General features: G+C 45.0%; 2 protein-coding genes and 1 non-coding gene across 3 annotated transcripts; all 3 read left to right on the top strand.

Annotated features, from left to right (window-relative positions):
• The first annotated feature begins 16,586 nt into the window (after positions 1-16,586).
• LOC125511291 (magnesium-chelatase subunit ChlD, chloroplastic) lies at positions 16,587-23,481 on the top strand. The gene is made up of 15 exons (XM_048676621.1): positions 16,587-16,888; positions 17,260-17,438; positions 17,559-17,643; positions 17,723-18,039; positions 18,132-18,255; positions 19,035-19,127; positions 20,502-20,597; positions 20,879-21,043; positions 21,126-21,323; positions 21,599-21,754; positions 21,907-22,014; positions 22,191-22,325; positions 22,407-22,568; positions 22,673-22,793; positions 23,046-23,481. Exons 1-15 carry the CDS (start codon positions 16,625-16,627, stop codon positions 23,126-23,128), a joined length of 2,286 nt encoding a protein of 761 aa, XP_048532578.1. The 5' UTR covers positions 16,587-16,624; the 3' UTR covers positions 23,129-23,481.
• A 389-nt stretch (positions 23,482-23,870) lies between these two features.
• LOC125511290 lies at positions 23,871-31,539 on the top strand. Its single transcript, XM_048676620.1, has 10 exons — positions 23,871-24,049; positions 24,209-24,307; positions 24,641-24,784; positions 25,585-26,682; positions 26,792-27,650; positions 27,761-28,008; positions 28,187-28,293; positions 29,895-30,042; positions 30,273-30,425; positions 30,839-31,539. The coding sequence occupies exons 1-10, from the start codon at positions 24,011-24,013 to the stop codon at positions 30,974-30,976; spliced, it is 3,033 nt and encodes a 1,010-aa protein (XP_048532577.1). The 5' UTR covers positions 23,871-24,010; the 3' UTR covers positions 30,977-31,539.
• A 492-nt stretch (positions 31,540-32,031) lies between these two features.
• TRNAE-CUC lies at positions 32,032-32,104 on the top strand. Its single transcript has one exon. It is a non-coding gene; the product is annotated as a tRNA-Glu (tRNA).
• Positions 32,105-72,089: the final 39,985 nt, after the last annotated feature.

The following is a 72,089-nucleotide window of genomic DNA, read 5'->3' on the forward strand; positions in this document are numbered from 1 at the left end:
TTCCAGAGATGTGATGCCGGTTTCTCCTTCGATCCATGCTTTGGACAGGGCTGATTTAACAAACGCTCCAAATTGTTGCCTGGACCTCCACCCCCCTGGGGCTGCTTGCCTTTACGGTGCTGGCCATTCTCCTGCGCATTGGTATTTGCGACAAAGTCCAAACTACTGTTGGCCTTGCGCTTACCAGTGTTTCCATGGCCCGCCGGATTATGTTGTTGGCCTTTAGCATTGTCGTTCTTCTTACCCTTCTCCGGTTTGTCCTCCTCTGAATACGAATCCTTGGTATTATCTGAATCGGCATATTTAACCAAAGCGGCCATGAGTGTTGACATGTCGTTGCAGTGACGTTTGAGCCTTCCCAACTTCTGTTTCAACGGTTTGAAACGGCAATTGCCCTCTAACGTTAACACTGCGGTGTCTGCATTGATACGATCTGATGAATGCAAAATCGCCGAGACCCGTTTGACCCAATGGGTCGTGGACTCCCCTTCCTCTTGGACACAAGCGGCCAGATCTACAATTGACATTGGCTACTTACACGTATCCTTGAAGTTCTGGATAAACTGGTGCTTCAGTTCGGCCCATGATCCAACAGAGTTGGTCGGCAAGCTCTTCAACCAAGTGCGACATGTTCCTTCCAACATCATGGTGAAATATTTAGCACACACCGCCTCATCGACATCTAACATCTCCATTGCCATCACATAGCTCTCCACCCACGCCTCTGGGTGCAAATCGGCGGTGGAATTTGGTACCTTACGAGGTCCCTTGAAATCCTTGGGTAGTCGCACATTACGCAAAGCGGGAGTTAAACACGGTACCCCTAAGGAACTGAACATCGCCCCTGGCTCCACGGAGGCGGTGGGGTGAACCGGAGTATGCTGTCGTGCTCCGTGTCGAGCTGTCAACTCGGCCTCTCGACGTGCGCGGCCATGGTCCATAACATCTCGCGCATTAGCACCTCCCCCAGATGGGTTGTTCCCTCATGGCGAATTTCGGCGATGTGCACTACTGGACACGGCCGGTGTTGGGTAACGTAGCAGAAATTCAAAATTTTCTACGCATCACCAAGATCAATCTATGGAGAGACTAGCAACGACGGGAAGGAGAGTGCATCTACATACCCTTGTAGATCGCTAAGCGGAAGCATTCAAGAGAACGGGGTTGATGGAGTCGTACTCGTCGTGATTCAAATCACCGATGATCCTAGCGCCGAACGGACGGCACCTCCGCGTTCAACACACGTACGGAAGGGAGACGTCTCCCATGCCTTGATCCAGCAAGGAGGAGGGAGAGGTTGATGGAGATCCAGCAGCACGACGGCGTGGTGGAAGTAGCGGGATTCCAACAGGGCTTCGTTAAGCGCTGCGGGAGGAGGTAGATGTGTCACGGGAGGGAGAGGGAGGTGCCAGGCCTTAGATTAGTTTGCTCCTCCTTTTCCCCACTATATATAGGGCCAAGGGAGAGGGGGAGGCGCAGCCCTTGCCCCTTCCTCCAAGGAAGGGTGCGGCCAAGGGTGGGGAGGAGTCCATCCTCCCCAAGGCACCTCGGAGGTGCCTTCCCCTTTTAGGACTCTCCTCTTTTCCCATCTCTTGGCGCATGGGCCTCTTGGGGCTGGTGCCCTTGGCCCATATAGGCCAAGGCAGCACCCCCTACAGCCCATGTGGCCCCCCGGGGCAGGTGGCCCCACCCGGTGGACCCCCGGGACCCTTCCGGTGGTCCCGGTACAATACCGGTGACCCCGAAACTTGTCCCGATGGCCGAAATAGCACTTCCTATATATAATTCTTTACCTCCGGACCATTCCGGAACTCCTCGTGACGTCCGGGATCTCATCCGGGACTCCGAACAACTTTCGGGTTACCGCATACTAATATCTCTATAACCCTAGCGTCACCGAACCTTAAGTGTGTAGACCCTACGGGTTCGGGAGACATGCAGACATGACCGAGACGTTCTCCGGTCAATAACCAACAGCGGGATCTGGATACCCATGTTGGCTCCCACATGTTCCACGATGATCTCATCGGATGAACCACGATGTCAAGGACTTAATCAATTCCGTATACAATTCCCTTTGTCTAGCGGTATGTTACTTGCCCGAGATTCGATCGTCGGTATCCTATACCTTGTTCAATCTCGTTACCGGCAAGTCTCTTTACTCGTTCCGTAACACATCATCCCGTGATCAACTCCTTGGTCACATTGCGCATAATGATGATGTCCTACCGAGTGGGCCCAGAGATACCTCTCCGTTTACACGGAGTGACAAATCCCAGTCTCGATTCGTGCCAACCCAACAGACACTTTCAGAGATACCTGTAATGCACCTTTATAGTCACCCAGTTACGTTGTGACGTTTGATACACCCAAAGCACTCCTACGGTATCCGGGAGTTGCACAATCTCATGGTCTAAGGAAATGATACTTGACATTAGAAAAGCTTTAGCATACGAACTGTACGATCTTTGTGCTAGGCTTAGGATTGGGTCTTGTCCATCACATCATTCTCCTAATGATGTGATCCCGTTATCAACGAAATCCAATGTCCATGGTTAGGAAACCGTAACCATCTATTTGATCAACGAGCTAGTCAACTAGAGGCTTACTAGGGACATATTATGGTCTATGTATTCACACGTGTATTACGATTTCCGGATAATACAGTTATAGCATGAATAAAGACAATTATCATGAACAAGGAAATATAATAATAACTAATTTATTATTGCCTCTAGGGCATATTTCCAACAGTCTCCCACTTGCACTAGAGTCAATAATCTAGTTCACATCGCCATGTGATTAACACTCACAGGTCACATCGCCATGTGACTAACACCCAAGAGTTTACTAGAGTCAGTATTCTAGTTCACATCACTATGTGATTAACACTCAATGAGTTTTAGGTTTGATCATGTTGCTTGTGAGAGAGGTTTTAGTCAACGGGTCCGAACCTTTCAGATCCGTGTGTGCTTTACAAATCTCTATGTCATCTCCTAGATGTAGCTACCACGCTCTATTTGGAGCTATTCCAAATAACTGTTCTACTTGGAGCTATTCCAAATTGTTGCTCCATTATACATATCCGGCATCTCTACTCAGAGCTATCCGGATAGGTGTTAAGCTTGCATCGACGTAACCCTTTACGACAAACTCTTTTACCACCTCCATAATCGAGAAAATTCCTTAGTCCACTAGTTACTAAGGATAACTTTGACCGCTGTCCTGTGATCCATTCATGGATCACTCTTGTACCCCTTGACTAACTCATGGCAAGGCACACTTCAGGTGCGGTACACAGCATAGCATACTGTAGAGCCTATGTCTTAAGCATAGGGGACGACCTTCGTCCTTTCTCTCTATTCTGCCACGGTCGAGCTTTAAGTCTTAACTTCATACCTTACAACTCAGGCAAGAACTCCTTCTTTGACTGATCCATCTTGAACACCTTCAAGATCACGTCAAGGCATGTGCTCATTTGAAAGTACTATTAAGCGTTTTGATCTATCCTTATAGATCTTGATGCTCAATGTTCAAGTAGCTTAATCCAGGCTTTCCATTGAAAACACTTTCCAAATAACCCTATATGCTTTCCAGAAATTCTACATCATTTCTGATCAACAATGTGTCAACAACATATACTCATCAGAAATTCTATAGTGCTCCCACTCACTTCTTTGGAAATACAAGTTTCTCATAAACTTTATATAAACCCAAAATCTTTGATCATCTCATCAAAGCATACATTCCAACTCCGAGATGCTTACTCCAGTCCTCAGAAGGATAGCTGGAGCTTTGCATACTTATTAGCATCTTTTCAGGATTGACAAAACCTTTCGGTTGTATCACATACAACCTTTCCTCAGAAAATAGTCGAGGAAACTATGTTTTGACATCCTATCTGCAAGATTTCATAAATAATGCAGTGATCGCTAACATAATTCTAACAGACTCTTAGCAATGCTACGAGTGAGAAAATCTCACCGTAGTCAACTCCTTGAACTTGTCATAAAACATCTTAACGACAAGTCGAGCTTTCTTAATGGTGACATTTACCATCATTGTCCGTATTCCTTTTAAAATCCATCTGTACTCAACAGCCTTACGACCATCAAGTAGTTCTTCCAAAGTCTACACTTTGTTTTCATACATGGATCCTCTCTCGGATTATATGGCCTCGAGCCATTTATCGGAATCCGGGCCCACCATCGCTTCTCCATAGCTCGTAGGTTCATTGTTGTCTAGCAACATGACTTCCAAGACAGGATTACGTACTACTCTGAAGTAGTATGCATCCTTGTCATCCCACGAGGTTTGGGAGTGACTTGATCTGAAGTCTCATGATCAATATCATAAGCTTCCACTTCAATTGGTGTAGGTGCCACAGGAACAACTCTTTGTGCTCTGCCACACACTAGTTGAAGAGACGGTTCAATAACCTCATCAAGTCTCCACCATCCTCCCACTCAATTCTTTCGAGAGAAACTTTTCCTCGAGAAAGGACCCGATTCTAGAAACAATCCCTTATTGCTTTCGGATCTGAGACAGGAGGTATACCCAACTGTTTTGGGTGTCCTATGAAGATGCATTTATCCGCTTTGGGTTCGAGCTTATCAGCCTGAAACTTTTTCACATAAGCGTCGCAGCCCCAAACTTTTAAGAAATGACAGCTTAGGTTTCTCTAAACCATAGTTCATACGGTGTCATATCATCGGAATTACGTGGTGCCCCTTTTAAAGTGAATGTGGTTGTCTCTAATGCCTAACCCATAAACTATCGTGGTAATTCGATAAGAGACATCATGGTATGCATCATATCCAATAGGGTGCAGTTATGATGTTCGGACACACCATCACACTATGGTGTTCCAGGCTGTATCAGTTGTGAAACAATTTCCACAATGTCTTAATTCTGTGCCAAACTCGTAATTCAGATATTCATCTCTATGATCATATCATAGATATTTTTATCCTCTTATCACGACGATCTTTGAACTTCACACTGAAATTACTTGAACCTTTCAATAATTCAGACTCGTGATTCATCAAGTAAATATACTCAACGTCTACTCAAGTCATCTGTGAAGTAAGAACATAACGATATCCACTACATGCCTCAGCACTCATTGGACTGCACACATCAAAATGTATTACTTCCAACAAGTTGCTTGCTAGTTCCATTTTACTGAAAACGAGGCTTTCAGTCATCTTGCCCATGTGGTATGATTTGCATGTCTCAAGTGATTCAAAATCAAGTGAGTCCAAACGCTCCATTTGCATGGAGTTTCTTCATGCATATACACCAATAGACATGGTTCGCATGCCTCAAACTTTTCAAAAACGAGTGAGCCCAAAGATACATCAACATGGAGCTTCTTCATGCGTTTTATACCGATATGACTTACGTGGCAGTGCCACAAGTAGGTGGTACTATCATTACTATCTTTTGGCATGAACATGTGTATCACTACGATCGAGATTTCAACAAACCATTCATTTTAGGTGTAAGACCATTGAAGGTATTATTCAAATAAACAGAGTAACCATTATTCTCCTTAAATGAATAACCGTATTGCGATAGACATAATCCAATCGTGTCTATGCTCAACGCAAACACCAATCTTGATGGTAGAGGGAGCGTGCGATGCTTGATCATATCAACATTGGAAACACTTCCAACACATATCATCAGCTCACCTTTAGCTAGTCTCCGTTTATTCCGTAGCTTTTATTTCGAGTTACTAACACTTAGCAACCGAACCGGTATCTAATACCCTGGTGCTACTAGGAGTACTAGTAAAGTACACATTAACATAATGTATATCCAATATACTTCTATCGACCTTGCCAGCCTTCTAATCTACCAAGTATCTAGGGTAATTCTGCTCCAGTGGCTGTTCCCCTTATTACAGAAGCACTTAGTCTCGGGTTTGGGTTCAACCTTGGGTTTCTTCACTAGAGCAGCAGCTGAATTGCTGTTTCATGAAGTATCCCTTCTTGCCCTTGCCCTTCTTGAAACTAGTGGTTTCACCAACCATCAACAATTGATGCTCCTTCTTGATTTCTACTTTTGTGGTGTCAAACATCGCGAATATCTCAAGGATCATCATATATGTCCCTGATATATTATAGTTCATCACGAAGCTCTAGCAGCTTGGTGGTAATGACTTCGGAGAAACATCACTATCTTATCTGGAAGATCAACTCCCACTTGATTCAAGTGATTGTTGTACTCAGACAATCTGATCACAAGCTCAATAATTGAGCTTTTCTCCCTTAGTATGTAGGCTAGAAGAACCGTCGAAGGTCTTATACCTCTTGACGTGGGCACGAGCCTGAAATCCCAATTTCAGCCCTCGGAAACATCTCATATGTTTCGCGACGTTTCAAAAACATCTTTGGTGCCTCAATTCTAAACCATTTAACTGAACTATCACATAGTTATCAAAACGTGTATGTCAGATGTTCGCAACATCCACAGACGACGTTCGAGGTTCAGCACACTGAGCGGTGCATTAAGGACATCAGCCTTCTATGAAGCAATGAGGACAATCCTCAGTTTACGGACCTAGTCCGCATAATTGCTACTATCAACTTTCAACTAATTTTTTCTCTAGGAACATAATTAAACAGTAGAACTGAAGCGCGAGCTACGACATAATTTGCAAAATCCTTTTGACTATGTTCAGAATAATTAAGTTCATCTTATGAACTCCCACTTAGATTAGACATCCCTCTAGTCATCTAAGTATTACACGATCCGAGTGAGCTAGGCCGTGTCCGATTAACACGTGAGACGGACTAGTCAACGTCGGTGAACATCTTCATGTTGATCGTATCTTCCATACGACTCGTGTTCGACCTTTCGGTCTCTGTGTTCCGAGGCCATGTCTTCACATGCTTAGGCTCGTCAAGTTAACCCTAAGTGTTTTTGCATGTGTAAAACTTCTTACACCCGTTGTATGTGAACGAAAGGATCTATCACACCCGATTAACACGTGATGCTTCGAAGCGACGAACTGTAGCAACGGTGCACAGTTAGGGGAGAACACTTCTTGAAATTTTAATGAGGGATCATCTTATTTACTACCATCGTACTAAGTAAACAAGATGCATAACATGATAAACATCATATGCAATCAAATAATAGTGACATGATATGGCCAATATCATATAGCTCCTTTGATCTCCATCTTGGGGCTCCATGATCATCTTGTCACCGGTATGACACCATGATCTCCATCATCATGATCTCCATCATCGTGTCTTCTTGAAGTTGTAATTCCTTTGACAAGAACATGATCAATCTCATACATCACATATATCATTCATCACATCCTTTTGGCCATATCACATCACATAGCATACCCTGCAAAAACAAGTTAGACGTCCTCTAATTGTTGTTTGCATGTTTTACGTGGATGCTATGGGTTTCTAGCAAGAACGTTTCTTACCTACGCAAAACCACAACATGATATGCCAATTTCTATTTACCCTTCATAAGGACCCTTTTCATCGAATCCGATCCGACTAAAGTAGGAGAGACAGACACCCGCTAGCCACCTTATGCAACTAGTGCATGTCAGTCGGTGGAACCTGTCTCACGTAAGAGTACGTGTAAGGTTGGTCCGGGCCGCTTCATCCCACGATGCCGCCGAATCAAGATAAGACTAGTAACGGCAAGCATATTGAACAAAATCAACGCCCACAACTTCTTTGTGTTCTACTCGTGCATAGAATCTACGCAATAGACCTAGCTCAGATGCCACTGTTGGGTAACGTAGCAGAAATTCAAAATTTTCTACGCATCACCAAGATCAATCTATGGAGAGACTAGCAACGAGGGGAAGGAGAGTGCATCTACATACCCTTGTAGATCGCTAAGCGGAAGCGTTCAAGAGAACGGGGTTGATGGAGTCGTACTCGTCGTGATTCAAATCACCGATGATCCTAGCGCCGAACGGACGGCAGCTCCGCGTTCAACACACGTACGGAAGGGAGACGTCTCCCATGCCTTGATCCAGCAAGGAGGAGGGAGAGGTTGATGGAGATCCAGCAGCACGACGGCGTGGTGGAAGTAGCGGGATTCCAACAGGGCTTCGTTAAGCGCTGCGGGAGGAGGTAGATGTGTCACGGGAGGGAGAGGGAGGCGCCAGGCCTTAGATTAGTTTGCTCCTCCTTTTCCCCACTATATATAGGGCCAAGGGAGAGGGGGAGGCGCAGCCCTTGCCCCTTCCTCCAAGGAAGGGTGCGGCCAAGGGTGGGGAGGAGTCCATCCTCCCCAAGGCACCTCGGAGGTGCCTTCCCCTTTTAGGACTCTCCTCTTTTCCCATCTCTTGGCGCATGGGCCTCTTGGGGCTGGTGCCCTTGGCCCATATAGGCCAAGGCACACACCCTACAGCCCATGTGGCCCCCCGGGGGTGGCCCCACCCGGTGGGCCCCCGGGACCCTTCCGGTGGTCCCGGTACAATACCGATGACCCCGAAACTTGTCCCGATGGCCGAAATAGCACTTCCTATATATAATTCTTTACCTCCGGACCATTCCGGAACTCCTCGTGACGTCCGGGATCTCATCCGAGACTCCGAACAACTTTCGGGTTACCGCATACTAATATCTCTATAACCCTAGCGTCACCGAACCTTAAGTGTGTAGACCCTACGGGTTCGGGAAGCATGCAGACATGACCGAGACGTTCTCCGGTCAATAACCAACAGCGGGATCTGGATACCCATGATGGCTCCCACATGTTCCACGATGTTCTCATCGGATGAACCACGATGTCAAGGACTTAATCAATCCCGTATACAATTCCCTTTGTCTAGCGGTATGTTACTTGCCCGAGATTCGATCGTCGGTATCCTTATACCTTGTTCAATCTCGTTACCGGCAAGTCTCTTTACTCGTTCCATAACACATCATCCCGTGATCAACTCCTTGGTCACATTGCGCATATGATGATGTCCTACCGAGTGGGCCCAGAGATACCTCTCCGTGTTTACACGGAGTGACAAATCCCAGTCTCGATTCGTGCCAACCCAACAGACACTTTCAGAGATACCTGTAATGCACCTTTATAGTCACCCAGTTACGTTGTGACGTTTGATACACCCAAAGCACTCCTACGGTATCCGGGAGTTGCACAATCTCATGGTCTAAGGAAATGATACTTGACATTAGAAAAGCTTTAGCATACGAACTGTACGATCTTTGTGCTAGGCTTAGGATTGGGTCTTGTCCATCACATCATTCTCCTAATGATGTGATCCCGTTATCAACGACATCCAATGTCCATGGTTAGGAAACCGTAACCATCTATTTGATCAACGAGCTAGTCAACTAGAGGCTTACTAGGGACATATTATGGTCTATGTATTCACACGTGTATTACGATTTCCGGATAATACAGTTATAGCATGAATAAAGACAATTATCATGAACAAGGAAATATAATAATAACTAATTTATTATTGCCTCTAGGGCATATTTCCAACAGCCGGTTCGTCCTCCACATGTCTGCTATAACTCCGGCTTGGACGGGGAGTGGAATGAATTCTCTCACGGCTGTGTGAATATGCTTGCTGTTGATTTAGTGCTGTCTGAAGGAGATCCCTGGCCCGACGCGCTTCCACTGCAATTGGTGACTCGCCGTCGGTTGGGAGGGCCGCTAGGCGTGAAGCGGCGGCCACAATGTTGTCCAACGGGTTGGAATAATGCCCGGGCGGCGTTGATGGTACAACGTTGTTCTGGCGAGGCAGGTCCGTCGTGTGCGGCTGAACCTGCGCTCCTGCTCCCGGCGCCCCCGCCCGGTTTAGCGTGGGTTGGTTACCAGCTCCTGCACCTGGCGTGTTGAAAAGATTCTGCGGCTCATAAACCGACGGGAGAAGTGATCGGTACCTTCTTCTCATGACTTCCTATGAAGCATTCTGATCCAGTCTAATCCGGTAAGCCTGTGCTTCCAACTCGGCCCGCTCCGTAGCCATCCTGGCGTTCTCTTCTGCTAGGTCCGCTTTAGCCTGGGCTATCTGATCTTTCACTTTTACAATCTCTGCATCGTGCTGATCCCTGGCTACTGCGTCCACCTCCGCGGACATCAATGTTGCCAGAGCGTCGAACAAATCAGACAAGACTTGGGCCGGAGGTGGCGCCGAGCTTCCTGCCCCTGCTGGTGTGGCCGTCGTTGAACCGGAGAGCATTGCTGCGGCAGTAGATGAATGAGGCGCCGATTGTGTGCCAGCCATGAAGATGGCGGCCCGGTTTGGCAGACCAGGGGAATCCGGAATACTGTTGCCCTTGGATCCTCCCTCAATCTGGCCGTCCTGCAACTGGTAAAGCGATTCGGTTTCTCCAGAAGACTCGTCATCAGAGCAGACTAAGGTTTCTCCATCAGACACCGGTCCGTCCTCGTACCCCGATCCATGGACGACACCTACGAAAACATGCCTTGCCTCGGGCTGTACTGGCGAAGAACTTGCATGCCGAGCCGTTTCGATGATGTTGGTGCAGATGTCCGGCTCAGGGGCCGGTTCGCCGATCTTGCCGATGAAGACGTGAATCCCACCAAAGGGGACCCGCTACCCGTATTCGATTGAATCGGCCTCCGGACCCCATCCTGCGTTGTCGATGTAGAGCTTGCCGCGGCGACTCTTCGTCATCCGGCCCACAGCGTATCCCTTGAGTCCATCGAAGCTGCCCTTCAAGAAATCAAAACCATCGTGCGTTTGTGACGGCAGATGTCCTCGTGAAAGGACTTAGTCGTGGAGCCATCGCAACGGGTTAGCTTAAAGGGGTTAAACCGGACAAGGGGACACGGGAGTTTATACTAGTTCAGCCCCTTCGATGAAGGTAAAAGCCTACGTCTAGTTGTGATTGGTATTGCTAGGGTTTCGAAGGCCAGGGAGCGAATCCGCTTTGTCTGGCTCTCGAGTTGTTGTTGTCTGTCCCTAAACCGCAGCCGGGTCGTCCCTTTATATACATAGGTTGACGCCCGTCGGGCTACAGAGTCCCGAAGCCGGATCATAAACGTATCCGGTTCGGCCTCTCTCTTTCTATCTTACTATACAAGTTACATGACTAGGCCGGTTTACATTTACAGACTATAACTCGCCTTTGGGCCCTCCGTAAAGCGCCATCATCTTTACATCTTCATGGGCTTCTAATCTTCAAAGAGTCAACTCGGCTACATAAGGCCAGTTTACCTGCAGTAGTAATATCCCCAACAGGTCTGCTTCTCCTTCTCGGAGGCCGCCGCGGCCTGGCCCAGTGACGCTCGAACCATCGAGTCGGAGTGAAGCCAGCCAGAGACCAGCTCCAAGCGCTCGGCCACCAGGCGCGAGTCTGTGCCCTGGAGATCTTCCCATAGCCAGGCCATCTCCGAGAGGGCGCGCTCCAAGACGGCTGAGGAAGCAAAAGAACCTGGGGCCAGGGGCGCAGCTAGAGAAGGGGGCGACGTTGTCACCAGAGCCTGGGAGATCAAGGCCTCCTGAGCTTTTGGAACATCTCCAGCCGTGCCAGACACCGGCACCTCCTGAGCCTGCGGCGCTTCGGGGGATGACTCCTCCCGAGGGTGCTCCACCGGGTCTCGTGAGGACGACCGGACTGGAGAAGCATGAGCACCACCCCCACCTTTGCTCATGGAGAGGGGCGCGGTCGCAGGAGGCGGCACGGAATCAAGTGGCACCACCCTGCTCTCCCTCCTCCTCTTCACCGCAGATGACAGCCTGGTTACGCAACAGGGAAAGAGAGTTGGAAACGAGCATCGACAACAGGAACAAGACGAGGCGGGGCACTTACTGGTCTACGGCAACATAGTCCACCTTCCGCTTGGTGAGCTTGAAGCCGGAGAGCGTCGTGGCTCGAGGCATGGGTGCACCGGCCCCCGAAGCTGAAGCAGGAGTAGCAGTTGAACCAGAGGCGGCCCCAGCCAGCGGTGGAGCAGCAGCAGAACCTCGGGGGATCAGCGCCGACCGACTCCTCATCGGGATCACGGCCAGTCCCTCCTTTTCCGGGGAAGCGTCAGCCTCATCATCGTCGGGGAAGGCGTGGAGGATGTCAGCCTTACTCAGGGGGAGGTCTCCCCCATCCCTTCAGGGGTCACCTCTGAGTCTTCCTCCTCCTCTTCTCCCTCCCTGCGGGACACATCAGAAAACAGCTCCACCGGCGCTGGCATCGTTCGGGCCCCGGTGAGCACAGGCGGCACCAGTCCACGCCCGTCAAAGGTCGGCTTGGAGGCCACGATCAGCGCACTGTCCTTGTGGAAGAACAAGGGAGTAAAGACATTCGGAGGATACTCATGATCGTCCCCAACCAGGAGGCAGAGAGCTGCGGTCAGCTCCTCATCGGACAAGGCCTCCGAGCTCAAGCAAACCTTGTCCTCTTCATCCCCGAGTTCCCACAAGGGATGCGAGCGGGCCTGGAGCGGAGCCACGCGTAGCGCTAGGAACTCCCTCAGGAGCATGGCCCCTGTAATTCTCGCCGCCTTCGCATTGCCAGGCTTCAGGTCGGACTTCATCTGCTCCAGTACCAACGTCGCCCGCTCGTCGGTGAGCTTTGCGCAGGACCACACCTTGTCGGCCTGGGGCTTCTCCGTCGGCACCACCAAGCGCGGGTGGACACGCTTGGCACTCATCATGACCCATTTAGCCCTGAGATTGTCGGCCTTCTTCCCGGTGGTTGAGATCGAGTTGGCCTTGCCGGCCGCGATGAAATTGGCGCACCCGGAGATATGGCCCTCGCTGGCACGGAGGAAGAAGAAGTGGCGCAGTAGGGCCACAGACGACATCACGCCCAAATACGCCTCACAATAGTAGGCGAAGATGGACAAGAGAAGGACGGAGTTGGGATGGAGATGCAGCGCCTGCAGCCCGTAGTGGTCGAGGACCTCATAGAAGAAATCGGAGAAGGGAGGAACCAACCCGGCGGCAATGCTGCTCGTGAAGAAGGGGAAGAACGCGCTCCCCTCGGGCTCCGGCACGTCGGAGGCAACCCGGAGCTCCGTCTTCCCCCTTTCATTACTCTCCCCCGCCGACAGCAGGCGCATGGCGGCGAGGTTTTTCTACGAGACGTTGGGCGAGTCGAGGGCAGGTTCATACCAAGCCTTCGCCGCAGACGGCACCGGGGATGAGGCGGGCTTGACCCTCCGGGGCGCCATTGGTCGCCGATGCAGGAAAGGATGGGAGCGGATCTGAAGATTTCAGAAGCGGAGAGTAAGAAAGTGGATCTGAGCAAGGCGAAAGGAAACAGTGAAGGCGAACGCTGTCTACGCCAGCCTTTTAACAGTCGGGCAGTTGCCGAGGCAGCGTGGGAAAGCGGAGACGCCCACGTCCAATCAACCGCCACGCGTCAACCGAGGCCGCAGGCTATTGGGGCCCGCGGCGCTCCGCACTTGACCCTTGGCTTCGCCTCGAAGCCAAGCCCGAGCGCGCCTTGGGCCCGGGGCCTACTGTCGGCGTTCTGGGAACAGGGTCCCCAGACTTGCCTGCCTGCGGCCCACGGCGTGGCTTTGCTGGCAGGCCTGTACGACCCATCTTCATCAACGAGGAATCAAGACCCTCGCGAGGGGCCAAGCCTCGCGAGGCGGATGACACAAGACCTCCTCAGGAGCGGCCTCACCAGGCTGGCTCGTGAGGGGCGGAAAGTTCAAGGCCAGGCAAACCTCGCAAGGTTCTCGTGACGTAAGCCATGACGATCGAGACCAGGCGGGCGCCAGCGCGCGCAGCGTCCTTGTTTCCTCTTTGGTGCTAAGGGGGCAGGCGCAGGCGCGGAGTACCGAGGCATCAAGCAAAGGTTTCCATATTGGTGCAACGAGACCAAGACCGGAAGGACGGCAAGACGGAGGTCACCGTGGAGCCCAAGACGGCGTCACCACCAGAGCCTTTGGCAGGCGAAGACTGCTTTTGTCAGGATAGCTTGTACTAGTTGTCCCCTTTCAAATTGGCCATTGTTGGCTCCCTTCCCGCTCAATATTTGGGGAGAGGACCAGGGCCTCTATAAATATAACTAGCCACCACCGTAGCTAGGGAGAAGAAGAAGACAAGAGGAGAGGGGTCAAGAACAAAACCCTAGACCGCATCCTCACACACACAAGAACACCTTAACCTCAGGAGGCTGTTCTTCCCCTTGTACTGTTCATCCTCAACCCAAGAGGCAATCCACCACCACACTGGAGTAGGGTATTACACCACAACGGTGGCCCGAACCAGTATAAATCCTGTGTCCTTGTGTTGCGAGTTCGTTGAGTTAGTTCGTGAGATCAAGGCTAAGTTAGGACGTGGATCGATGGGGGGGATATCTTCGCGCGCACCCCTGTGTTCGAACCTTAAGGGTTTTGCCGGAACCCGTGATCCGACAACGTGCGAGGCCATTCCACTTGGCCATGCTCGAGCTACCTGCGTCCCTCAGCTTGTTAGGCTGCACCCCCTCCCCCTACAGCGCTGACCCATGGTGTGTGGTCTCATCCAAGCCGCCCTTTTGAATGCACCCATAACAAAGGTGGTGCCACGACGTATGGCAACCTTAGATGCGCATTGCCCTTTGATTAGGCTGATAATACAATGTCACGGTTGGTCTGCGTGGACCGATGGCGATCGATTACACCGACAGTGCTCCTTGATGTAACATGTTTCCATTGTCATGTTCTCTTGACTTCTCCCGATAGTTATGGCTCTTAGGACGTAACGGGTTCTTCTTGTTGGATAATTGCCTCCAAGGATATACATCGTGACCTCGTTTGTTTCTTTCTATATACGTGTGTTGAAATCTTCGCACATGGACAAGGGCATCACCTTGAGCTTTGTAAGAAGAGGAACATTTGTCTCCAAAACCAGGATCCATCCATCGAGTCGAAATGAGATGGAAAAAACCCACAGTGGTTGACAAGAGTACAGAAAAGATGGGTATGTGGCAGATATGGAAACATCGAAATGATATCGTCGTGCAACCGGCCACAACAACAGCACTACGTGGAGTTGAGAAGGAAGGCCGAGTTTGGAGAAGAGCAGGGCTCCTCAAAGGCGAGCTATACGTTTTCTTTGCGGGTATAGCGGTGTGTGCATCATTTGAGTAGTTAACCTAGCTAAGCGGTAGGGTGACCGACATATGGACTGGGGCAACGCCCATGTAACGAATCTTGTAACACCGTGGTGTTTCGGGGCTCTCCCCCTCCTTCTTTATTGAATGATACGCATACTCGTGCGTATTCGAGAAAAGAAAAAATAAAAGATGAGTAAAATGAGTTTGGTAAAATGAGTGGAAGACCGATGTGGTTCGCGAAAATTTCATACCCCCAGACGCGGATGCTATTCTCAACATTCCGTTGAGGCAAGGAGGAGGTGATGACTCGTTGGCATGGGCTCTTGAAAAATCGGGTTGCTACACTATAAGATCAGCGTATCGTGCTCTAACGACTCGGAACGAGCAAACTGCTCTAGAGGAAGGGACGTTTACCGAATATTCATTGGCAGACAAACAGATGTGGTCTCGGTTGTGGAAGCTCAAAGTCATCCCAAGAGTGAGAGTCTTCTGGTGGAGGGTATTACATGACATCCTCTCAGTAGAAGCAACTCTTAAACATCGTCACATTGCTACGGTTAGTACATGCAAAATCTATCTTCACACTGACAAAGACATGATGCATGCCCTGCTGGACTGTTCTCATGCCAGGCAGTTTTGTGATGCAGCCCCCAAATGGTTGAACATCAGAAGGCCGGTATTGCACCCTCTGACCTGGTCAAGAGATATCCTGTGCGATCAAATATTCTCAGAGTCGCAGAGAGCGACAATAGTGACTGTTATGTGGACGATTTGGACCTCACGGAACAATATCACCCATGACAAAAAGGCATACAATCCAATTCAGTCTCTGAAGCGGGTTCGGGAGTCCCTAGCAGTTCTTGAGCTGCCTCGTGATCACGCTCGAATCCTGCCCGGCCATGATTGGCGCCCGCCTGAGTTGGGATGGATCAAAATAAACATTGATGGAAGTGTTGCAATGGATGCAAGGAGGGGAGGGGCAGGGGGAGTAGCTCGGTCCCGATCATCCTTTCTTGCAGCATGGTGCAAACCATACCCAGGGGTCACGGACCCGCTCATAGCTGAAGCTTTTGCTATCAGCGATGGAGTCATCTTCGCGCATCTTCGGGGCTATGAAGAAGTGGTTCTGGAGTCTGATAATTTGGAGGTTGTGAATCTCTGGAACTCATGTCACATCTCTCGTGCAGTGGTGGCGCCTATCTTTTCTGAAATTGGGGAGCATGTTCCTTCGTTTAAGTCTTTTGTAGTTTAGCATGTCGATAGGGCAGCCAACGTCCCTGCCCATCTCTGTGCGAAGCAAGCAAGCACTTTAGATGTTACAGAGTGTTGGCTTGATACCACACCAAGTTTTCTTGTAACTAGCCTCTCAGCAGATTTTGCTGAGATTTTGCTGGAGGAGTTGATGTTGAATAAAGAGCTCCCGGTTTCACCCTCAAAAAAAAAAAAGACTATTACATCCTGCCGTTTCCGATCGGACGGCCGTGGATCCCGGAGCGAGAACCACGCGGCCGAGATGCGTGCGATGCGGATCCCCGGGAAACCAGATAAGAAACGATAAGCGCTCCCACGCCCACAGAGGACACTCCCCAGTCCCCATGGCTGCCATGGCCACCGCCCTCTCCGCCTCCCTCCCGCACCTCCCGCCCCGCCGCCTCCCCTCGTCTCCCGCCACCGCGGTATCCCTCGCCCCCCGCGCCCTGCGGCGGCGAGAGGCTCCTCCACGCCTCGCGGCCGTCGCCTCGGCCTCCGAGGTCCTCGACTCCACCAACGGCGCCGTTCCCGCGCCCGCGAGCCCCGCGCCGTCGGGGCAGCAGCAGTACGGACGGGAGTACTTCCCGCTGGCCGCCGTCGTTGGGCAGGTGAGGAGATTTCTTTCGGCCAATTCGTGCTGCCCTGGGTGCTGCTGATTGACTGATTGGGCGGCGGGATTGGTCGCAGCATTTCCCCGAGCTGGTTATGCGCATTAGGCCGTTCTAATCGAGAACTTGTGCCATTTCAACCACAATGTAGAAGTGGCAACAGCCAACACGCACAAAATTTACATGATTTAGAGGCGTTCGCTGAAAATGGCATGCAACTTTTTACGATTTAATCTCAGCAAGGCTTTCTGGAGCTCGAAAATATGGTAGTCAATCATTCACTTGCAAGCTGTAGTTTTCTCCCATGGTTTCCTGCATTGCTGTGTGAACCCAACTTTGTTGTAACTTGTGAATTTCATGTGGTCGTCCAGGATGCAATTAAAACTTCTCTGCTGCTTGGCGCGATTGACCGCGAGGTTGGAGGCATTGCCATCTCCGGGAAGCGCGGGACGGCAAAGACGGTGATGGCCCGCGGCTTGCACGCTATGCTTCCGCCAATCGAAGTGGTCGTTGGCTCAATCGCAAACGCTGACCCCAACATTCCAGAAGAGTAATGTCTTCACAATGCCATATCTGAAAACGCTTTGATCATTTCGTCATCTGATGTTCAGCTTCTTCTTGTTTCTTAAACGTTTCATCAGCTTACTTGATTAAGCTCCTCTTATGGTAGATGGGAGGACCATTTGGCTGACCAAGTGCAGTATGATGCTGATGGTAATGTCAAATCTGAGATTGTCAAAGCACCTTTTGTGCAGGTAAAGCACACCAATTTGGTGTCATAGTATCTTCCCGGATCGTTGTTAGTTTAATAATGCCGCAGGTTTCCTATGACAGATTCCACTTGGTGTAACAGAGGACAGGCTCATTGGGTCTGTTGATGTTGAACAATCAGTGAGATCAGGGACTACTGTGTTTCAACCTGGTCTTCTTGCTGAAGCTCACAGAGGTGTCCTTTATGTGGATGAGATAAATCTATTGGACGACGGCATAAGCAATCTGCTTCTGAATGTCTTGACTGAAGGAGTTAATATTGTGGAAAGAGAGGGAATTAGCTTCCGTCATCCATGCAAACCACTTCTAATTGCTACGTACAACCCGGAGGAAGGATCCGTACGTGAACACTTACTTGATCGTATTGCAATTAATTTAAGGTACTTTAGACTTGAATTGAAAGATTGCTTGCTTATTTACTTTTATTACCAAATTCATGGTTTGTTCATTATCATAATGTTTCATTTCGCAGTGCTGACCTTCCATTGAGTTTTGATGACCGCGTGGCAGCCGTCAATATTGCAACCCAATTTCAGGAGTGTAGCAAAGATGTTTTTAAGATGGTGGAAGAGGAAACTGAGGTTGCAAAAACTCAGGTACTACTGAATAACCGAGTTACTGAGATCATTAACTAACAAAGCTTGCAACCTGTTTTATCAAATCAGAGTAGGGTGCAAACTCCATTTAGTTTTGTTTTTTATTGCGTAGAAAAGACCTTCCAAGAGCATTGTATATGTTAAATCACTCAGTTACAAAATGTCTGGGGTCCACAATTATATAGCTATCAAAGACTCGTGATTACAAAGGAGAAACCAGTGGTCACGTGGAAGCAAGAAATTACGTCTGGCACATGCGCAACACATGCTTGGACTTAAAAAGCATGGACTCTTGCGTTTATAGTGGATGTACTATTAGTTAAACTTGGACTTAATATATATTCCTTCATTTCATATAGATCAATTTAGTTTGTCTGAAATAATGAATTTTATAAAATTACCATTGTAAGATGTGTTGACGCATGAGACAATATTGTCTTCAGTTGTGAAATCAAGGGACATATCTCTCTTTTAACCGCATATTGTCGAGTAAACAAGGTAGGCATATATTAGACAAGAAACACAAAGGATGCATGTCACTCGTCCAGTTGGCATATATAGACAGGACCCACAAATTGTGCTTATATTAGACATGCGCACATATATTGACCACATGACTTCCACTATTTACAACTTTTATCATTTGTTTTGAAGTATGCAAAATCTCAAGTCTAGATTAAAAAGGTAAAAAACAGCGTATATGTAGTGCAAGGCAGTATTTGAGTTAAAATCTGTGTTATGTACTGCTTGTCTCACAATGATAATACATGGTCACTCAGATAATTTTGGCAAGAGAATATCTGAAGGATGTTGCTATCAGCACAGAACAGCTCAAATATCTTGTCATGGAAGCTATACGTGGTGGTTGTCAGGTTAGTTGACTAGTTGAAGCTTGATGTTCTTCCAGCCAATGAGCTTACTTTGAGGCATTGAGCCAACTGTTTGTAGAATCAATGTTGTTTTGTATTATGCGCAGTACTACCAGCTGCAGATAACAGTCAACATATGTAGCCATCATTGGCTACTCTAGTATGTATCATATCATTGGAAATATGCATACCTTCTTTTGTTTGACATTTGACACCATTATTCAAGGTCTTCGGCGAATCTTTTCTCTATATATGTACAACAAATGTAACTGGATCGACTAATCAACCCATTTTCAAGTGTTCCAAACTATTTGAGCTTTTGGCAATAAAGCCAAGGTTACTGATTGTATTTTTACCTTGTCTTAGTAAAGTCGACCCCATTTCCTGTTGTTACCTTCAGTTGCAACATGCCACCTGGGCTATTTCATTATGCTCATTTGGTATGTTATAACCTCGTGTAGTCAACTGGTTATATGTCATAACCAGTGATGTCATTCTAGTTCTACTCCTTCGTTTTTTGGGGGGGAGGGAGGGGGTGGGGCGAATACAGGAAGCCTATAAACAAATATGGAAATACATATTGCTGGAAACGAATACAGAGCGAATACGGTGCGGACATGGATATGAAAGTGAATGCTTGCTGGAACTTGGAGACACCTTCGATGTGAAAGAAAAAAAAAAACTAAGAGACCCCTTGAATCATGCAGAAAAACACAAGCAAATGAGCAAACTTGTTCAATTACTAATATGACTGAATATATACCATGGTTCCCGCTCGGGGGGGGGGGGGGGGGGGGGGGGGGGGCGCTGGGGGGGGGGGGGGGGGGGGGGGGGGGGGGGGGGGGGGGGGGGGATGAGGGCCGTCATCGGTGGAGGATCGAGGGCAGGCAGCTGCGTATGACCCAATGAGGCAGTGACTAGGGAAATGATTGGGAGATTAAGTTTAGGTGTGTTAAGATTAGGGTTGGGTTGGGCCAGGCCAAAGGTATATGGGCTTTTGCCTGTTGGAATGGGCTACATATATGAAAAATGTAAACGGAAAATTCAGCGCCTTTGGATACGAAAATTTCATTTCCGCACGTGTTCCTCAAGGAAACGTCATTCCATGTTTGTTTCCGTTTCTGTTTCCATATTTTCTCTACGTTTCCATTTTTTCTGTGGAACTGGCGGAAAGATTCCGCACCGTTGTCATCCCTAATGGCCTAATCTAGATGCTACACACTTACACAGCTATACCTGTTTGGCGTCCATCACACCAACATATTGCTTGTTGAGACAGTTATGCTTATTTATTGTGGTTAATGCTGAGTTGGAAAGTTAAAATGAATGTGTTTTCATATTTATATATTAATTTCTGAGTCTTGAAATTTGTTGCAGGGGCACCGGGCTGAGTTGTATGCTGCTCGAGTGGCAAAATGTCTTGCTGCCATGGAAGGACGTGAAAAAGTTTTCGCGGAGGACCTTAAGAAAGCTGTTAAGTATTTTTATGCTTGCGGATTCTTCATTAAGTAATGAAGCAACAAACCCCATGGAATTTCAGTTGACTGTTTCTTCCATCTCTTAACTTGACTGTTCCAAATGAAGTTTACTGTGTCTGGTTGTTAAGAATAAAATATAAAGTAGCATGGAAATTTTAGTGCTGGCATAACTCATTTTTTTTCTTTCTTTTGCTATGCTATTTCTGTTTGCACCTGTGTCAAAAAAATTGAAGTGTGTTCTACTTAATATTTGACACACATGGCATCTTCTTGCAGGTAGAGCTAGTTATTTTACCTCGTTCTATCATATCTGATAACCCACAAGAGCAGCAAAACCAACCGCCTCCACCTCCACCTCCACCACCTCCACAAAATCAAGATAATGCAGAAGATCAAGATGAGAAGGAGGAAGATGATGAGAAGGATGAGGAGGAAAAGGAGGTTGAATTTTATGATTGAGCAACCCGTACTTGATGCCTATTCATTTGTTTCTTAGAGCTCATTAGTTGTTGTTTTCTGACAGGATGATGACGAAGAAAACGAAAAACAAGATGACCAGATACCCGAGGAGTTTATTTTTGATGCTGAAGGTGGACTAGTAGATGATAAGCTCCTTTTCTTTGCTCAGCAAGCACAAAGAAAAAAAGGAAAGGCTGGGCGAGCAAAAAATGTCATATTCTCAGAAGACAGGGGCCGATACATTAAGCCTATGCTTCCAAAGGTCTCAAGTTTTACCTCGTCAACACTGCAACTCTAAACACTTGATTGTTCAAACATTCCTGAATCCATTCTCGTGTTTGTTTCTTTATGCAAATAATGCTTTGGCACTTCTCCTTATCTAGGTCTGTTTTATTGCATTTTGAATTCCTCTGATGCCTCCCGGTCTTTTCCATTAATTTTACTGATATAGCAGACACCTTCCTTTGTAATATCACTCCTATGCTTGGTACCCTTTCTCACCAAATTGGTTCATCTAAACAGTTCATTCTGTTGTAGGGTCCAGTCAGGAGATTAGCTGTTGACGCGACACTTCGAGCAGCTGCACCATACCAAAAACTGCGGAGAGAGAAAAGTCTTGACAAGACAAGAAAAGTTTTTGTTGAAAAGACTGACATGAGAGCCAAGAGAATGGCTCGAAAAGCCGGTGCTCTGGTCTGTCTCTCTCTCGCTCTCTCTCTCCACATTTGCTTGTGCAATTTCATGGGAATATGTATATTAGGCCAGTCATGTTTTATGTATGTGGCAAAGCAGATTTATCTTACCACGAGACTTCACAACTCTGTTTGGACTTATTCTCATGACAGGTCATATTTGTTGTGGACGCTAGTGGCAGCATGGCTCTGAACCGCATGCAGAATGCCAAAGGTGCAGCATTGAAGTTGCTTGCAGAAAGTTACACAAGCAGAGATCAGGTACTACTGAAATGTGAAAATTTAGCATTAGAATTTGCCATCTTTTTTTAGTGATTAGCATTTGTTACTTGCTGCGTACCTTGTAAGACACCTCCATTTGTGCTTCCCCTCCAGGTAATCATCGTTATATGGACAGTTTGTGCACTAACTTTAGCTTCCATTTTGGCATCCCTCAGGTTGCAATTATTCCCTTCCGTGGAGACTATGCTGAAGTTCTACTTCCACCATCAAGATCCATTGCAATGGCTCGCAAACGTCTTGAAAAGCTACCATGCGGTGGCGGTTCTCCTTTAGCTCATGGCCTGAGTACAGTAAGAACCAAGAACTGCGTTGAATTCTTCTGTAATGCCAGGACATTATAATCTGGATAACATTGTGGATTCTACTTCAAGGCTGTCAGAGTGGGATTGAACGCTGAAAAGAGTGGCGACGTTGGGCGTATCATGATCGTTGCAATCACCGATGGAAGAGCTAATGTATCACTGAAGAAATCCAATGACCCAGAAGCTGCCGCTGCTTCAGACGCACCAAGACCATCTACTCAAGAATTGAAGGTACCACTCTTATCCTAACACCAAACAATGTATCCTTGGGCCATCATTTTGAAGTTTCCTGCTGTGTTCAAAAGGCACTGAAGAATTTGTTTCCTCTTTGCAAGGATGAGATACTTGATGTGTCTGCAAAAATATTCAAGGCAGGAATGTCGCTTCTCGTCATCGATACCGAGAACAAGTTTGTATCTACGGGATTCGCCAAGGAAATTGCAAGGGTTGCCCAAGGTATTCTCAACACTACATCAGAATAATTACACTACTCGATCTGAAACCTGTAGGAAACCATGCCTGTTCTTGTTTTGATTTTTTTAACGCATTTTCATGGTATAAGGTAATATGAGTGGAGTCCGAGGAACCTTGTCGCCACTTAAAAAGATACACCTGCCATCTTCATCACTAACTATAAGCACCGACATACCGTAAATTAGTTATCTGCATAACCTTCCATGAACACAGCTTCTTTCCTTGCTGTGCCAGGGAAATACTACTACCTGCCAAATGCTTCGGACGCCGTGATTTCCGCTGCCACTAAGACCGCGCTGGCGGACTTGAAGAGCTAGAGAGCGATCTCGGAGCATCGATCGCCCCCGCCCAATTGTTGTTTGTACCTTCTGGTGATACAAGTCGTTCGTGCAGTAATTTGTGCAGCTGTCCTTAGTCCTTTCTGTAACTTTTTTTTGGGGCGTGCGTTTCAGCTCTTATGACCCAATTTTGGTGTAGGTTTTCTTGTCTTCTTTCTTTCTCTTTTACCAGCACCAGCAGGGCTAAAATCCGAGCATAACTTAGTGTAAATGTCGGAATTCTCCCACTGGCTCTCCGATAATTGGCCCTGTAAATCTACTGCTGTTAATTTTCGAGGCAGAAATGCGCTGCTGTTGGGTGTCACTAAATAACATTCCTTCATTTTTGTAAAGCACATGAACTGATATTTCTTTCTAAAATTATGCGAAGAAAATTACCACTGGTGACAGCGTGGTTATGATGTGTTTACCCGAAAAAAATTGATGCTGTTGAGTATCACGAAATAATATTTCCTTTTTAAATGCAAAAATAAGTGTGGGAAGGAAATTGTTACCTTTGGCAGAGCGTGGTTGATAACAGTAACAAATTTCCTACAAAAGGCACCCTGAAAATAGATCCAGCAGAAAATTGCGGCCCAGGCCCATGCCTCGGCGGCACCAGGCCGGGCCCACCTGTCAGACGGTACAGCGGGGAGAAAGGGGGAGACCTTGCTGTCATTTTTATTTGCCTAAAAAAAATGCTGTCATTTTTATGGCGCGAACCGCTGCGGTGGGCGGTGGCGGGAGACGGAGGAGAGAGAGGCTTATCAAGCAAGCCAGATTTAGTACAGAAAGTAAACCAGAAGACCCCCCGCCCCTCCCTCCACTCCTCTCCTCTCGTGGCGGCGCCACCCAGCCGCAGCCGGCGACTGCCGGGCCGCCATGTCGACCTGCGCCTACCACTCGCCGCGCTTCTCTGAGGTCTCTCTCTCTCTCTCTCTCTCTCTCTCTCTCTCTCTCTCTCTCTCTCTCTCTCTCTCTCTCTCTCTCTCTCTCTCGGTTGGGCGGGGGGGGGGAGATGTGAACTGTTTGGGACGCGCCCTCTTCTGACGCCCTTTCGGGCTTCTTCGAGTTCTTCAGGATGACGCGTGGCTCCCGCAATGGCTTCAGCCGCATCGGCAGCCGACGGCCGGCGAGCACCGAAGAGACAGCCCCGGCGTGTCGTCGCCGCCTTGTGAGGTGCTTTTCTCGCCTGATTTGCGCGTCGATTGGTGCTAACCTTGTACGCTCTGAGTTTCTTATTCTCTGATTACCCAACACTTGCAAGCGCCTTGCTATTTCCTTTGAGCATGTTACAGAAAGGGGGAAATCCCCGGTTCGAATCCTTTTTGCCAACTATCCCACCTTATCGACAATAACTCAAAACTGGTGATTGGTCATTGGCATGAAATGGCATACGATTGAATTGGATCTGAATGCATTTGGTGTGATTGTGCATGTTTATCTATATACGTTTCTCGGTGCACTGTCTGTTCTCATCTGGTGTAGTGTGTTCTCTTCACTGAACTGCAGGACTGTGTGTGCATTGTGGACCCTGCACAAGAGCAACGGAGTTGTCGGAATGCCGCCGTAAGTGCTGATGGTTACAGCCGGTTCCGTCTGCATCTGTCGGGAGACGAGGATACACCTGCTGAAAATACTCCAACAGGCAGAGAGGTAGGCTAAGATTCTTGATGCTAATCACTGAAGTTTGGTCACAACTTAGGGTGTTGTCATTCTGTTTGATCAAATAATTCAGGAGATGGTAGTACATGTACCTGTAGCTGTAGCCTTTAATGATTCAATCCTGCATAACAGTTATGGATCTGTCGATTTCTTCTTTGCCCCGAGTTACATTATTTGTTCCAGGGATGCACACTTGTACAGCGTACTTACTTTTGTTCTGTCCGTAATCTTCCATTGAATGGGGAAAGAATAAAATTGTAGGTTCAGGGCCTCTTTGATTAGCAGATTGCAAAAACACAGGAGTAGGAAAAATGTAATGTAGGATTGAAATGACGTGCCCATTGGATTCCTATAGGATTTGAGTTTGTTTGATTGTATCACAGGAAAAACAAAGGATTTCTTCCAAGAGGTTGGAGTGGATGCTAGAATTCCTATGAATTGTAGTTGACATGAGGAAAAAATCCTATGGGATTCAATCCTGCGAATCAAACGATCAACGCAGGAAAAATTCCTAAGGATTCTAATCCTTCAAAAATCCTATGAAAATCCTTTGAATCAAAGAGGCCCTCAGTATGCCATTTTCATCTTGCCTACCGTGTATTTTTCATATGTGCTTATGAATAATGGGGTTCTGAACATTGTGCATGTGTTTTCATTTTACGAGTGAACAAGTTAGTATAGTAGCAAACATAGGCTTGTAACAGCCAAAATAATTGGCTCTTCCTCTGCTGCACAAACATAATCTTCTTGTCGTGTGCTGTTATAACATGGGTTGAATTTCCCCCCTCCAGGTGCTGCCTTTCTCTCTGCACCTTTCTTCAGAAAGTGCAGCACAACTCTCCTCAGTTCAAGCCAATGTTAGCCCTCAGATTCTAAACTCTGGTGCATGCAAAGGACCGTTCAAGGGCTCTTATGTTGATGGTCAAGTACAAGAGATCAAAGCTGTACAAGAGGCTAAAAGCATTAAGGATAATAAGCAACTAGAAGTTGGTAGAGTGGCTAGCAAGGATATCTCCTCAGTTCAAGCCAATGTTAGCCCACAGATTCTGAATTCTGGTACATGCAAAGGACCATTAAAGGACTCTTATGTTGATGGTCAAGCACAAGAGATCAAAGCTGTGCAAGAGGCTAAAGGCCTTAAGGATGATACACAACAAGGAGTCCGTAGAGTGGCTAGCAAGGATGTCACTAAACCACTTGGTGCAAGAAAACATCAACCATCTGGTGGAAAAGTTGATGTTCAGAAGCTCCGTAAGGCAGATGCTAATGATGCGGTTGAGCTATCTATTGCTGCTTCTGAGGCTATGGTTATTGCAGAAATGATACTTGATGATTGCCAGCCTGATAAGTTGACTGCAGCTGCCCTCGAAGCTGCTCTGCGTGTAAAGGAAGCTCGGAAACAGTGTTTTCTTGAGGAAACAGAACATGATAGTGGATCCTTTCAAAATGATCGGGATGAGAGCGATTGGCTTGCAGAATTGGATGAGATCGAAATGCTTGATGTATTTGAAGATGTTGGCCTGTGTACTGTTCAAACTGCTTGTTCATCTCAAGGCCACAACACAACTAACTTGAAACAGAGCATCTCTCAGCCTAGTTGTGCCCCACATGATGTAGACATTTGTTCTTCCGAGGAGCAAAATAAAGAATGGCACAGCCAAGATGCTTATACCAGTGACCATGTACCTGATTCTTTGGCAGAGAATAGTTCTGCTGGTACGCTAGTAAAAGAATCAAGTCCAGGATGTGTTTCTATAAAGCAACTAGCTCAAGATAAAGCAATCTCTTGCTCGAGAAATGAGGAAGCTGCTTTCGAGAAGTTGACTCAAAACAACCGTGCTTTTACTGAGAACTTGAGGAATCCAGTAAGAGGTCAAAATATCACAAAGGTAAATTTGTTGCCCATGAACATTTTTTTATAACAAACTTAATGGATCATATGCCTATCTCATTCAGCACTCTTCATCTATGTAATTACAATGTAAAATATATTTCCAGGAAGCTGGAAGAATTGTTGAAGAGACGAAGTTTGGTGGTCGTGCAAGGAAGCATATAAGGACTAGCTTCATTTCTGAGTCAATGGATAGCATGAATGAGTGCTCTCCTGCACCTAGAGCGACATCGACAGAAATGGTTGCCTCTTCAAGAGCATCTTTTCTCCAAAAGAATGAAGGTTTCCATGGAGAGGTTCAAAGTGCAGAGTCGTGCCATCAAGTAGTATGTTCAAGCTTATCACCTGAGGATCCTCTCTGTTCATTTGTTCCGTGTAGCATATCTTGCAATGAAGTATCCACTAGTCAACCTCCTGAATGTAAACAGAGGAATGAGGAAAACAGTGAACCAGTATATCGCAAGGAATCTCTGAAGAATGACCTAGATGTAGAAGCCGGTCCATCTTCTGTGCCGTTAGATAAGGTACAAGAATCTAATCCATGGAGGCGAAGAACACATAGTTCCCTCAGGCCTTTTAGCATGCTAGGACCTATATCAAACATCTCGGGAGGTAGTCTGGCTCATAATGATGTTAATGTGGCAGTTTGTCAGAAGGAGAGAAGCGCACCGATAATCTTAAATAAGAAGATACAGCGTATCCGAGCCTCTAATCAGTTCACTGAAAACAATGCTGAAGCTGGAAGCTTGAACGAATTTTCTTTGGTTCAGAAGAAGTCATCTGATGCTCAAGATGATAACGAGCATCACAACAAAGAGCAATATATCCCATCAGAAGTTTTGCCTCAACCCACAACATATTTGAGTGTTGGTAAACGAGGCCTTAAAAGAAAAGGACCCCAATTGTTGAATGCTAAACTTAGTACTAGACAAACCAAGAGCAGAAGGGTTAAATCTCGATTCAGTTGTAAGTTCTGGTTTATGTTCTCTTATGCTAGATATGTACTGTATATCGTGGGTAAATATATGCACGGTCATTACATACTTTTGGTGACCCTCACTCTTGTATCTTTGCAGGGTCTGAAAGCAGAGTTGCTGACATGCAGGAGCCCAGGGAATGCACTAGCAAAAAAGAAGCCATATTTCATGGACTAGAGTTCTTGGTGACTGGATTTCAAAGTCATAAGGAGAAAGAGATTGTGTCTGTAATACGGAAATTTGGAGGTTGTGTTCTTTCTAAAGTGCCACCCTGTCCATTTGATAAAAAAAGCAAGCTTGCAGAGCTCGTGAGGTGGAAGCCTCCTGTAGTTCTTTCCCCTAAAAAGGTTTGTTATAGCTGGATACCATCTATCGTTCATCATGTATCATTTTATAGTTTTAGTATATGCTGTAGCCTGTAGGAGAAATTGGTGTAGGGCTGTAGGCTCCCATTTAAAATTACACATTCTTTTTTTTTTTACAGTACCAAATTGCACTGTGTCTGATAGGTGTTTGTTGCAACAGGTATCAACAGCTAAGTTCTTATATGGTTGTGCTACCGATTCCTGGATTTTGAATTCCAATTGGCTTTTTGATTCTCTTCAAGCTGGTTTACTGTTGCCACCTGGAAAGTAAGCAATGACACCTTGCAGCACACCTATCTTGTGAAAATGGAATTTTAAACTTTATCACATCTTTGTTCATGAAAGCTTCAGTTTTCATATCTTTCTTGAAGCAGTTGAGGGAAAATTACTAAACACCTTAAAAGTGTATATGCATTTTGAGATCTGTCATCCGATGCCAAGCTCTTCTAAGAAATGAAAGATATTTCATTTGGTGGGCTAAATTATCTTCCCCTAATAATAAAGCAAATAGTGCTTCTGGTCGTACGTCATTAGAATTACCCACGAACTTGACACAAATTACCCACCATGCCACCCATAAGTGAAAAAACGGTTCGGTTTTTCTCAAAGTCCCGTTCGATTTGGTTCTTATAAAGGATATCCTCATATAACACACTTGAAGGTGTAGCGTAGTGCGCCTGTGGCTAATGCCTTGGTCCTCCAGCGGGGAGACTTGTGTTCGATCCTAGGTTCTGCCCCATTTTTTCTCTTTTTTGCGAACCCTCCCCCCCTGCCCCCGCGTTAATGGACCGGCCCATGCGTATGTTTTTTCAGTTCGCATTTTGTTTGTTCGTTTCTCATTTCTGTTTTGTGTTTTCCTTCTATAAATTAATTATTAGGGATTTCCAAAAATTCAAAAGGTTGCGAGTTTTTTTTAAGAAACATAAAACGTTTGTGAATTCAAAAAATGTTCTGGAAAACATAAAATGTTCATGATTTAAAAGAAACTCCTGTTTTTCATTTCGTTTTTTGCCTTTTTTTCTCATTTCTGTTTTTGTTTTCTCGTTTTTCAATTAATTCGGGATTTCAAAAATTTAAAAGCTTGTGAGTTTTGATTTTTTTTTGAGAAATCATAAAAATTCCATGAATTCAGAAAATGGTCGGGAAATCAAAATGTTCGCAATTTCTAAAAAATATTTGCATATCATAAAGAAATTCTCGATTTCAGAAAAATATGTTCATGAAATAAAATAATGTTCATGATTCTTAGAAAATGCTTGTGTATTTAACATGCTTTCCGAAATTGGAAAAAATGACCATGAAATTTTAGAAAAGGATCACAAAAAAATTCAAACAGATCCATTGAAATAGATACGTAAATAACGAACAAAACATACCATCGCTTACATAAACTTTTTGAGGAGATCTGGAGAGGTTGTTTTATTATTTTATTTAGTCCATCACACATCGGGTAAAAAAAGTCCATATCTCATCGTGACATGATTTTGACGTACTTTATGAAGTGACATTTTAAAAGTCCATATCTCATTCTGGCATAATTTGCATAATCTGATTCTTTTTCTCCCGTGGCAACGCACGGGCCTATTTGCTAGTCCAAACTTAAACTCAAGCAACATAGGATTCCTAAGAACTATCTTTTTAAATGGTTATTATCTAAACACTGACACGATTAATTAGCTTAATTGTTCATACTGTAATTCTGAATATTTCACATACACCACATGGAAAGTTTATTCTGAATATTGTTTATCCTAGCTTTATTTTCAGCAACTAAAAATTCAGCGAGGAACATTTGCTCTGTTGTCCATATGGATTAAGTTAAAATACTTTGTTCTTGATGCTCAACTTTTGATATACCCTTTTGCTAGGTATTTAATTCGACAAAGGCATACAGTGGAGATTTCAACATTTGGCCAATCAGTTTACCTAAGAAATAATAAATTGGTATTTCATGGAGTAGGATTCTTGATCCACGGCAAAATCAGCTTCTGTTCAAAATTTTCGAACATTATCAAGGTATGTTGCAAGCCTGGTGAGAAAACATGGTGGATGACCTACTAATCAAGCAATATTTTTTAGTGAACTGTAATACATCATATACTGTTGTCATAGTTAAGAGGCATTGTTTTAGTTCACTCTTAATTTGATATATCTGATTTTTAATACTGGTTGTGTCAGATATATACATGACTAGTTTCCTTGTCTACATGATGTGGCCCTTACATTATAGTATTTGTATTCCACAGCATGGAGGTGGCCAAGTTTTTGTATCTCTTCAAGGATTAATTCAAAGCTTGAAGGATAAAAGTTGTTCTCGCGGAATCATTCTTGTTGCAAATGAGGCGAGCGCATCACGTCATCTAAGTCATTGTGGGCTGGAACATGACATAAAAACAGCGGTTAGTTGAATTTTGAATGTAGAAACTGTTAGAGTTATATAAGTAAATACAGAAATGACTGAATATAAGCAGCAACTGCTCAGATAGAGTAGACTGTCTTTCAATGTTTGAATACTAGCTCTACAAGTAAATATAGAGAAGTAACTTGTCACAACATATCTTAATCCATTGTCTACCTCTCGTAATTCAGTTATGTTGTTTCATCTAGACCTTCTATAAAACTCAACTGATTAGGATCCGAACGGCTTGCTTCCCTGCTGCCAATAAGACATGTTTACTTGATTCACATTATACATGGCTGTATCGCTGTATTTACCATTCAAATGTTTCCCTACGCTTTATCCTTTTTTCCCAAACTGGTATTTGTCATCTCCAGTGCCTCTAATTCTCCTGTATCTCTCTCTCTCTCGCAGCCAGCAAGCTGGATCATAGGCAGTCTGTTTTCTGGGAAGCTGATTCACCTGAAGAAAGACCGGTGCGCCCCATTCCGGCGGATTAAGATGCCATTATTCCAACAACAGCGTGCATTTGAGATGAGTCAAGAAATATAATTCTTGTCACGAAATGCCTGGAGCACCATCATCGTCCAATTGCAAGCAAAGTTTTCAAAGGCATGTTTCTGTCAGACTTGGATTCGCCTGTGCTGCGCAGCCTGCGCTAAGGCCTAAGGCTGATGCCTGTGTGTCTTTCATCATTTTTTGCGTCCGTAATGGTGATGTGGTAGTGGTACACAGCTGCCCATATTTGAAGAATTCCAAGGGCTAAACTATGGAGGCAGATTACGTTTAGGCATTTGTCCTTAAGCTATATTGCTCCTGTTATTTTATTCTGGGGACTGTTGTTCATTTCCCGAACACCGTGACGTTCACTGGAGATTGTACTCTTCTTAGAAATCGGCAGCTAAGCAATCTGTAGGGCATGATATGTTTTCTTTAGATCAATATAAGCTTTTCGCCCTGTTTCATTTTATTTAAATCAACAATGCTTTTCTGCAGATGGACTAGTCCAGACTTTGTGTATATCAATCTCCTTGCATGTATTTATAAGATATTGTTTTGTTGTAAGTTGTAAATACAATGCTAGAGAAATATTATGGATAAATTTTTTTTGTTGATTTAAATTGAGAATACAGTGCTAGGGTGTGTTTTAGCTTTATTTTGGGGCTGTGTTGCAGTGCTTAGAACTTCAGTGATGGTTCTTTTCTGGCTCTGTGGCTATGGCCAGATTGTTCTGTTTTGCGCTGTAAAGTTTCTTTTTAACCACCAGCAAAAAAAAGTTTCTTTTTAACCTTTCTGGTTCCCTAATGTCCTGACCAAACCCTTTTGGGGGGACTAGTGGGGCGCCCTATGTTACCGGTTTCTCATGATAAATGAAACTGGGAGATATGCATCGTAATTCGGAAGAGAAAAGTTGTTGATTCATAATATTTCACTGCCTATTGCCGCTGTTCAAGTAAATACAGTATAATTTATCTATTTGGACAAAGGAATACATATGGATATGGCTGTATTAACCTTGGCTCAAAGGGCGTGGTTAGATAGTCTTACCTTGACTGAAACTAAAACTGGCAACAATATTAACTCGGCTGTAACAAGTCTGAACGTGATCCGTCGTAGTCTAGGTGGTTAGGATACTCGGCTCTCACCCGAGAGACCCGGGTTCAAGTCCCGGCGACGGAATTCCTTTTTTTTTGTTTCTCTACGCAAATGGTTCAGACACAAAAAATGGGCACGCATGTGAAATGCGCCGGTTGGGTACAGCATTTTTGGGCTGATGGATCTACACTAACAATATCTGATGAATGATGGCGTCGTGGACTAAGACGGTGCGTTTGCAGGGCGCTTTGGTGGGCGAAGGCCGCAAAGCGGGAGGCGGCAGCCTCATTGAGCTGCTGAGCAGCCAGCATAATTGCGGTTCGCACGGGCCACTCGTGCCTTGCACAATCATTACCCTCTTCTCACCCCTATATGCCATTATGATGATGCAATGTGTTGCCTACATATGTTTTTTTTTTTGCGGGTGATGTTGCCTACATATGTTGTAAGTACTCATCAGTGGAGGTGGAGCACACACACTCTTCCTTTCACATCTCTCTTTGTTTTGTCCACATCTAATGTCCGTAAGTGAACACTAATTCTCTCTCCTTTTTTTTTTCTTGCAGTGGAACTTCTCCCTACTTTGTCCACGTCACTAGAAAATTCCTCTGATTTTATTACAATTGCCAACTAAAAGCGTGATTGAAGCAAACGAGGTGACCATAGCATGATATCATCGAATCCGCGGGTGGATGGATTCGGGAGTAGGATGTGTCATCATCCATCCATGTCGTCAACTTCTTACCTTGCAAACCGTGTTTTCATTGTCATCGATAGTGACACCAGGAATGATGTAGACCGCCAAAGATCTCCCTTTTCTCCCAATATCAGTTGTATTGTTCGTTACAACATAAAAATATATAAGAGAGAAAATTCAAAAAAAAAAAAACTACATGTGAAAGAAAATTCGTTTTCAACCAACTCTCGCCATGGATGTTGGTTTCTAGGAAGTTGGTGGTATATGATATAGTCAAGCAAGGATAAAAATATCAAGATGCAGAACTCGTCAGAGAAGAACAAAAATATATTTAAAATGACATTAGAGACCTAAATTTAAACTAAAAACAACGGCAGTGCTGGAGAAGGGGCTAGAGGGCTGGCACCGGACGACGCAGGGGTTGTCCTCTAATATAGCATAGTCCCCACTTGTTTTGGTGATGGCTAGAGTAGATACTTTTTTGGTTAGACAATAAATTTAGGTGGCCGCATCATGATATCATCAAATCCATGGGTGGATGGAAGTGAGAGTAAGATGTATTATCATACATCCATCTCGTCCACTCCTAACCTTGCAAACCGTGTATTCACTAATGGTGACACCACGAATGAAGTGGACCATCAAAGATCCCTCTTTTCTCCCAATATTGGTTGTATTGTTCATTACAACATAAAAATATATAAGCGGAAAATTCAAAAGAAAAATATAAGAGAATATTTGTTTGCAACTAACTTGCCATGGATGTCAGCTTCTAGGAAGCTGGTGATATAATTAGCCAAGGATAAAAATATACCCCGATAGAGAACACATGAGAGAATAGAAAAAACAATGCTTCCTCCTATCCATATTAATGGTTGCTCTTTTAGTACAACAAATTAATATGGATCGGGGAGAGTAAAAAGAATGAAATTAGAGATCTAAAATTAAACTAAAAATAAAGGCCACTTGCCCACTAAATGACAGCGATAATGCTCGAGAAGAGGCAGGAGGGACCAACACCAGACAACTAAGGGGTTCTCCTCTAGTATCATAATCCCCACTTCTTTTCGGCGAGGGTGAGAGTAGACATTTTTTGGTTAGACAATAAATTTAGGTAAATGTAGCATGATACCATCAAATCCATGGGTGGATGGATGTGAGAGTAAGATGTATCATAATCCATCCATGTCGTCAACTCCTTACCTTGCAAACCGTGTATTCACTGTTAGCGACGGTGACACTATGAATAAAGTTGAGCGTCAAAGATCTCTTGTTTCTCCCAAAACTTGTTGTATTGTTCATTACCGCATGAAACTATATAAGAGAAAATTCGCTTGCAGACGACTCGCCATGGATGTCAGTTTCCACGAAATCAGAAGTATGATAAAATCAGCCAAGAATAGAAATACCCGGATGGAGAACTCAACAGAGAAGAATAGAAAAAACCAACTCCCACCATTCTATAACTCTTGCCATGGTTTTAGTTCACATTTGAGCTAAAACCATGACAAGAATTATTAAACAAGGGAGTAGAACATAATAATTGAAATTGGAGACATAAATTTACACTAAAATTAAAGGCTCACTAGAGAAGAGGCGAGAGGTACCGGCAACGGACAACGGAGGGGTTCTCCTCTAGTAGCATGATCCTCATTTTTTGGCAAGGGCTAGAGTAGATATAATACAATGGTAATGTCAGTCGCTCAATTTTTTATTCCACTCGTTACTGCAGAAACAACTATAGCAGCCATCTTACCCAAGTTGGTACAAAACACTCTTCCTTTTACATCTCTTTGTTTTGTCCACATCTAATGTTCGTAAGGGAACACTAATTCATTTTATTGCTTATAAGAACATCCCTTTGTTTTGTCCATATCACTAGAATTCTTCTATGTACTTTTTGAGAAAAATCCTCTGGTTTGATTATAATTGCCAACCAAAAGAGTAACTAAAGCACATGAGAGCCCTAGTTTTTTAGGCAATAAATTGAGGTGAGGATAGCATGATATCATCAAATTCACAGGTGGGTGAATTCTAGAGTAAGACATATCATCATCCATCCATGTCATCAAAGCCTTACCTTGCAAATCGTGTATTCATTGTCACCGACGGTGACAACAGAAATGAAGTAGACCGTCAAAGATCTCTATTTTCTCTCAATCAATATTAGTTGTGTTGTTTATTACTACATGAAATAAAAAATAATTGGTTTGCAGCCAACTCACCATGGGTGTCGGTTTCCAGGAAGTCGGTGATATGATAAAATCAACCAAGTATAAAAATACCTGGACGGAGAACTCGTCAGAGAAGAACAAAAATATCTTTAAAAGGGGATACTAGAGATCTAAATTTACACTAAAAGTAAAGGCTCATTGCCCACTCAACAGCAACGAAAACACTGGAGAAGAGGTGAGAGAGGCTGGCACCGGACGACAGAGGGGTTCTTCTCTAGCAGCATAATCCTCACTTCTTTTCGGTGAGGGCTAGTGTAGATATAACACAACAGTATTGTCAATAAATTTTTTATTATTGAACTTGCTATTCCAGAAATGGCTATAGAAACCATCTTACCAGTGATGGGCATGAGTGGGCCGTCACTAGTACCGCTTACCAATGACGGGTAGGGGTCAACAGGCGGTTATATAACATATGGATGACATGCGAATCATATGTGCATAATATTACTGATTGTATATAAATATGAACATGCCTCCTATGAATCACAAGTGAAATGCTCAAAATAAGGGAGCATCTCACTTAGAAGGCCACTAGGCTGGACATGGGCCAACAACTAGTGATGGGTGCAAGCACCTTCATGGCACACACCACTAGTATGTAAAAACAAGGGGCCCACCTGTCACTGATACGTTATTATTAGTGACGAGCGGCCATCCCATCTCTAGTAACCAAGTACTAGTGACAAGCACAACTGCTCATCAGTGATATGACTTGTGGGCCCGTCCTTGGTAAGGGTTCCCGCATTAGCGAATGAGCATGCTTACACCTTTGGCTATCTTTGAAATGTTTTGCTACCAATTGAGTTCCATGCATCGTTCGACGATGATAAGAAGGGAGGAGAACACTGGCAGGAGCTAGGGCCCTCTCCAATAATCTAAAATATACACCTCGTATCAACCAAAGTTTTTGTTTACAAATTGATATCTTTTTCTATCAAGAGGGACTAAGATCTGCGGTTTTCGCGATTAGCGGAATATATAAAACAATGGCCACACAAAAATCGGATGAATTTTGCATCCAGGTCAATTTCAACAAATGCCACGAACCATGTAACATACACTCAACACAACTTAATTAGCTCAATGGTCTGTTGTACTCAGTGAGATTCTGTTGGGGAACGTAGCAATAATTCAAAAATTTCCTACGTGTCACCAAGATCAATCTAGGAGATGCTAGCAACGAGAGAGAGGGAGTGCATCTTCATACCCTTGAAGATCGCTAAGCGGAAGCGTTACAAGAACATGGTTGATGGAATCGTACTTGCGGCGATTCAAATCGCGGAAGATCCGATCTAGCGCCGAACGGACGGCGCCTCCGCGTTCAACACACGTACAGCCCGGGGACGTCTCCTCTTCTTGATCCAGCAAGAGGTGAGGAAGAAGTTGAGGGAGAACTCTGACAGCACGACGGCGTGGTGGTGGAGTTTGTGGTATTCCTACAGGGCTTCGCCAAGCTCTACAGAGGAGAGGGAAGAGTTGGAGGAGGGAGGGGCTGCGCCAGGGAAGGGGTGCGGCTGCCCTCTCTCTCCCTCACTATATATAGGGGTAAGGGGGTGGAGGAGGCGCCCTAGGGTTCCCTAGGGGAGGGGCGGCGGCCATAGGGGAAACCCTAGATGGGTTTGGGCGCCCCCACCCCTAGGAAACTTGCCCCCCAAGCCGGGAGGGGTGGCTGCCCTAGGGGAGGCGCCCCCACCTCTCCAAGTTACGTGAGATGGGGTGGGAGGGGTGCTCAGCCCCTTAGTGGGCTGATGTGCCCCCTCCCCTTGGCCCATAAGGCCCCCCAACGCTTGCCGGGGCCTCCGAAACCCCTTTCGGACAGGCTGGTCGTCACCTGGTACCCCCGGAACAATTCCGGACTCCAATACCCTTCGTCCAATATATTGATCTTCACCTTCGGACCATTTCGGAACTCCACGTCACGTCCGGGATCTCATCCGGGACTCCGAACAACCTTCGGTAACCACATACTATTTCCCATAACAAATCTAGCGTCACCGAACCTTAAGTGTGTAGACCCTACGGGTTTGGGAACCATGCAGACATGACCGAGACATCTCTCCGGCCAATAACCAATAGCGGGTTCTGGATACCCATATTGGCTCCCACATGTTCCACGATAATCTCATCGGATGAACCACGATGTCAGGGATTCAATCAATCCCGTATACAATTCCCTTTGTCTATCGGTATGTTACTTGCCCGAGATTCGATCGTCGGTATCCCTATACCTTGTTCAATCTCGTTACCGGCAAGTCTCTTTACTCGTTCCGTAACGCATGATCCCGTGGCTAACTCATTAGTCACATTGAGCTCATTATGATGATGCATTACCGAGTGGGCCCAGAGATACCTCTCCGTCACACGGAGTGACAAATCCCAGTCTCGATTCGTGCCAACTCAACAGACACTTTCGGAGATACCCGTAGTGTGCCTTTATAGCCACCCAGTTACATTGTGACGTTTGGCACACCCAAAGCATTCCTACGGTATCCGGGAGTTGCACAATCTCATGGTCTAAGGAAATGATACTTGACATTAGAAAAGCTTTAGCAGACGAACTATACGATCTTGTGCTATGCTTAGGATTGGGTCTTGTCCATCACATCATTCTCCCAATGATGTGATCCTGTTATCAATGACATCCAATGTCCATGGTCAGGAAACCATAACCATCTATTGATCAACGAGCTAGTCAACTAGAGGTTTACTAGGGACATGTTGTGGTCTATGTATTCACACATGTATTACGGTTTCCAGTTAATACAATTATAGCATGAACAATAGACAATTATCATGAACAAAGAAATACAATAATAACCATTTTATTATTGCCTCTAGGGCATATTTCCAACAGTCTCCCACTTGCACTAGAGTCAATAATCTAGTTCACATCACTATGTGATTGTAATGAATCCAACACCCATGGGGTTTGTTCATATCTCGCTTGTGAGAGAGGTTTATTAGTCAATGGGTCTGAACCTTTCAGATCCATGTGTGCTTTACAAATCTCTATGTCATCTTGTAGATGCAGCTACCACGCGCTACTTGGAGCTATTCCAAATAACTGCTCTACTATACGAATCCGGTTTACTACTCAGAGTCATCCGGATTAGTGTCAAAGTTTGCATCGACATAACCCTTTACGACGAACTCTTTTACCACCTCCATAATCGAGAAAATCCCTTAGTCCACTAGTTACTAAGGATAAGTTCGACCGTTCTCATGTGATCCATTCCTGGATCACTCTTGTACCCCTTGACTAACTCATGGCAAGGCACACTTCAGGTGCGGTACACAGCATAGCATAATGTAGAGCCTACGTCTAAAGCATAGGGGACGACCTTCATCCTTTCTCTCTCTTCTGCCGTGGTCAGATCTTGAGTCTTACTCAATACTCACACCTTCTAACACAGCCAAGAACTCCTCCTTTGCTGATCTATTTTGAACTCCTTCAAAATCTTGTCACGGTATGTATTCATTTGAAAGTACTATTAAGCGTTTTTTGATCTATCCTTATAGATCTTGATGCTCAATGTTAAAGTAGCCTAATCCAGGTTTTTCATTGAAAAACACTTTTCAAATAACCCTGTATGCTTTCCAGAAATTCTACATTATTTCTGATCAACAATATGTTAACATCATATACTCATCAAAAATTCTATAGTGCTCTCACTCACTTCTTTGGAAATACAAGTTTCTCATAAACTTTGTATAAACCCAAAATCTTTGATCATCTCATCAAAGCGTACATTCCAACTCCGAGATGCTTACTCCAGTCCTTAGAAGGATTCCTGGAGCTTTGCATACTTGTTAGCATCTTTCAGGATTGACAAAACCTTCCGGTTGTATCACATACAACCTTTCCTCAAGAAAAACGCCGAGGAAACAATGTTTTGGTTTTGACATCCTATCTGCAAGATTTCATAAATAATGCAGTAACTGCTAATATAATTCCAACAGACTCTTAGCATCGCTACGAGTGAGAAAGTCTCATCGTAGTCAACTCCTTGAACTTGTCGAAAACATCTTAACGACAAGTCGAGCTTTCTTAATGGTGACACTTACCATCATTGTCCGTCTTCCTTTTAAAATCCATCTGCACCAACAGCCTTACGACCATCAAGTAGTTCTTCAAAGTCTATACCTTTGTTTTTATACATGGATCCTCTCTCGGATTTTATGGCCTCGAGCCATTTCTCGGAATCCGGCCCACCATCGCTTCTCCATAGCTCGTAGGTTCATTGTTGTCTAGCAACATGACTTCCAAGACAGGATTACGTACCACTCTGAAGTAGTACGCATCCTTGTCGACCTACGAGGTTTGGTAGTGACTTGATCTGAAGTTTCATGATCACTATCATAAGCTTCTTCCACTTCAATTGGTGTAGGTGCCACAGGAACAACTCCTGTGCCCTGCCACACACTAGTTGAAGAGACGGTTCAATAACCTCATCAAGTCTCCACCATCCTCCCACTCAATTCTTTCGAGAGAAACTTTTCCTCGAGAAAGGACCCGACTCTAGAAACAATCCCTTATTGCTTTCGGATCTGAGACAGGAGGTATACCCAACTGTTTTGGGTGTCCTATGAAGATGCATTTATCCGCTTTGGGTTCGAGCTTATCAGCCTGAAACTTTTTCACATAAGCGTCGCAGCCCCAAACTTCTACGAAATGATAGCTTAGGTTTCTCTAAACCATAGTTCATACGGTGTCATCTCATCGGAATTATGTGGTGCCCTATTTAAAGTGAATGTGGTTGTCTCTAATGCCTAACCCATAAACTATCGTGGTAATTCGATAAGAGACATCATGGTATGCATCATATCCAATAGGGTGCAGTTATGATGTTCGGACACACCATCACACTATGGTGTTCCAGGCTGTATTAGTTGTGAAACAATTTCCACAATGTCTTAATTCTGTGCCAAACTCGTAATTCAGATATTCATCTCTATGATCATATCATAGATATTTTATCCTCTTGTCACGACGATCTTTCAACTTCACCCTGAAATTACTTGAACCTTTCAATAATTCAGACTCGTGATTTATCAAGTAAATATACTCAACATCTACTCAAATCATCAGTGAAGTAAGAACATAACGATATCCACTACACGCCTCAGCACTCATTGGACTGCACACATCAAAATGTATTACTTCCAACAAGTTGCTTTCTAGTTCCATTTTACTGAAAACGAGGCTTTCAGTCATCTTGCCCATGTGGTATGATTTGCATGTCTCAAGTGATTCAAAATCAAGTGAGTCCAAACGGTCCATTTGCATGGAGTTTCTTCATGCATATACACCAATAGACATGGTTCGCATGTCTCAAACCTTTCAAAAACGAGTGAGCCCAAAGATCCATCAACATGGAGCTTCTTCATGCGTTTTATACTGATATGACTTACGTGGCAGTGCCACAAGTAGGTGGTACTATCATTACTATCTTTTGGCATGAACATGTGTATCACTACGATCGAGATTCAATGAACCATTCATTTTAGGTGCAAGACCATTGAAGGTATTATTCAAATAAACAGAGTAACCATTATTCTCCTTAAATGAATAATCGTATTGCGATAGACATAATCCAGTCATGTCTATGCTCAACGCAAACACCAAATAACAATTATTTAGGTTTTAATACCAATCTCGATGGTAGAGGGAGCGTACGATATTTGATCAACCTTGGAAATACTTCCAACACATATCGTCATCTCACCTTTAGCTAGTCTCCGTTTATTCCGTAGCTTTTATTTCGAGTTACTAACACTTAGCAACTGAACCGGTATCTAATACCCTGGTGCTACTAGGAGTACTAGTAAAGTACACATTAACACAATGTATATCCAATATACTTCTATCGACCTTGCCAGCCTTCTCATCTACCAAGTATCTAGGGTAATTCTGCTCCAGTGGCTGTTCCCCTTATTACAGAAGCACTCAGTCTCGGGTTTGGGTTCAACCTTGGGTTTCTTCACTAGAGTAGCAGCTGAATTGCCGTTTCATGAAGTATCCCTTTGTTCCCTTGCCCTTCTTGAAACTAGTGGTTTCACCAACCATCAACAATTGATGCTCCTTCTTGATTTCTACTTTCGCGGTGTCAAACATCGCGAATATCTCAAGGATCATCATATATGTCCCTGATATATCATAGTTCATCACGAAGCTCTAGCAGCTTGGTGGTAATGACTTCGGAGAACCATCACTATTTCATCTGGAAGATCAACTCCCACTCGATTCAAGCGATTGTTGTACTCAGACAATCTGAGCACAAGCACAACAATTGAGCTTTTCTCCTTAGTTTGTAGGCTAAGAAAATCGTCGAAGGTCTTATACCTCTTGACGTGGGCACGAGCCTGAAATCCCAATTTCAGCCCTCAAAACATCTCATATGTTCCGTGACGTTACAAAACGTCTTCGGTGCCTCAACTCTAAACCGTTTAACTGAACTATCACGTAGTTATCAAAATGTGTATGTCAGATGTTCGCAACATCCACAGACAACGTTCGAGGTTCAGCACACTGAGCGGTGCATTAAGGACATAAGCCTTCTATGAAGCAATGAGGACAATCCTTAGTTTACGGACCTAGTCCGCGTAATTGCTACTATCAACTTTCAACTAAATTTTCTCTAGGAACATATCTAAACAGTAGAACTGAAGCACGAGCTACGACATAATTTGCGAAGACCTTTTGACTATGTTCAGGATAATTAAGTTCATCTTATGAACTCCCACTCAGATAGACATCCCTCTAGTCATCTAAGTGATTACATGATCCGAATCAACTAGGCCGTGTCCGATCATCACGTGAGACGGACTAGTCAACATCGGTGAACATCTTCATGTTGATCGTATCTTCTATACGACTCATGCTCGACCTTTCGGTCTTCTGTGTTCCGAGGCCATGTCTGTACACATGCTAGGCTCGTCAAGTCAACCTAAGTGTTTCGCGTGTGTAAATCTGTCTTACACCCGTTGTATGTGAACGTAAGAATCTAACACCCGATCATCACGTGGTGCTTCGAAACAACGAACTGTCGCAACGGTGCACAGTTAGGGGGAACACTTTCTTGAAATTATTATGAGGGATCATCTTATTTACTACCGTCGTTCTAAGTAAACAAGATGCATAAACATGATAAACATCACATGCAATCAAATAATAGTGACATGATATGGCCAATATCATATAGCTCCTTTGATCTCCATCTTGGGGCTCCATGATCATCTTGTCACCGGCATGACACCATGATCTCCATCATCATGATCTCTATCATCGTGTCTTCATGAAGTTGTCTCGTCAACTATTACTTCTACTACTATAGCTAACGGTTAGCAATAAAGTAAAGTAATTACATGATGTTTATGTTGACACGCAGGTCATAAATAAATTAAGACAACTCCTATGGCTCCTGCCGGTTGTCATATTCATCGACATGCAAGTCGTGATTCCTATTACAAGAACATGATCAATCTCATACATCACATATATCATTCATCACATCCTTTTGGCCATATCACATCACATAGCATACCCTGCAAAAACAAGTTAGACGTCCTCTAATTGTTGTTTGCATGTTTTACATGGCTGCTATGGGTTTCTAGCAAGAACATTTCTTACCTACGAAAAGACCACAACGTGATATGCCAATTGCTATTTACCCTTCATAAGGACCCTTTTCATCGAATCCGATCCGACTAAAGTGGGAGAGACAGACACCCGCTAGCCACCTTATGCAACTAGTGCATGTCAGTCGGTGGAACCAGTCTCACGTAAGAGTACGTGTAAGGTCGGTCCGGGCCGCTTCATCCCACAATGCCACCGAATCAAGATTGGACTAGTAACGGTAAGCATATTGAACAAAATCAACGCCCACAACTACTTTGTGTTCTATTCGTGCATAGAAACTACGCATAGACCTAGCTCATGATGCCACTGTTGGGTAACGTAACATAAATTCAAAATTTTCCTACGTGTCACCAAGATCTATCTATGGAGAGACCAACAACGAGGGGAAGGAGAGTGCATCTACATACCCTTGTAGATTGCTAAGCGGAAGCGTTCAAGAGAACGGGGTTGATGGAGTCGTACTCGTCGTGATCCAAATCACCGGAGATCCTAGTGCCGAACGGACGGCACCTCCGCGTTCAACACACGTACAGCCCGGTGACGTCTCCCATGCCTTGATCCAGCAAGGAGAGAGGGAGAGGTTGAGGAAGACTCCATCCAGCAGCAGCACAACGGCGTGGTGGTGGTGGAGGAGTGTGGCAATCCTGCAGGGCTTCGCCAAGCACCACGGGATATGAGAAGAAAGAGAGGGAGGGCTGCACCAACGAGAGAGATCTAATCGCGTTCAATGGGCAGCCCCTAGGCCTCACTATATATAGGGGAGAGGGAGGAGGGTGCGCCCCCTCTAGGGTTCCCACCCCTAGGGGGGGCGGCAGCCCTAGATGGGAAAGGGGAGGCGGCCAAGAGGGGGAGAGGGGGGGCGCCCCCTAGGGTGGGCCTTAGGCCCATCTGAGCCTAGGGTTTCCCCTTCTCCTCCTTTGCTGCGCCTTGGGCCATGTGGGAGGCGCACCAGCCCACTCAGGGGCTGGTCCCTCACCACTCTTGGCCCATGCAAACCTCCGGGGTTGGTGGCCCCACTTGGTGGACCCCCGGGACCCTCCCGGTGGTCCCGGTACGTTACCGATAAAACCCGAAACCTTTCCGGTGACCAAAACAGGACTTCCCATATATAAATCTTTACCTCCGGACCATTCCGGAGCTCCTCGTGACGTCCGGGATCTCATCCGGGACTCCGAACAACATTCGGTAACCACATACAAACTTCCTTTATAACCCTAGCGTCATCGAACCTTAAGTGTGTAGACCCTACGGGTTTGGGAGACATGCAGACATGACCGAGACGTTCTCCGGTCAATAACCAACAGCGGGATCTGGATACCCATGTTGGCTCCCACATATTCCACGATGATCTCATCGGATGAACCACGATGTCAAGGACTTAATCAATCCCGTATACAATTCCCTTTGTCTATCGGTACGATACTTGCCCGAGATTCGATCGTCGGTATCCCGATACCTTGTTTAATCTCGTTACCGGCAAGTCTCTTTACTCGTTCCGTAACACATCATCCCGTGATCAACTCCTTGGTCACATTGTGCACATTATGATGATGTCCTACCGAGTGGGCCCAGAGATACCTCTCCGTCACACGGAGTGACAAATCCCAGTCTCGATTCGTGCCAAACCAACAGACACTTTCGGAGATACCCGTAGTGTACCTTTATAGTCACCCAGTTACGTTGTGACGTTTGGCACACCCAAAGAACTCCTACGGTATCTGGGAGTTGCACAATCTCATGGTCTAAGGAAATGATACTTGACACTAGAAAAGCTTTAGCATACGAACTACACGATCTAGTGCTATGCTTAGGATTGTGTCTTGTCCATCACATCATTCTCCTAATGATGTGATCCCGTTATCAATGACATCCAATGTCCATGGTCAGGAAACCATAACCATCTATTGATCAACGAGCTAGTCAACTAGAGGCTTACTAGGGACATGGTGTTGTCTATGTATCCACACATGTATCTGAGTTTCCTATCAATACAATTCTAGCATGGATAATAAACGATTATCATGAACAAGGAAATATAATAATAATCAATTTATTATTGCCTCTAGGGCATAATTCCTTCAGTCTTCCACTTGCACTAGAGTCAATAATCTAGTTCACATCGCCATGTGATTCAACACTAAGAGTTCACATCACCATGTGATTAACACCCATAGTTCACATCGTCATGTGACCTATACCAAAAGGGTTTACTAGAGTCAATAATCTAGTTCACATCATTTATGTGATTAACACCCAAAGAGTACTAAGGTGTGATCATGTTTTGCTTGTGAGATAATTTTAGTCAACGGGTCTGTCACATACAGATCCGTAAGTATTTTGCGAATTCTATGTCTACAATGCTCTGCACGGAGCTACTCTAGCTAATTGCTCCCACTTTCAATATGTATCTAGATCGAGACTTAGAGTCATCCAGATCTGTGTCAAAACTTGCATCGACGTAACTTTTTACGACGAACCTTTTGTCACCTCCATAATCGAGAAATATTTCCTTATTCCACTAAGGATAATTTTGACCAATGTCCAGTGATCTACTCTTAGATCACTATTGTACTCCCTTGCTTAACACAGTGTAGGGTATACAATAGATCTGGTACACATCATGGCATACTTTATAGAACCTATGGCTGGGGCATAGGGAGTGACTTTCATTCTCTTTCTATCTTCTGCCGTGGTCGGGCTTTGAGTCTTACTCAATTTCATACCTTGTAACACAGCCAAGAACTCTTTCTTTGACTGTTCCATTTTTGAACTACTTCAAAATATTGTCAAGGTATGTACTCATTGAAAAAACTTATCAAGCGTCTTGATCTATCTCTATAGATTTTGATGCTTAATATGTAAGCAGCTTCACCAAGGTCTTTCCTTGAAAAACTTCTTTAAAAACACTCCTTTATGCTTTGCAGAATAATTCTACATTATTTCCGATCAACAATATGTCATTCACATATACTTATCAGAAATGTTGTAGTGCTCCCACTCACTTTCTTGTAAATACAGGCTTCACCGCAAGTCTGTATAAAACTATATGCTTTGATCATACTATCAAAGCGTTTATTCCAACTCCGAGAGGCTTGCACCAGTCCATAAATGGATCGCTGGAGCTTGCACACTTTGTTAGCTCCTTTTGGATCGACAAAACCTTCCGGCTGCATCATATACAACTCTTCTTCCAGAAATCCATTCAGGAATGCAGTTTTGACATCCATTTGCTGGATTTCATAAAATGCAGCAATTGCTAACATGATTCGGACAGACTTAAGCATAGATACGAGTGAGAAACTCTCATCATAGTCAACACCTTGAACTTGTCGAAAACCTTTTTGCGACAATTCTAGCTTTGTAGATAGTAACACTACTATCAGCGTCCGTCTTCCTCTTGAAGATCCATTTAATCTCAATGGCTCGCCGATCATTGGGCAAGTCAATAAAAGTCCATACTTTGTTCTCATACATGGATCTCATCTCAGATTTCATGGCCTCAAGCCATTTCATGGAATCTAGGCTCATCATCGCTTCCTCATAGTTCGCAAGTTCGTCATGGTCTAGTAACATGACTTCCAGAACAGGATTACCGTACCACTTTGGTGCGGATCTCACTCTGGTTTACCTACGAGATTCGGTATTAACTTGATCTGAAGTTACATGATCATCATCATTAGTCTTCCTCACTAATTGGTGTAGTAGTCACAGGAACAGATTTCTTGTGATGAACTACTTTTCAATAAGGGAGAAGGTACAATTACCTTATCAAGTTCTACTTTCCTCCCACTCACTTCTTTCAAGAGAAACTCCTTCTCTAGAAAGGATCCATTCTTAGCAACAAATGTCTTGCCTTCGGATCTGTGATAGAAGGTGTACCCAATAGTCTCCTTTGGGTATCCTATGAAGACATATTTCTCCGATTTGGGTTTGAGCTTATCAGGATGAAACTTTTTCATATAAGCATCACAATCCCAAACTTTAAGAAACGACAACTTTGGTTTCTTGCCAAACCACAGTTCAGATTGTGTCGTCTCAACGGACTTAGATGGTGCCCTTTTAAACGTGAATGCAGCTGTCTTTAATGCATAACCCCAAAACGATAGTGGTAGATCGGTAAGAGACCATCATAGATCGCACCATATCTAATAAAGTACGGTTATGATGTTCGGACACACCATTATGCTGTGGTGTTCCAGGTGGCGTGAGTAGTGAAACTATTTCACATTGTTTTAACTGAAGGCCAGACTCGTAACTCAAATATTTTACCTCTGCGATCATATCGTAGAAACTTTTATTTTCTTGTTACGATGATTCTCCACTTCACTCTGAAATTCTTTGAACTTTTCAAATATTTCAGACTTGTGTTTCATTAAGTAGATATACCCATATCTGCTCAAATCATCTGTGAAGGTCAGAAAATAATGATAACCGCCACGAGCCTTAACACTCATCGGATCTCATACATCAGTATGTATTATTTCCAATAAGTCAGTTGCTCGCTCCATAGTTCCGGAGAACGGCGTTTTAGTCATCTTGCCCATGAGGCATGGTTCGCAAGCATCAACTGATTCATAATCAAGTGATTCCAAAAACCCATTAGCATGGAGTTTCTTCATGCGCTTTACACCAATATGACCTAAACGGCAGTGCCACAAATAAGTTGCACTATCATTATTAACTTTGCATCTTTTGGTTTCAATATTATGATTATGTGTATCACTACGATCGAGATCCAACGAACTATTTTCATTGGGTGTGTAACCATATAAGGTTTTATTCATGTAAACAGAACAACAATTTATTCTCTTACTTAAATGAATAACCGTATTACAATAAACATGATCAAATCATATTCATGCTCAACGCAAACACCAAATAACACTTATTCAGGTTCAACACTAATCCCGAAAGTATAGGGAGTGTGCGGTGATGATCATATTAATCTTGGAACCACTTCCAACACACATCGTCACTTCACCCTTAACTAGTCTCTGTTTATTCTGAAACTCCCGTTTCGAGTTACTAATCTTAGCAACTGAACTAGTATCAAATACTGAGGGGTTGCTATAAACACTAGTAAAGTACACATCAATAACATGTATATCAAATATACTTATGTTCACTTTGCCATCCTTCTTATCTGCCAATCACTTGGGGTAGTTCCGCTTCCAGTGACCAGTCCCTTTGCAGTAGAAACACTTAGTCTCAGGCTTAGGACCAGACTTGGGCTTCTTCACTTGAGCAGCAACTTGCTTGCTGTTCTTCTTGAAGTTCCCCTTCTTCCCTCTGCCCTTTTCTTGAAACTAGTGGTCTTGTCTACCATCAACACTTGATGTTTTTCTCGATTTCTACCTTCGTCAATTTCCGCATTACGAAGAGCTTGGGAATCTTTTCCGTTATCCCTTGCATATCATAGTTCATCACGAAGTTCTACTAACTTGGTGATGGTGACTAGAGAATTCTGTCAATCACTATCTTATCTGGAAGATTAACTCCCACTTGATTCAAGCGATTGTAGTATTCAGACAATCTGAGCACATGCTCACTAGTTGAGCGATTCTCCTCCATCTTTTAGCTATAGAACTTGTTGGAGACTTCATATCTATCAACTCGGGTATTTGCTTGAAATATTAACTTCAACTCCTGGAACATCTCATATGCTCCATGACGTTCAAAACGTCTTTGAAGTCTCGATTCTAAGCCATTAAGCATGGTGCACTAAACTGTTGGAAATATGCCCTAGAGGCAATAATAAAATCATTATTATTATATTTCCTTGTTCATGATAATTGTCTTTATTCATGTTATAATTGTATTATCCGGAAATCGTAATACATGTGTGAATAATAGACACCAACATGTCCCTAGTAAGCCTCTAGTTGACTAGCTCGTTGATCAATGGGTAGTCATGGTTTCCTGACTATGGACATTGGATGTCATTGATAACGAGATCACATCATTAGGAGAATGATGTGATGGACAAGACCCAATCCTAAACATAGCACAAGATCGTATAGTTCGTTTGCTAGAGTTTTCCAATGTCAAGTATCCTTTCCTTAGACCATGAGATCGTGTAACTCCCGGATACCGTAGGAGTGCTTTGGGTATACCAAACGTCACAACGTAACTGGGTGACTATACAGGTATACTACGGGTATCTCCGAAAGTGTCTGTTGGGTTGACACGGATCAAGACTGGGATTTGTCACTCTGTATGACGGAGAGGTATCACTGGGCCCACTCGGTAATGCATCATCATAATGAGCTCAAAGTGACCAAGTGTCTGGTCACGGGATCATGCATTACGGTACAGTAAAGTGACTTGCCGGAAACGAGATTGAACGAGGTATTGGGATACCGACGATCAGATCTCGGGCAAGTAACATACCGATTGACAAAGGGAATTGTATACAGGGTTGCTTGAATCCTCGACATCGTGGTTCATCCGATGAGATCATCGAGGAGCATATGGGAACCAACATGGGTATCCAGATCCCGCTGTTGGTTATTGACCGGAGAGCGATCTCGGTCATGTCTACATGTCTCCCAAACCCGTAGGGTCTACACACTTAAGGTTCGGTGACGCTAGGGTTGTAGGGATATGTATATGCAGTAACCCGAATGTTGTTCGGAGTCCCGGATGAGATCCCGGACGTCATGAGGAGTTCCGGAATGGTCCGGAGGTAAAGAATTATATATAGGAAGTGCTATTTCGGCCATCGGAACAAGTTTCGGGTCACCGGTATTGTACCGGGACCACCGGAAGGGTTTTGGGGGTCCACCGGGTGGGGCCACCTATCCCGGAGGGCCCCATGGGCTGAAGTGGGAAGGGATCCAGCCCAAAGTGGGCTGGGGCGCCACTTCCCCCTAGGGCCCATGCGCCTAGGGTGGGGGAAACCCTAAAGGAAGAGTCCTAGAAGGGGAAGGCACCTCCTAGGTGCCTTGGGGAGGAGGGATTCCTCCCTTGGCCGCCGCCCCCCCTAGGAGATTGCATCTCCTAGGGCCGGAACCCCCCCCTAGGCCCCCTATATATAGTGGGGGGAAGGGAGGACCTCTCACCCTTGCCTTTGGTGCCTCCCTCTCCCTCTCCAACACCTCCTCCTCCTTCATAGTGCTTGGCGAAGCCCTGCCGGAGTATTGCAGCTCCATCACCACCACGCCGTCGTGCTTCTGCTGGAGCCATATTCCTCAACCTCTCCTTCCCCCTTGCTGGATCAAGAAGGAGGAGGACACGTTACGCTGACCGTACGTGTGTTGAACGCGGAGGTGCCGTCCGTTCGGCGCTAGGATCTCCGGTGATTTGGATCACGTCGAGTACGCCTTCCTCATCCCCGTTCTTTGAACGCTTCCGCGCGTGATCTTCAAAGGTATGTAGATGCAATCCGATCACTCGTTGCTAGATGAACTCCTAGATGGATCTTGGTGAAATCGTAGGAATTTTTTTTGTTTTCTGCAACGTTCCCCATCAGTGGCATCATGAGCTAGGTCTATGCGTAGTTCTCTTGCACGAGTAGAACACAATTTGTTGTGGGCGTTGATGTTGTCAACTTTCTTGCCGCTACTAGTCTTATCTTGCTTCAACGGTATTGTGGGATGAAGCGGCCCGGACCAACCTTACACGTACGCTTACGTGAGACCGGTTCCACCGACTAACATGCACAAGTTGCATAAGGTGGCTGGCGGGTGTCTGTCTCTCCCACTTTAGTTGGAGCGGATTCGATGAAAAGGGTCCTTATGAAGGGTAAATAGAAGTTGACAAATCACGTTGTGGCTTTCATGTAGGTAAGAAAACGTTCTTGCTAGAACCCTACTTCAGCCACGTAAAACATGCAACAACAATTAGAGGACGTCTAACTTGTTTTTGCAGCAAGTGCTCTGTGATATGATATGGCCAAAGTTGTGATGAATGATGAATGATATATATGTGATGTATGAGATGTTCATGCTATTGTAATAGGAATCACGACTTGCATGTCGATGAGTATGACAACCGGCAGGAGCCATAGGAGTTGTCTTTATTTTTTGTATGACCTGTGTGTCATTGAGAAACGCCATGTAAATTACTTTACTTTATTGCTAAACGCGTTAGCCATAGTAGTAGAAGTAATAGTTGGCGAGCAACTTCATGGAGACACGATGATGGAGATCATGGTGTCATGCCGGTGACAAGATGATCATGGAGCCCCAAGATGGAGATCAAAGGAGCTATGTGATATTGGCCATATCATGTCACTATTATTATTTGATTGCATGTGATGTTTATCATGTTTCTGCATCTTGTTTGCTTAGAACGACGGTAGTAAATAAGATGATCCCTCATAATAATTTCAAGAAAGTGTTCCCCCTAACTGTGCACCGTTGCGACAGTTCGTTGTTTCGAAGCACCACGTGATGATCGGGTGTTAGATTCCAACGTTCACATACAACGGGTGTAAGACAGATTTACACATGCAAACACTTAGGTTGACTTGACGAGCCTAGCATGTACAGACATGGCCTCGGAACACAGAAGACCGAAAGGTCGAGCATGAGTCGTATAGAAGATACGATCAACATGAAGATGTTCACCGATGTTGACTGGTCCGTCTCACGTGATGATCGGACACGGCCTAGTTAACTCGGATCATGTTATACTTAGATTACAGGAGGGATATCTATCTAAGTGGGAGTTCATTGAATAATTTCATTAGATGAACTTAATTATCATGAACTTAGTCTAAAAACTTTACAATATGTCTTGTAGATCAAATGGCCAACGTAGTCCTCAACTTCAACGCGATCCTAGAGAAAACCAAGCTGAAAGACGATGGCAGCAACTACACGGACTGGGTCCGGAACCTGAGGATCATCCTCATAGCTGCCAAGAAAGATTATGTCCTACAAGCACCGCTGGGTGACGCACCTGTTCTCCCTGCAGAACAAGACGTTATGAACGCTTGGCACGCACGTACCGATGACTACTCCCTCGTTCAGTGCGGCATGCATTACAGCTTAGAGCCGGGGCTCCAAAAGCGTTTTGAGAGACACGGAGCATATGAGATGTTCGAAGAGCTGAAAATGGTTTTCCAAGCTTAGTCCCGGGTCGAGAGGTATCAAGTCTCCGACAAGTTCTTCAGCTGTAAGATGGAGGAAAACAGTTCTGTCAGTGAGCACATACTCACTATGTCTGGGTTGCATAACCGCTTGACCCAGCTGGGAGTTAATCTCCCGGATGACGCGGTCATTAACAGAATCCTTCAGTCGCTTCCACCAAGCTACAAGAGTTTTGTGATGAACTTCAATATGCAGGGGATGGAAAAGACCATTCCTGAAGTATTTGCAATACTAAAATCAGCAGAGGTAGAAGTCAAAAAGGAACATCAAGTGTTGATGGTGAATAAAACCACTAAGTTCAAGAAGGGCAAGGGTAAGAAAGCCTTCAAGAAGGACGGCAAGGGAGTTGCCGCGCCCGGCAAGCAAGCTGCCGGGAAGAAGCCAAAGAATGGACCCAAGCCCGAGACTGAGTGCTTTTATTGCAAGGAAAGTGGTCACTGGAAGCGGAACTGCCCCAAATACTTAGCGGACAAGAAGGCCGGCAAAACGAAAGGTATATGTGATATACATGTAATTGATGTGTACCTTACCAGTACTCGTAGTAGCTCCTGGGTATTTGATACCGGTGCGGTTGCTCACATTTGTAACTCAAAACAGGAGCTGCGGAATAAGCGGAGACTGGCGAAGGACGAGGTGACGATGCACGTCGGGAATGGTTCCAAGGTCAATGTGATCGCCGTCGGCACGCTACCTCTACATTTACCTTTGGGATTAGTTTTAAACCTTAATAATTGTTATTTAGTGCCAGCTTTGAGCATGAACATTGTATCAGGATCTCGTTTAATTCGAGATGGCTACTCATTTAAATCCGAGAATAATGGTTGTTCTATTTATATGAGAGATATGTTTTATGGTCATGCTCCGATGGTAAATGGTTTATTCTTAATGAATCTCGAGCGTAATGCTACACATGTTCATAGTGTGAGTACCAAAAGATGTAAGATTGATAATGATAGTCCCACATACTTGTGGCACTGCCGCCTTGGTCACATAGGTGTCAAACGCATGAAGAAGCTCCATGCTGATGGACTTTTAGAGTCTCTTGATTATGAATCATTTGACACGTGCGAACCATGCCTCATGGGTAAAATGACCAAGACTCCATTCTCAGGAACAATGGAGCGAGCAACCAACTTATTGGAAATCATACATACTGATGTGTGCGGTCCAATGAGTGTTGAGGCTCGTGGTGGCTATCATTATGTTCTCACCCTCACTGATGACTTGAGTAGATATGGGTATGTCTACTTAATGAAACACAAGTCTGAGACCTTTGAAAAGTTCAAAGAATTTCAGAGTGAGGTTGAGAATCAACGTGACAGGAAAATCAAGTTCCTACGATCAGATCGTGGAGGAGAATACTTGAGTCACGAGTTTGGCACACACTTAAGAAAATGTGGAATAGTTTCACAACTCACGCCGCCTGGAACACCTCAGCGTAATGGTGTGTCCGAACATCGTAATCGCACTCTATTAGATATGGTGCGATCTATGATGTCTCTTACCGATTTACCGCTATCTTTTTGGGGCTATGCTTTAGAGACTGCCGCATTCACTTTAAATAGGGCTCCGTCGAAATCCGTTGAGACGACACCATATGAATTATGGTTTGGGAAGAAACCTAAGCTGTCGTTTCTAAAAGTTTGGGGATGCGATGCTTATGTCAAGAAACTTCAACCTAAAAAGCTCGAACCCAAGTCAGACAAATGCGTCTTCATAGGATACCCTAAAGAAACTATTCGGTATACCTTCTACCTCAGATCCGAAGGCAAGATCTTTGTTGCCAAGAATGGATCCTTTCTAGAGAAAGAGTTTCTCTCGAAAGAAGTAAGTGGGAGGAAAGTAGAACTTGATGAAGTATTACCTCTTGAACCGGAAAATGGCGCAACTCAAGAAAATGTTCCTGAGGTGCCTGCACCGACTAGAGAGGAAGTTAATGATGATTATCAATATACTTCTGATCAAGCTCCTACTGAAATTCGAAGGTCCACAAGGACACGTTCCGCACCAGAGTGGTACGGCAACCCTGTCTTGGAAATCATGTTGTTAGACAACGGTGAACCTTCGAACTATGAAGAAGCGATGGCGGGCCCGGATTCCGACAAATGGCTAGAAGCCATGAAATCCGAGATAGGATCCATGTATGAAAATGAAGTATGGACTTTGACTGACTTGCCCGTTGAGCGGCGAGCCATAGAAAATAACTGGATCTTTAAGAAGAAGACAGACGCGGATGGTAATGTGACCATCTATAAAGCTCGGCTTGTCGCTAAGGGTTATCGACAAGTTCAAGGGGTTGACTACGATGAGACTTTCTCACCGGTAGCGAAGCTAAAGTCCGTCCGAATCATGTTAGCAATTGCCGCATTCTATGATTTTGAGATATGGCAAATGGACGTCAAAACTGCATTCCTTAATGGTTTCCTTAAGGAAGAATTGTATATGATGCAGCCGGAAGGTTTTGTCGATCCTAAGAATGCTGACAAGGTATGCAAGCTCCAACGCTTGATTTATGGGCTGGTGCAAGCATCTCGGAGTTGGAACATTCGCTTTGATGAGATGATCAAAGCGTTTGGGTTTACGCAGACTTATGGAGAAGCCTGTGTTTACAAGAAAGTGAGTGGGAGCTCTGTAGCATTTCTTATATTATATGTAGATGACATACTTTTGATGGGAAATGATATAGAACTCTTGGACAGCATTAAGGCCTACTTGAATAAGAGTTTTTCAATGAAGGACCTTGGAGAAGCTGCATATATATTAGGCATCAAGATCTATAGAGATAGATCAAGACGCCTCATAGGTCTTTCACAAAGCACATACCTCTATAAGATATTGAAGAAATTCAATATGGATCAGTCTAAGAAGGGGTTCTTGCCTGTGTTACAAGGTGTGAAATTGAGCTCAGCTCAATGTCCGACCACGGCAGAAGATATAGAAGAGATGAGTGTCATCCCCTATGCCTCAGCCATAGGTTCTATTATGTATGTCATGCTGTGTACCAGACCTGATGTAAACCTTGCCGTAAGTTTGGTAGGAAGGTACCAAAGTAATCCCGGCAAGGAACACTGGACATCGGTCAAGAATATCCTGAAGTACCTGAAAAGGACTAAGGAAATGTTTCTCGTTTATGGAGGTGACGAAGAGCTCGTCGTAAAAGGTTACGTCGACGCTAGCTTCGACACAGATCTGGATGACTCTAAGTCACAAACCGGATACGTGTATATTTTGAATGGTGGGGCAGTAAGCTGGTGCAGTTGCAAGCAAAGCGTCGTGGCAGGATCTACATGTGAAGCGGAGTACATGGCAGCCTCGGAGGCAGCGCATGAAGCAATTTGGGTGAAGGAGTTCATCACCGACCTAGGAGTCATACCCAATGCGTCGGGGCCGATCAAGCTCTTATGTGACAACACTGGAGCTATTGCACTTGCCAAGGAGCCCAGGTTTCACAAGAAGACAAGGCACATCAAGCGTCGCTTCAACTCCATTCGTGAAAATGTTCAAGATGGAGACATAGATATTTGTAAAGTACATACGGACCTGAATGTAGCAGATCCGTTGACTAAACCTCTCCCTAGAGCAAAACATGATCAACACCAGAATTCCATGGGTGTTCGATTCATCACAATGTAACTAGATTATTGACTCTAGTGCAAGTGGGAGACTGTTGGAAATATGCCCTAGAGGCAATAATTAAATCATTATTATTATATTTCCTTGTTCATGATAATTGTCTTTATTCATGCTATAATTGTATTATCCTGAAATCGTAATACATGTGTGAATAATAGACACCAACATGTCCCTAGTAAGCCTCTAGTTGACTAGCTCGTTGATCAACGGATAGTCATGGTTTCCTGACTATGGACACTAGATGTCATTGATAACGAGATCACATCATTAGGAGAATGATGTGATGGACAAGACCCAATCCTAAACATAGCACAAGATCGTATAGTTCGTTTGCTAGAGTTTTCCAATGTCAAGTATCCTTTCCTTAGACCATGAGATCGTGTAACTCCCGGATACCGTAGGAGTGCTTTGGGTATACCAAACGTCACAACGTAACTGGGTGACTATAAAGGTATACTACGGGTATCTCCAAAAGTGTCTGTTGGGTTGACACGGATCAAGACTGGGATTTGTCACTCCGTATGACGGAGAGGTATCACTGGGCCCACTCGGTAATGCATCATCATAATGAGCTCAAAGTGACCAAGTGTCTGGTCACGGGATCATGCATTACGGTACGAGTAAAGTGACTTGCCGGAAACGAGATTGAACGAGGTATTGGGATACCGACGATCAGATCTCGGGCAAGTAACATACCGATTGACAAAGGGAATTGTATACGGGGTTGCTTGAATCCTCGACATCATGGTTCATCCGATGAGATCATCGAGGAGCATGTGGGAACCAACATGGGTATCCAGATCCCGCTGTTGGTTATTGACCGGAGAGCGATCTCGGTCATGTCTACATGTCTCCCGAACCCGTAGGGTCTACACACTTAAGGTTCGGTGATGCTAGGGTTGTAGGGATATGTATATGCAGTAACCCAAATGTTGTTCGGAGTCCCGGATGAGATCTCGGACGTCACGAGGAGTTCCGGAATGGTCCGGAGGTAAATAATTATATATAGGAAGTGCTATTTCGGCCATCGGGACAAGTTTCGGGGTCACCGGTATTGTACCGGGACCACCGGAAGGGTTCCGGGGGTCCACCGTGTGGGGCCACCTATCCCGGAGGGCCCCATGGGCTGAAGTAGGAAGGGATCCAGCCCAAAGTGGGCTGGGGCGCCACTTCCCCCTAGGGCCCATGCGCCTAGGGTGGGGGAAACCCTAAAGGAAGAGTCCTAGAAGGGGAAGGCACCTCCTAGGTGCCTTGGGGAGGAGGGATTCCTCCCTTGGCTGCCCCCCCCTAGGAGATTGCATCTCCTAGGGCCGGCGCCCCCCCCCTAGGCCCCCTATATATAGTGGGGGGAAGGGAGGACCTCTCACCCTTGCCTTTGGTGCCTCCCTCTCCCTCTCCAACACCTCCTCCTCCTCCATAGTGCTTGGCGAAGCCCTGCCGGAGTACTGCAGCTCCATCACCACCACGCCGTCGTGCTGCTGCTGGAGCCATCTTCCTCAACCTCTCCTTCCCCCTTGCTGGATCAAGAAGGAGGAGACGTTACGCTGACCGTACGTGTGTTGAACGCGGAGGTGCCGTCCGTTCGGCGCTAGGATCTCCGGTGATTTGGATCACGTCGAGTACGCCTTCCTCATCCCCGTTCTTTGAACGCTTCCGCGCGTGATCTACAAAGGTATGTAGATGCAATCCGATCACTCGTTGCTAGATGAACTCCTAGATGAATCTTGGTGAAATCGTAGGAAATTTTTTTGTTTTCTGCAACGTTCCCCATCATAAACTATCAAGTAGTCATCATATTGAGCTAGCCAAACGTTCATAACGTCTGCATCTGCTCCTGCAATAGGTCCGTCACCTAGCGGTGCATCAAGGACATAATTCTTCTGTGCAGCAATGAGGATAAATCTCAGATCACGGATCCAATCCGCATCATTGCTACTAACATCTTTCAACACAATTTTCTCTAGGAACATATCAAAATAAACACAAGGAAGCAACAATGCGAGCTATTGATCTACAACATAATTTGCAAAATACTACCAGGACTAAGTTCATGATAAATTTAAGTTCAATTAATCATATTACTTAAGAACTCCCACTTAGATAGACATCCCTCTAATCCTCTAAGTGATTACGTGATCCAAATCAACTAAACCATGTCCGATCATCACGTGGGATGGAGTAGTTTCATTGGTGAACATCGCTATGTTGATCATATCTGCTATATGATTCACGCTCGACCTTTCGGTCTCCGTGTTCCGAGGCCATATCTATATATGCTTGGCTCGTCAAGTATAACCTGAGTATTCTGCGTATGCAACTGTTTTGCACTCGTTGTATTTGAACGTAGAGCCTATCGCACCCGATCATCACGTGGTGTCTCAGCACGAAGAACTTTGCAACGGTGCATACTCAGGGAGAACACTTCTCGATAATTAGTGAGAGATCATCTTATAATGCTACCGTCAATCAAAGCAAGATAAGATGCATAAAAGATAAACATCACATGCAATCAATATAAGTGATATGATATGGCCACCATCATCTTGTGCTTGTGATCTCCATCTTCGAAGCACCGTCATGATCACCATCGTCACCGGCGCGACACCTTGATCTCCATCGTAGCATCGTTGTCGTCTCGCCAATCTTATGCTTCCACGACTATCGCTACCGCTTAGTGATAAAGTAAAGCATTACAGCGCGATTGCATTGCATACAATAAAGCGACAACCATATGGCTCCTGCCAGTTGCCGATAACTCGGTTACAAAACATGATCATCTCATACAGTAAAATTAGCATCATGTCTTGACCATATCACATCACAACATGCCCTGCAAAAACAAGTTAGACGTCCTCTACTTTGTTGTTGCAAGTTTTACGTGGCTGCTACGGGCTTAAGCAAGAACCAATCTTACCTACGCATCAAAACCACAACGATAGTTTGTCAAGTTGGTGCTGTTTTAACCTTCGCAAGGACCGGGCGTAGCCACACTCGGTTCAACTAAAGTTGGAGAAACTGTCACCCGCTAGCCACCTTTGTGCAAAGCACGTCGGGAGAACCGGTCTCGCGTAAGCGTACGCGTAATGTCGGTCCGGGCCGCTTCGTCCAACAATACCGCCGAACCAAAGTATGACATGCTGGTAAGCAGTATGACTTATATCGCCCACAACACACTTGTGTTCTACTCGTGCATATAACATCAACACATAAAACCTAGGCTCGGATGCCACTGTTGGAGAACGTAGTGATTTCAAAAAAATTCCTACGCACACACAAGATCATGGTGATGCATAGCAACGAGAGGGGAGAGTGTGATCTACGTACCCTTGTAGACCGACAGCGGAAGCGTTAGCACAACGCGGCTGATGTAGTCGTACGTCTTAATGGCCCGACCGATCAAGCACCGAAACTACGGCACCTCCGAGTTTTAGCACACGTTCAGCTCGATGACGATCCCCGGACTCCGATCCAGCAAAGTGTCGGGGAAGAGTTCCGTCAGCACGACGGTGTGGTGACGATCTTGATGTACTACCGTCGCAGGGCTTCGCCTAAGCACCGCTACCATATTATCGAGGATTATGGTGGAAGGGGGCACCGCACACGGCTAAGAATATGATCACGTGGATCATCTTGTGTCTAGAGGTTCCCCCTGCCCCCGTATATAAAGGAGCAAGGGAGGAGGAGGCCGGCCCTAGGAGGGGGCGCGCCAAGTGTGGAGTCCTACTAGGACTCCCTAGTCCTAGTAGGATTCCACCTCCCATATGGAATAGGAAAAGAGGAAGGGAAAAGGAGAAGGAAGGAAGGGGGCGCCCCCCTTCCCTAGTCCAATTCAGACCAGACCAAGGGGAGGGGTGCGGCCACCCTTGAGGCCCTTTTTCTTCTTTCCCGTATGGCCCAATAAGGCCCAATACGTATTCCCGTAACTCTCCGGTACTCCGAAAAATACCCGAATCACTCGGAACCTTTCTGATGTCCGAATATAGTCGTCCAATATATCGATCTTTACGTCTCGACCATTTCGAGACTCCTCGTCATGTCCCCGATCTCATCCGGGACTCCGAACTCCTTCGTACATCAAAACTCATAATATAACTGTCATTGAAACCTTAAGCGTGCGGACCCTACGGGTTCGAGAACAATGTAGACATGACCGAGACACGTCTCCAGTCAATAACCAATAGCGGAACCTGGATGCTCATATTGGCTCCCACATATTCTACGAAGATCTTTATCGGTCAGACCGCATAACAACATACGTTGTTCCCTTTGTCATCGGTATGTTACTTGCCCGAGATTCGATCGTCGGTATCTTAATACCTAGTTCAATCTCGTTACCGGCAAGTCTCTTTACTCATTCCGTAATACATCATCTCACAACTAACTCATTAGTTGCAATGCTTGCAAGGCTTATGTTGTTGGAAATATGCCCTAGAGGCAATAATAAATTAGTTATTATTATATTTCCTTGTTCATGATAATTGTCTTTATTCATGCTATAACTGTATTATCCGGAAATCGTAATACACGTGTGAATACATAGACCATAATATGTCCCTAGTAAGCCTCTAGTTGACTAGCTCGTTGATCAAATAGATGGTTACGGTTTCCTAACCATGGACATTGGATGTCGTTGATAACGGGATCACATCATTAGGAGAATGATGTGATGGACAAGACCCAATCCTAAGCCTAGCACAAAGATCGTACAGTTCGTTATGCTAAAGCTGTTCTAATGTCAAGTATCATTTCCTTAGACCATGAGATTGTGCAACTCCCGGATACCGTAGGAGTGCTTTGGGTGTACCAAACGTCACAACGTAACTGGGTGGCTATAAAGGCACTACAGGTATCTGAAAGTGTCTGTTGGGTTGGCCCGAATCGAGACTGGGATTTGTCACTCCGTGTAAACGGAGAGGTATCTCTGGGCCCACTCGGTAGGACATCATCATATGCGCAATGTGACCAAGGAGTTGATCACGGGATGATGTGTTACGGAACGAGTAAAGAGACTTGCCGGTAACGAGATTGAACAAGGTATCGGATACCGACGATCGAATCTCGGGCAAGTAAATACCGCTAGACAAAGGGAATTGTATACGGGATTGATTAAGTCCTTGACATCGTGGTTCATCCGATGAGAACATCGTGGAACATGTGGGAGCCATCATGGGTATCCAGATCCCGCTGTTGGTTATTGACCGGAGAACGTCTCGGTCATGTCTGCATGTCTCCCGAACCCGTAGGGTCTACACACTTAAGGTTCGGTGACGCTAGGGTTATAGAGATATTAGTATGCGGTAACCCGAAAGTTGTTCGGAGTCCCGGATGAGATCCCGGACGTCACGAGGAGTTCCGGAATGGTCCGGAGGTAAAGAATTATATATAGGAAGTGCTATTTCGGCCATCGGGACAAGTTTCGGGGTCATCCGGTATTGTACCGGGACCACCGGAAGGGTCCGGGGGTCCACCGGGTGGGGCCACCTGCCCCGGGGGGCCACATGGGCTGTAGGGGGTGCGTTGGCCTATATGGGCCAAGGGCACCAGCCCCAAGAGGCCCATGCGCCAAGAGAAGGGAAAAGAGGGGAGAGTCCTAAAGGGGGAAGGCACCTCCGAGGTGCCTTGGGGAGGATGGACTCCTCCCCACCCTTGGCCGCACCCTTCCTTGGAGGAAGGGGCAAGGGCTGCGCCTCCCCCTCTCCCTTGGCCCTATATATAGTGGGGAAAAGGAGGAGCAAACTAATCTAAGGCCTGGCGCCTCCCTCTCCCTCCCGTGACACATCTACCTCCTCCCGCAGCGCTTAACGAAGCCCTGTTGGAATCCCGCTACTTCCACCACGCCGTCGTGCTGCTGGATCTCCATCAACCTCTCCCTCCTCCTTGCTGGATCAAGGCATGGGAGACGTCTCCCTTCCGTACGTGTGTTGAACGCGGAGCTGCCGTCCGTTCGGCGCTAGGATCATCGGTGATTTGAATCACGACGAGTACGACTCCATCAACCCCGTTCTCTTGAACGCTTCCGCTTAGCGATCTACAAGGGTATGTAGATGCACTCTCCTTCCCCTCGTTGCTAGTCTCTCCATAGATTGATCTTGGTGATGCGTAGAAAATTTTGAATTTCTGCTACGTTACCCAACAGTGGCATCTGAGCTAGGTCTATTGCGTAGATTCTATGCACGAGTAGAACACAAAGAAGTTGTGGGCGTTGATTTTGTTCAATATGCTTGCCGTTACTAGTCTTATCTTGATTCGGCGGCATCGTGGGATGAAGCGGCCCGGACCAACCTTACACGTACTCTTACGTGAGACAGGTTCCACCGACTGACATGCACTAGTTGCATAAGGTGGCTAGCGGGTGTCTGTCTCTCCTACTTTAGTCGGATCGGATTCGATGAAAAGGGTCCTTATGAAGGGTAAATAGAAATTGGCATATCATGTTGTGGTTTTGCGTAGGTAAGAAACGTTCTTGCTAGAAACCCATAGCATCCACGTAAAACATGCAAACAACAATTAGAGGACGTCTAACTTGTTTTTGCAGGGTATGCTATGTGATGTGATATGGCCAAAAGGATGTGATGAATGATATATGTGATGTATGAGATTGATCATGTTCTTGTCAAAGGAATTACAACTTCAAGAAGACACGATGATGGAGATCATGATGATGGAGATCATGGTGTCATACCGGTGACAAGATGATCATGGAGCCCCAAGATGGAGATCAAAGGAGCTATATGATATTGGCCATATCATGTCACTATTATTTGATTGCATATGATGTTTATCATGTTATGCATCTTGTTTACTTAGTACGATGGTAGTAAATAAGATGATCCCTCATTAAAATTTCAAGAAGTGTTCTCCCCTAACTGTGCACCGTTGCTACAGTTCGTCGCTTCGAAGCATCACGTGTTAATCGGGTGTGATAGATCCTTTCGTTCACATACAACGGGTGTAAGAAGTTTTACACATGCAAAAACACTTAGGGTTAACTTGACGAGCCTAAGCATGTGAAGACATGGCCTCGGAACACAGAGACCGAAAGGTCGAACACGAGTCGTATGGAAGATACGATCAACATGAAGATGTTCACCGACGTTGACTAGTCCGTCTCACGTGTTAATCGGACACGGCCTAGCTCACTCGGATCGTGTAATACTTAGATGACTAGAGGGATGTCTAATCTAAGTGGGAGTTCATAAGATGAACTTAATTATTCTGAACATAGTCAAAAGGATTTTGCAAATTATGTCGTAGCTCGCGCTTCAGTTCTACTGTTTAATTATGTTCCTAGAGAAAAAATTAGTTGAAAGTTGATAGTAGCAATTATGCGGACTAGGTCCGTAAACTGAGGATTGTCCTCATTGCTTCATAGAAGGCTGATGTCCTTAATGCACCGCTCAGTGTGCTGAACCTCGAACGTCGTCTGTGGATGTTGCGAACATCTGACATACACGTTTTGATAACTACGTGATAGTTCAGTTAAATGGTTTAGAATTGAGGCACCAAAGATGTTTTTGAAACGTCGCGAAACATATGAGATGTTTTCGAGGGCTGAAATTGGGATTTCAGGCTCGTGCCCACGTCAAGAGGTATAAGACCTTCGACGGTTCTTCTAGCCTACATACTAAGGGAGAAAAGCTCAATTATTGAGCTTGTGATCAGATTGTCTGAGTACAACAATCACTTGAATCAAGTGGGAGTTGATCTTCCAGATAAGATAGTGATGTTTCTCCGAAGTCATTACCACCAAGCTGCTAGAGCTTCGTGATGAACTATAATATATCAGGGACATATATGATGATCCTTGAGATATTCGCGATGTTTGACACCACAAAAGTAGAAATCAAGAAGGAGCATCAATTGTTGATGGTTGGTGAAACCACTAGTTTCAAGAAGGGCAAGGGCAAGAAGGGATACTTCATGAAACAGCAATTCAGCTGCTGCTCTAGTGAAGAAACTCAAGGTTGAACCCAAACCCGAGACTAAGTGCTTCTGTAATAAGGGGAACAGCCACTGGAGCAGAATTACCCTAGATACTTGGTAGATTAGAAGGCTGGCAAGGTCGATAGAAGTATATTGGATATACATTATGTTAATGTGTACTTTACTAGTACTCCTAGTAGCACCAGGGTATTAGATACCGGTTCGGTTGCTAAGTGTTAGTAACTCGAAATAAAAGCTACGGAATAAACGGAGACTAGCTAAAGGTGAGCTGATGATATGTGTTGGAAGTGTTTCCAATGTTGATATGATCAAGCATCGCACGCTCCCTCTACCATCAAGATTGGTGTTTGCGTTGAGCATAGACACGATTGGATTATGTCTATCGCAATACGGTTATTCATTTAAGGAGAATAATGGTTACTCTGTTTATTTGAATAATACCTTCAATGGTCTTACACCTAAAATGAATGGTTTGTTGAAATCTCGATCGTAGTGATACACATGTTCATGCCAAAAGATAGTAATGATAGTACCACCTACTTGTGGCACTGCCACGTAAGTCATATCGGTATAAAACGCATGAAGAAGCTCCATGTTGATGTATCTTTGGGCTCACTCGTTTTTGAAAAGTTTGAGGCATGCGAACCATGTCTATTGGTGTATATGCATGAAGAAACTCCATGCAAATGGAGCGTTTGGACTCACTTGATTTTGAATCACTTGAGACATGCAAATCATACCACATGGGCAAGATGACTGAAAGCCTCGTTTTCAGTAAAATGGAACTAGCAAGCAACTTGTTGGAAGTAATACATTTTGATGTGTGCAGTCCAATGAGTGCTGAGGCATGTAGTGGATATCGTTATGTTCTTACTTCACAGATGACTTGAGTAGACGTTGAGTATATTTACTTGATGAATCACGAGTCTGAATTATTGAAAGGTTCAAGTAATTTCAGTGTGAAGTTCAAAGATCGTCGTGATAAGAGGATAAAAATATCTATGATATGATCATAGAGATGAATATCTGAATTACGAGTTTGGCACAGAATTAAGACATTGTGGAAATTGTTTCACAACTGATACAGCCTGGAACACCATAGTGTGATGGTGTGTCCGAACATCATAACTGCACCCTATTGGATATGATGCATACCATGATGTCTCTTATCGAATTACCACGATAGTTTATGGGTTAGGCATTAGAGACAACCACATTCACTTTAAAAGGGGCACCACGTAATTCCGATGATATGACACCGTATGAACTATGGTTTAGAGAAACCTAAGCTGTCATTTCTTAAAAGTTTGGGGCTGCGACGCTTATGTGAAAAAGTTTCAGGCTGATAAGCTCGAACCCAAAGCGGATAAATGCATCTTCATAGGACACCCAAAACAGTTGGGTATACCTCCTGTCTCAGATCCGAAAGCAATAAGGGATTGTTTCTAGAATCGGGTCCTTTCCCGAGGAAAAGTTTCTCTCGAAAGAATTGAGTGGGAGGATGGTGGAGACTTGATGAGGTTATTGAACCGTCTCTTCAACTAGTGTGTGGCAGAGCACAAAGAGTTGTTCCTGTGGCACCTACACCAATTGAAGTGGAAGCTTATGATATTGATCATGAGACTTCAGATCAAGTCACTCCCAAACCTCGTGGGATGACAAGGATGCATACTACTTCAGAGTAGTACGTAATCCTGTCTTGGAAGTCATGTTGCTAGACAACAATGAACCTACGAGCTATGAAGAAGCGATGGTGGGCCCGGATTCCAATAAATGGCTCGAGGCCATATAATCCGAGAGAGGATCCATGTATGAAAACAAAGTGTAGACTTTGGAAGAACTACTTGATGGTCGTAAGGCTGTTGAGTACAGATGGATTTTAAAAGGAAGACGGACAATGATGGTAAATGTCACCATTAAGAAAGCTCGACTTGTCGTTAAGATGTTTTCTGACAAGTTCAAGGAGTTGACTACGGTGAGATTTTCTCACTCGTAGCGATGCTAAGAGTCTGTTAGAATTATGTTAGCGATCACTGCATTATTTATGAAATCTTGCAGATAGGATGTCAAAACATAGTTTCCTCGACTATTTTCTGAGGAAAGGTTGTATGTGATACAACCGAAAGGTTTTGTCAATCCTGAAAAGATGCTAATAAGTATGCAAAGCTCCAGCTATCCTTCTGAGGACTGGAGTAAGCATCTCGGAGTTGGAATGTACGCTTTGATGAGATGATCAAAGATTTTGGGTTTATATAAAGTTTATGAGAAACTTGTATTTCCAAAGAAGTGAGTGGGAGCACTATAGAATTTCTGATGAGTATATGTTGTTGACACATTGTTGATCAGAAATGATGTAGAATTTCTGGAAAGCATATAGGGTTATTTGGAAAGTGTTTTCAATGGAAAGCCTGGATTAAGCTACTTGAACATTGAGCATCAAGATCTATAAGGATAGATCAAAACGCTTAATAGTACTTTCAAATGAGCACATGCCTTGACGTGATCTTGAAGGTGTTCAAGATGGATCAGTCAAAGAAGGAGTTCTTGCCTGAGTTGTAAGGTATGAAGTTAAGACTTAAAGCTCGACCGTGGCAGAATAGAGAGAAAGGACGAAGGTCGTCCCCTATGCTTAAGACATAGGCTCTACAGTATGCTATGCTGTGTACCGCACCTGAAGTGTGCCTTGCCATGAGTCAGTCAAGGGGTACAAGAGTGATCCATGAATGGATCACAGGACAGCGGTCAAAGTTATCCTTAGTAACTAGTGGACTAAGGAATTTTCTCGATTATGGAGGTGGTAAAAGAGTTTGTCGTAAAGGGTTACGTCGATGCAAGCTTAACACCTATCCGGATAGCTCTGAGTAGAGATGCCGGATATGTATAATGGAGCAACAATTTGGAATAGCTCCAAGTAGAACAGTTATTTGGAATAGCTCCAAATAGAGCGTGGTAGCTACATCTAGGAGATGACATAGAGATTTGTAAAGCACACACGGATCTGAAAGGTTCGGACCCGTTGACTAAAACCTCTCTCACAAGCAACATGATCAAACCTAAAACTCATTGAGTGTTAATCACATAGTGATGTGAACTAGAATACTGACTCTAGTAAACTCTTGGGTGTTAGTCACATGGCGATGTGACCTGTGAGTGTTAATCACATGGCGATGTGAACTAGATTATTGACTCTAGTGCAAGTGGGAGACTGTTGGAAATATGCCCTAGAGGCAATAATAAATTAGTTATTATTATATTTCCTTGTTCATGATAATTGTCTTTATTCATGCTATAACTGTATTATCCGGAAATCGTAATACACGTGTGAATACATAGACCATAATATGTCCCTAGTAAGCCTCTAGTTGACTAGCTCGTTGATCAAATAGATGGTTACGGTTTCCTAACCATGGACATTGGATTTCGTTGATAACGGGATCACATCATTAGGAGAATGATGTGATGGACAAGACCCAATCCTAAGCCTAGCACAAAGATCGTACAGTTCGTATGCTAAAGCTTTTCTAATGTCAAGTATCATTTCCTTAGACCATGAGATTGTGCAACTCCCGGATACCGTAGGAGTGCTTTGGGTGTATCAAACGTCACAACGTAACTGGGTGACTATAAAGGTGCATTACAGGTATCTCTGAAAGTGTCTGTTGGGTTGGCACGAATCGAGACTGGGATTTGTCACTCCGTGTAAACGGAGAGGTATCTCTGGGCCCACTCGGTAGGACATCATCATATGCGCAATGTGACCAAGGAGTTGATCACGGGATGATGTGTTACGGAACGAGTAAAGAGACTTGCCGGTAACGAGATTGAACAAGGTATAAGGATACCGACGATCGAATCTCGGGCAAGTAACATACCGCTAGACAAAGGGAATTGTATACGGGATTGATTAAGTCCTTGACATCGTGGTTCATCCGATGAGAACATCGTGGAACATGTGGGAGCCATCATGGGTATCCAGATCCCGCTGTTGGTTATTGACCGGAGAACGTCTCGGTCATGTCTGCATGCTTCCCGAACCCGTAGGGTCTACACACTTAAGGTTCGGTGACGCTAGGGTTATAGAGATATTAGTATGCGGTAACCCGAAAGTTGTTCGGAGTCCCGGATGAGATCCCGGACGTCACGAGGAGTTCCGGAATGGTCCGGAGGTAAAGAATTATATATAGGAAGTGCTATTTCGGCCATCGGGACAAGTTTCGGGGTCATCGGTATTGTACCGGGACCACCGGAAGGGTCCCGGGGGCCCACCGGGTGGGGCCACCTGCCCCGGGGGGCCACATGGGCTGTAGGGGGTGTGCCTTGGCCTATATGGGCCAAGGGCACCAGCCCCAAGAGGCCCATGCGCCAAGAGATGGGAAAAGAGGAGAGTCCTAAAAGGGGAAGGCACCTCCGAGGTGCCTTGGGGAGGATGGACTCCTCCCCACCCTTGGACGCACCCTTCCTTGGAGGAAGGGGCAAGGGCTGCGCCTCCCCCTCTCCCTTGGGCCTATATATAGTGGGGAAAAGGAGGAGCAAACTAATCTAAGGCCTGGCGCCTCCCTCTCCCTCCCGTGACACATCTACCTCCTCCCGCAGCGCTTAACGAAGCCCTGTTGGAATCCCGCTACTTCCACCACGCCGTCGTGCTGTTGGATCTCCATCAACCTCTCCCTCTCTCCTTGCTGGATCAAGGCATGGGAGACGCCACCGGGCTGTACGTGTGTTGAACGCGGAGGTGCCGTGCGTTCGGCACTTGATCATCGGTGATTTGAATCACGACGAGTACGACTCCATCAACCCCGTTCACTTGAACGCTTCCGCTTAGCGATCTACAAGGGTATGTAGATGCACTCTCCTTCCCCTCGTTGCTAGTCTCTCCATAGATTGATCTTGGTGATGCGTAGAAAATTTTGAATTTCTGCTAAGTTACCCAACATATGTGGTGCATTACCGAGAGGGCCCAGAGATACTTCTCCGACAATCGGAGTGACAAATCCTAATCTCGAAATACGCCAACCCAACATGTACCTTTGGAGACACCTGTAGAGCTCCTTTATAATCACCCAGTTACGTTGTGACGTTTGGTAGCACACAAAGTGTTCCTCCGGCAAACGGGAGTTGCATAATCTCATAGTCATAGGAACATGTATAAGTCATGAAGAAAGCAATAGCAACATACTAAACGATCGGGTGCTAAGCTAATGGAATGGGTCATGTCAATCACATCATTCTCCTAATGATGTGATCCCGTTAATCAAATAACAACTCTTTTGTTTATGGTTAGGAAACATAACCATCTTCGATTAACGAGCTAGTCAAGTAGAGGCATACTAGTGACACTCTGTTTGTCTATGTATTCACACATGTATTATGTTTCCGGTTAATACAATTCTAGCATGAATAATAAACATTTATCATGATATAAGGAAATAAATAATAACTTTATTATTGCCTCTAGGGCATATTTCCTTCACCGTAATACATCATTCCGCAACTAACTCATTTAGTTGCAATGCTTGCAAGGCTTAAGTGATGTGCATTACCGAGAGGGCCCAGAGATACCTCTCCGACAATCGGAGTGACAAATCCTAATCTCGAAATACGCCAACCCAACAAGTACCTTTGGAGAGACCTATAAAGCACCTTTATAATCACCCAGTTACGTTGTGACGTTTGGTAGCACACAAAGTGTTCCTCCGATAAACGGGAGTTGCATAATCTCATAGTCATAGGAACATGTATAAGTCATGAAGAAAGAAATAGCAACATACTAAACGATCGGGTGCTAAGCTAATGGAATGGGTCATGTTAATCACATCATTCTCCTAATGATGTGATCCCGTTAATCAAATGACAACTCATGTCTATGGTTAGGAAACATAACCATCTTCGATCAACGAGCTAGTCAAGTAGAGGCATACTAGTGACACTCTGTTTGTCTATGTATTCACACATGTATTATGTTTCTGGTTAATACAATTCTAGCATGAATAATAAAAATTTATCATGATATAAGGAAATAAATAATAACTTTATTATTGCCTCTAGGGCATATTTCCTTCATAGAGTACACTATAATATAACGTATATTCAAAATACTTCTGTCGACCTTGCCAGCCTTCTCATCTACCAAGTATCTAGGGTAGTTCTGCTTCAGTGACCGTTCCCCTCATTAGAGAAGCACTTAGTCTTGGGTTTGGGTTCAACCTTGGGTTTCTTCACTAGAGCAGCAACTGATTTGCTGTTTCATGAAGTATCCCTTCTTTCCCTTGCCCTTCTTGAAACTAGTGGTTTAACCATCAACAATTGATGCTCCTACTTGATTTCTACTTTCGCGGTGTCAAACATCGCGAGTTGCTCAAGGATCATCATGTCTATCCCTGATATGTTATAGTTCATCACGAAGGTCCAATAGTTTGGTGGCAGTGACTATGGAGAACCATCACTATCTCATCTGGAAGATTAACTCCCACTCGATTCAAGCGATTGTAGTACTCACACAATCTGAGCACATGCTCAACGATTGAGCTTTTCTCCCTTAGTTTGCAGGCTTAAGAAACTTGTCAGAGGTCTCATACCTCTTGACGTGGGCACTAGTCTGAAATCCCAATTTCAGTCTTTGGAACATCTCATATGTTCTGCGACATTTCAAAAATGTATTTGGTGCCACAATTCTAAACCGTTAGCATTACGCATTGAACTATCACGTAGTCATCAAAACGTGTATGTCAGATGTTTCCCAACATCTACAGACGACGCTCGAGGTTCAACACACTGAGCGGTGCATTAAAGACATAGCCCTTCTGTGCAGCAATGAGGACAATCCTCAGTTCACGGACCCAGTCCATATAATTGCTACTGTCAACTCTCAACTAAATTTTTCTCTAGGAACATATCTTAAACAGTAGAACTAAATTGTAAGCTACGACATAATTTGCAAAGACCTTTTGATTATGTTCATGATAATTAAGTTCATCTGATTATTTAATGAACTCCCACTTAGATAGACATCCCTCTAGTCATCTAAGTGATACATGATCCGAGTCAACTAGGCCATGTCCGATCATCACGTGAGACGGACTAGTCATCATCGATGAACATCTTCATGTTGATCGTATCTACTATACGACTCATGTTCGACCTTTCGGTCTCTTGTGTTTCGAGGCCATGTCTGTACATGCTAGGCTCGTCAAGTCAACCTAAGTGTTTTGCATGTGTAAATCTGGCTTACACCCGTTGTGTGCGAACGTTAGAATCTATGACACCCGATCATCACGTGGTGCTTCGAAACAACAAACCTTCGCAACGGTGCACAGTTAGGGGGAACACTTTCTTGAAATTTTAGCAAGGGATTATCTTATTTATGCTACCGTCGTTCTAAGCAAATAAGATGTAAACATGACAAACATCACATGAAAATCATAAAGTGACATGATATGGCCAATATCATCTTGCGCCTTTTGATCTCCATCTTCGAGGCACGGCATGAACACCATCGTCACCAGCATGACACCATGATCTCCATCATCATGATCTCCAACTATCATCATGATCTTCATGAAGTTGCCTCGCCAACTATTACTTCTAGTACTATGGCTAATGGTTAGCAATAAAGTAAAGTAATTACATGGCGTTTTCATTGACACGCAGGTCATAAATAAATTAAGACAACTCCTATGGCTCCTGCCGGTTGTCATACTCATCGACATGCAAGTCGTGATTCCTATTACAAGAACATGATCAATCTCATACATCACATATATCATTCATCACATCCTTTTGGCCATATCACATCACATAGCATACCATGCAAAAACAAGTTAGACGTCCTCTAATTGTTGTTGCATGTTTTACGTGGCTGCTATGGGTTTCTAGCAAGAACGTTTCTTACCTACGCAAAAGCCACAACGGTGATATGCCAATTGCTATTTACCCTTCATAAGGACCCTCTTCATCGAATCCGATCCGACTAAAGTGGGAGAGATAGACACCCGCTAGCCACCTTATGCATCAAGTGCATGTCAGTCGGTGAAACCTGTCTCACGTAAGTGTACGTGTAAGGTCGGTCTGGGCCGCTTCATCCCACAATGCCACCGAATCAAGATAAGACTAGTAATGGCAAGCAAATTGAACAAACATCGCCCACAACTACTTTGTGTTCAACTCGTGCATAGAATCTACGCATAGACCTAGCTCATGATGTCACTGTTGGGGAACGTAGCAATAATTCAAAAATTTCCTACGTGTCACCAAGATCAATCTAGGAGATGCTAGCAACGAGAGAGAGGGAGTGCATCTTCATACCCTTGAAGATCGCTAAGCGGAAGCGTTACAAGAACGTGGTTGATGGAGTCGTACTCGCGGCGATTCAAATCGCGAAGATCCGATCTAGCGCCGAACGGACGGCGCCTCCGCGTTCAACACACATACAGCCCGGGGACGTCTCCTCCTTCTTGATCCAGCAAGAGGTGAAGAAGAAGTTGAGGGAGAACTCTGACAGCACGACGGCGTGGTGGTGGAGTTTGTGGTATTCCTGCAGGGCTTCGCCAAGCTCTACGGAGGAGAAGGAAGAGTTGGAGGAGGGAGGGGCTGCGCCAGGGAAGGGGTGCGGCTGCCCTCTCTCACCCTCACTATATATAGGGGTAAGGGGTGGAGGAGGCACCCTAGGGTTCCCTAGGGGAGGGGCGGCCGCCATAGGGGAAACCCTAGATGGGTTTGGGCGCCCCCACCCCTAGGAAACTTGCCCCCCAAGCCGGGAGGGGTGGCTGCCCTAGGGGAGGCGCCCCCACCTCTCCAAGTTACGTGAGATGGGGTGGGAGGGGTGCTC

This window comes from Triticum urartu, chromosome 5 (genome assembly GCF_003073215.2).
Source record: "Triticum urartu cultivar G1812 chromosome 5, Tu2.1, whole genome shotgun sequence".
NCBI lineage: Eukaryota > Viridiplantae > Streptophyta > Magnoliopsida > Poales > Poaceae > Triticum > Triticum urartu.

Excerpts from the sequence above, each read along its gene's own strand:
- LOC125511291 (XM_048676621.1), top strand. The coding sequence starts at position 16,625 with ATGGCTGCCATGGCCACCGCCCTCTCCGCCTCCCTCCCGCACCTCCCG. Across the intron at positions 16,889-17,259 it reads TGGCCGCCGTCGTTGGGCAG|GATGCAATTAAAACTTCTCT; the intron begins GTGAGGAGATTT and ends GTGGTCGTCCAG. Across the intron at positions 22,569-22,672 it reads CATCTACTCAAGAATTGAAG|GATGAGATACTTGATGTGTC; the intron begins GTACCACTCTTA and ends CCTCTTTGCAAG.
- LOC125511290 (XM_048676620.1), top strand. The coding sequence starts at position 24,011 with ATGTCGACCTGCGCCTACCACTCGCCGCGCTTCTCTGAG. Across the intron at positions 24,308-24,640 it reads TGTCGTCGCCGCCTTGTGAG|GACTGTGTGTGCATTGTGGA; the intron begins GTGCTTTTCTCG and ends ACTGAACTGCAG. Across the intron at positions 26,683-26,791 it reads GAGGTCAAAATATCACAAAG|GAAGCTGGAAGAATTGTTGA; the intron begins GTAAATTTGTTG and ends ATATATTTCCAG.